This window comes from Primulina eburnea, chromosome 10, assembly GCF_022965805.1.
Source record: "Primulina eburnea isolate SZY01 chromosome 10, ASM2296580v1, whole genome shotgun sequence".
In the NCBI taxonomy this organism is placed as follows: domain Eukaryota; kingdom Viridiplantae; phylum Streptophyta; class Magnoliopsida; order Lamiales; family Gesneriaceae; genus Primulina; species Primulina eburnea.
Genome location: NC_133110.1, coordinates 34,119,168 through 34,191,256, shown reverse-complemented (window position 1 = coordinate 34,191,256; position 72,089 = coordinate 34,119,168). Strand labels below are relative to the sequence as shown.

The 72,089-nt window shown below is 36.9% G+C and overlaps 3 protein-coding genes and 1 pseudogene across 4 annotated transcripts; all 4 read right to left on the bottom strand.

Annotated features, from left to right (window-relative positions):
• Nucleotides 1–12,737: 12,737 nt before the first annotated feature.
• On the bottom strand, nt 12,738–14,596 carry LOC140803915 (transmembrane 9 superfamily member 10-like; annotated as a pseudogene).
• A 483-nt stretch (nt 14,597–15,079) lies between these two features.
• On the bottom strand, nt 15,080–17,180 carry LOC140803914 (peptidyl-prolyl cis-trans isomerase CYP26-2, chloroplastic-like). Its single transcript, XM_073159756.1, has 2 exons — nt 16,238–17,180; nt 15,080–15,307 (listed from the first exon to the last, which is right to left on the bottom strand). The coding sequence occupies exons 1-2, from the start codon at nt 17,044–17,046 to the stop codon at nt 15,196–15,198; spliced, it is 921 nt and encodes a 306-aa protein (XP_073015857.1). The 5' UTR covers nt 17,047–17,180; the 3' UTR covers nt 15,080–15,195.
• Nucleotides 17,181–44,305: 27,125 nt separating this feature from the next.
• LOC140803334 (DNA mismatch repair protein MSH2) lies at nt 44,306–63,516 on the bottom strand. 2 transcript variants are annotated; one of them, XM_073159171.1, is made up of 13 exons: nt 63,290–63,516; nt 63,139–63,188; nt 62,989–63,021; nt 50,443–51,516; nt 49,276–49,830; nt 49,077–49,187; nt 48,912–49,001; nt 48,758–48,829; nt 48,090–48,200; nt 47,220–47,346; nt 45,896–46,098; nt 45,304–45,453; nt 44,306–44,883 (listed from the first exon to the last, which is right to left on the bottom strand). In XM_073159171.1, the coding sequence occupies exons 1-13, from the start codon at nt 63,336–63,338 to the stop codon at nt 44,683–44,685; spliced, it is 2,826 nt and encodes a 941-aa protein (XP_073015272.1). In that variant the 5' UTR covers nt 63,339–63,516; the 3' UTR covers nt 44,306–44,682. The 2 variants fall into 2 exon arrangements, with proteins under 2 accessions (XP_073015272.1, XP_073015273.1); XM_073159172.1 differs by lacking the exon at nt 44,306–44,883 and adding an exon at nt 45,050–45,231.
• A 773-nt stretch (nt 63,517–64,289) lies between these two features.
• LOC140803333 (uncharacterized) lies at nt 64,290–66,578 on the bottom strand. The gene is given in 4 exon segments (XM_073159169.1): nt 64,290–64,727; nt 64,729–65,391; nt 65,393–66,409; nt 66,411–66,578. Coding segments are annotated over 4 exon segments (2,220 nt in total). The 3' UTR covers nt 64,290–64,355.
• Between the last annotated feature and the right edge of the window lie 5,511 nt (nt 66,579–72,089).

Here is a 72,089-nt window from a genome sequence, read left to right as displayed (position 1 = left end):
AGCAATCCAAATTATGATAAAGGCTACTTTCAAAGAAGGGATAGATTCACCAATTGATATCGCCATATGCGATAAAAGAATGGGGAATCTACAAGATTCAGTACTGGGAACAATCTCAGGAAACATCTGTGCAGGAAAAATTGTAGGAGTAATCTATCCTAGGATAGCCTACAACCTGGCAGATCGAGATTTCAGCCGAGCCTTGACATTACATCAAAAATTCAAGGAAAAAAGGTTGATGAAAGAAGGTAATAGACCATATTCTATTACCTACCAGATTTCATATGATCTATCTAATACACATCATTCTGAATTGTTTATTAGAAACGAGTTTATTGAAATCCCTGAGATATTTGGAAAAGTTGCGCAGGCAATTTGTCCAGAAAGAATTGAGTTTCCTTTAATACAGGAAACAGATATCCAGATCCAGGACAAACCGATTCTACAGAGGAATCAAAGTCTTAAACTGGAACCAAGAAGACTATCTTTTCAAGGAGATAGAATTACAAGTTACAGATGGGATAAAAAGCCTGTCATAGAAACCCAACAGGAGCTGAAAAGTTTTTCTACAATAGGAAAGCTCAGATGCCCAGAAGGTTGGAAGGAAGTAGAAATAGTATTTGACATTACAAAACAAAGGAATCAATTTCCTTGTAATTCAATATACTATTTGGAACAACCAATGATAGGAACTTACCAAGGACTGATTAATATCGGAGAATTGGAGGTTCATCTTCAAGGAATCCCAGGAAAAGAATCAGATCGACTGATTCTTGGACTAGAGTTTCTCGAGGAACATAAACCTTGGAAACGTCTAGAGTATGGAATGGAGTTTATGGCAGAAGATAAAATGTGGAAAATCCAATGACCACAAGTCCATTCTCCATATACATTCCAGTAGGAATGTTGTATGAACAATATAAGGCAGAATACTTTGCTGCATATATTGATTCAGGTGCTGGAATATGTACAGCAAAACGAGGAGTTTTTCCAAATAATTTGGAAGAAGAGTTACCCAAGATTGCTGGAAGAGATTTTTCCAGAAGAATCTTAATCTTATGTAAAGGGATTAAGATGACTGAAATCATGATTGGCGGTGCTGGACAAACACCTTGGTACAAGGTAAAGACACCACCAATTTATTTTCATGATACAGGAGCTGACATATTGTTAGGAAATAATTTCCTACAAATGTTCAAGTCCTATACACAAGAAAATGAGACTAGAAGATTAGTGTTCACAACACCATGTGCTCACAAAATCATAGTCCAAAGACTTCGGGAGGCATTTTACAGAAAATTGCCGATCCAGTTTCGCAGCAAGCGTGGTGATTCAGGAAAACTTCTGAACCCAAAAATGAAGGATTCTAGACGGTTTGGAGAAACAATGCTCCAGTTAAGAGCAGATAAGGAACTCCAACCAGAAGATATAGAATGCCTTAAGATAACTCTACAGACAAATGAAGTAGAGTTTGAATCTAAGGTATCACTGGAAGATGTCAAGAAGAGGATCAAAGAAAATTACAATGAAGATCCCTTGGCATGGTGGGACAGAAATCAACTCAGGGCTTGCCTTAAGATCAAGGAAGGCAAAGAGTATGAATTTGTCCGTTGTAAACCCATCCCAATGAACATCATTGATCAGAGGGATATGCAGATTATAATCAAGGAACATTTGGACCTTGGATTAATCAAAGCAGGCATGTCACCATATAGCAGTCCAGGTTTTCTGGTAAGAAATCATGGTGAGATTAAACGAGGAAAACCCAGATTGGTTATTAATTATCAAGAAATTAATAAGATTCTGGAGTTTGATGGGTAGTTTATACCTAGTAGAGAACACTTGATTAGTTGCATTCACAATGCCAAGATATTCTCTAAATTTGATTGCAAGTCTGGATTCTATCAGATTCGGATGCAGGAAGAAAGCAAGAAATTCACAGCTTTCTCCACACCTCAAGGACATTATATTTGGGAAGTATTACCAATGGGATTGGCTAACTCACCCCAGATATTTCAAAGAAAGATGGATAATCTTTTCAAAGATTATTTCAAGTTTATGTTTGTTTACATCGACGATGTTTTAATAGCATCCAAAGATATAACTGAACATGTTAAACATTTGGAGATTTTCTCTAATGTTTGCAAGAAAGAAGGACTGGTTTTATCTGAAAAGAAAGCAGTCATTGCTACAAGAAAGATTGAATTCCTCGGAATTGAAATCGATGAGTCAGGAATAATTCTGCAAGAACACATAGTAGAAAAGGTGCAGAATTTTCCAGAAAATCTCAAAGACAAGAAGCAACTTCAAAGTTTTTTAGGGGTTGTTAATTTTGCTGGGATGTTTATTAAAAACCTAGCAAAACACAGGAAGGTGTTCAGTCCATTATTGAAAAAAGATGCTAGATTTATATGGACAGACGAACACACAAAAGGACTTATCCATTTAAAGAAGGTTTGCAAAAATCTTCCAAAGATGGCTATTCCTCAAGACGAGGATGATCTGGTATTATATACCGATGCCAGTGATCATTGGTGGGCTGCAGTATTAACAAAGCTCACACCAGATGGAGAACAACCATGCAGATATTGTAGTGGGTTATTCTCAGATGCAGAAGCCATAAGATGGCATATCAACGAAAAGGAATTTTATGCAGTAAAGAGGGCTTTTGAAAAATGGCCGTTATTTTTACTTGCAAAGAAATTCACTCTGAAAGTTGATAACACTCAAGTTAAAGCCTTTTTGAGGAATAGAATTGAGTCTAAACCGGAGAAGGCTAGATTATTACGATGGCAAGCTTTATGTCAAAATTATATTTTTGATATTATGATAATAAAATCTCATGAAAATATTCTTGCAGATTTTTTAACAAGAGATGGACAGCATTGACATTGATGCTATTATCAAGATGCAGAGGCATTTGAGGGAACACCTTGAAATGCTTCAAACCGAGTTCAACAAGTTAGCTGTTAACGCAGAAGTTGCGGGAAGGCTACAACAAGCAGATAAGAGAATTGTCTCTGATCGAATTACAGGATGTTTACAGGCATATATCCAGTTATGGTCTGTAACACAAAGGCCTATCCTCCAGGGCATTGAGAGACCACTGGTTTCTCAAATGGAGAGTTTTCGAGTACAGGACTCTATACCTGTAGCGGGGGATTCAAATACCCCTTGCACAAATGTTAAGTCGGGATCATCACGAGATGAGTCGGCTGAAACAAAAATTGAGACTCCTGATCCTTATCTTGAGTCCTCAAGTCAACCCTTCACCTCGGGGATTGAAGAGGGAGAGATCAACCTTAGGCCTCGTATTGACAAAGGCAAAGCTAAGGTTGGTACTAATGAAGGTGTAATTTCTCCATTTCAGGTTTATCAGCAGAATTGGGAGAAATTAAAAACACGTATTGGCATTAACCCAGCTACAAATAGGGTTGATGTTTCAGGAAAATATCCAAGGGTATGGATGAAACCTAATTCATATCCCAAGGAGGTTAAAGCTTGGTATGAATTTGGGGCTCTTGCCTCAGTTTATACTACATCACCCAGCTTTCCGGAAATCTCAGGTTTACCAAAGTGGATCCAGGAAGCTGTTCACGAGACTTGGGCAAACAATGATTATTTGTCCAGAGGAGATGTTTTGGAGCTATACTTCTTTAGTGCAGCACCAGAACCAGCAGGGAAAGGTTCTCACGAAGCCTTTCATTTCATCAAGCTAAGGAGGCCGGATACAAATATCCAAAAATTCATCAAGGATCCTCCAACAGAAGAAACACCCCTGGTTGCTTCAATCACTGAAGATGACATTTCTACCAGAAGAGCTTGGGGTTTATGGGTCTGTCTTACTGAGATGGACAAAGTCAAGTTTCCGTTCAAATTCTACAATCATTCAGTGAACGGATCATTCATGTTGAATACCATGACAGGAAAAACAACAAGTTTCGCAGAAGATTTATTCGAAAAGAAAAGAAATCTCTTGTGGAACAGCAAGCTACCGGCAAGCAAAGAGACTCGCCGAAAGTTCTGTAATATGGCACACATAGGAAGATGGTCGGAGAACATCTGCCCTGAATGCCAAATTCAGAAAGAACCAGAGTTCGGTAAAGGTTTCAAACCGAGATCTGATCGGAAACATTTTACCGAAGCAAGGACAAGTGGAGAAGGACCACATTCACATTTTCCTCGAGGATACAAAAAATCAAAGATTCCTCGACAAAGTTAAAAGGGACATGTGACCCTCCATTACAAAAGCAGGACCACTACCATGTGAGTGGTAGAAACAAGACAACCACTAATTAGTGGTAAAGGACAAATGGACCACCAATAACAAATGGTGGATGACTCGCAAGCATTGGATACCAATCTAAAAAGAATCCAATAAATAAAAAATTAACTGGTCCCGAAAAATTCATCCATAAATAAGGACAGAATGAGAACCAGTTAACACACCAGAATCAAAACTTAAAAATGTATCGAGTATATTTGAAAGTTTTGAAAAGAAGGATAACATACAAGAGGAAAGAGGCAGAAGCTCTTAAATGGTTAGTAAATCATTTCAAAGAGTATAAAAAAGATGAAATTACTGCCGATATCCTAGAAACTCATCGTCAATGGTATCTGAAAGAGATAAAAGAGGATGAGAAGTTGATGTCAAGATTGATAATCTAGACAGGGACCCCTCAACCACCAAATGGTCCCCAATGCAAGCTGTAAAGGCTTATGAAGATTTGAAATCCGAAGTTCAAATCCGAAGGAGCCTTCTATAAATAAAGCCGGAAGAAGGAAGTGAAGATCATCAAATATTTTCTCCATTTCTTTCATACAAGGTTGTAATATTTTCTTTTCAAGTTTTATGAGTGTGAAGAGTTCAGCTACGATAAGTAGCTAAACAAGTTTCTCCTCCTCTACAGGAGGTTACTATGTAATAAATAAATGTTTGTGTTTGAATAAAAGAGATCTTTGCTCTCAGCCCCTCTCATGTATTATTTTCAAAATTTGATCTTTTGCTGTACGCTCTAAGGTAGGAAACGAATTAGAGCTGTGCTAAGTACTGCTGAAGGAATCTGCTTAGTAACCATCGGTTGCGATCGCGTGGTTGGACTGTGAGGAGCAGTTCGTAAAATACGGTGGATATAACCCGGTGGTATTTCGGTCAAAGAGGTAAAAGATTTAATTTATTTTACGGAAGCATGTTGGGCCATTATTTTATAAAGAAAAATCAATTACAAAATAAAAGGATAAGGGTATTATTGGAAGTTTTAAAAAATTGGGGAGCTAAAACAAAGAATTTGAGGGATAGGGAGTAAGGATAAAGTTTAGAGGGGATATGGGGAGTTATTGAAAATTTTCCCATATTTTTTTATCAATATTATTATTTTATTAGTTTTGATATCGTTTTGATGAGATACGAAAGTTATTTTTTATTTTATATATATATATATATATATATATATATAAATATATGTGTGTGTGATCATTATAATTTATAATTATAATGATAATTAATAAATATGGGTGAGTCTCATGTGAGACCGTCTCACGGATCTTAATCTGTGAGACGGGTCAACTCTACCATATTCACAATAAAAAATAATACTCTTAGCATAAAAAGTAATACTTTTTCTTGGATGATCCAAATTAGAGATCCTTCTCACAAATACGACTCGTGAGACCGTCTCACACAAGTTTTTGTCAATAAATATTTGTTAAAGTATTAAAGCTTTTACATATGATATTTTAATATCTTTTAAATCAAACTAACTAATTCAACAAATATAAAAAAAACATTTTTATGAAAGTTTATTTATTTGGTTATATGGTGAAAATCATACTGGTAGTTTAAAAATTATATTTAATAATTATTGTATGAGTTTATTTGAGTATATTCGATATTTACCATATAATCTTATTTAAATGTGTATTTTCATTACATATGTTGATTTATTTATAATTTTACAATTGTATTTATCAAGAACTTAATAGTCATCGATATAGTCATAAAAGATTGATTCTGATATAAATTAAATATCTATTATATTGAATTCTAAAAACAAAAGATAAAAAGTGTTGTATGATGTTAAATATTATTGAAATTAAATATTATGAGTTATATTTTAATATCAATATTATTATTTAATTAGTTTTGATGTTATTTTGATGACTTAGTCGCAAACATTTTAAATTGATAATTATTTATCCTTTTATTTATATATATATATATAATATAAAACGAAGTAAACTAAAACAAATTTAATATATATATATATATATATATATATTAACGGCTTGAATTTTAATTTGAGAAAAATTTTGAAAATAAGTTATATAAGTTCTTAATTAATTTATTCATCTAATATTATATGAGATTAAATCAAATAAATAACAAAATGATTTAAATTTTTTTTAAAAAAATCAAAATTTAAATTTTTATTATATAATTGATATTTATGTGCCTTGAGAGTGGTTCATGTGAGTAACTTAAAAAGATTCAACTAATTCATACATTGGGGAAAAAATAAACTAAGGTGCATGGATCCTTGATGATTCAAACTCTACTTCCAAATACTTTTTGTAACGCCCTAGATTCGACGACTGTCCTCACTGTATAAAAACGGGTCTTTCAAGCGTGCTTATGTCCTCACTCACACGCACCCTGGGAAACTTCCCAGGAGGTCACCCATCCCAAAATTACCCAAAGTAAGCACGCTTAACTTTAGAGTTCTTATGTGATGAGCTACCGAAAAGAAGATGCACCTTCGTGATATGAGTAGTACCAATCAAATCTTGTAAGCCCTCTTCAACTGTACAGTCCATTACATTGAACAATCTCGGAATCCCTCTCATTCCCGTGTGGGTCGGTTCATTCATGTTCCCTCCACCTAGAAGCCTGCCAGGAGCCGCTCATTGTCCGTGCAACTGATGGCACCGGTGATCACCCCCCGCCCTCTTCGGCCCCGGGCCTCACATACCCACCAGCTTCGGGACGAACCACACCGTTCTAAGAGAGTTCGGCTCTGATACCACTTGTAACGCCCTAGATTCGACGACTGTCCTCACTTTATCAAGACGGGTCTTTCCAGCGTGCTTATGTCCTCACTCACACGCACCCTGGGAAACTTCCCAGGAGGTCACCAATCCCAAAATTGCCCCAAGTCAAGCAAGCTTAACTTTAGAGTTCTTATGTGATGAGCTACCGAAAAGAAGATGCACCTTCGTGATATGAGTAGTATCAATCAAATTTTGTAAGCCATCTTCAACTGTACAGTCCATTACATTGAACAGTCTCGGAATCCCTCTCATTCCCGTGTGGGTCGGTTCATTCATGTTCCCTCCACCTAGAAGCCTTCCAGGAGCCGCTCATTGTCCGTGCAACTGATGGCCCCGACCTCACATGCCCTCACACTTCTACTTTCAGCGACCTTTCTTTGTATTTGGATGAAACTCGTACTCGCTACCTTTCTACGCATTGCGGAAACTAACGTAATAGTATGTCAACTACGCTTCAAGTAAGCTCACCCGAAAAAGTGTTAAGGGAATCGAACTCCTAACATTGGTAGAAAGCTTACCTATTTTACCAACTCGAACCTCCACATGAATTTTTCACGCAATCTTGATAGATGAGTACATAGTTTTAGTGAACCAGAAACAAGCCAAGAAACTAATGGTGCCGGTGAGAACAAAAAACGAAAAAGAAGCAATGAGCGCATACACAAAATAGAGGAAGAGGTAGAGTGCAGATGAACCAGGTCAAGAATGATATCCACCACCACAAGTGGTCTTCTCTGCAGAGCTGGTGATAGTTGTGGAATATATTGGTTGCGGCACTGGAGACGATAAGGACGAGGAATGCTAAGAAGAGGTATCCTAAGTTGCAATAGAACTGATGTGATGATGAAGAATAGTTAAGACTGGGTTCATGAACCATTCTTTGATATGATTCTTCAATCACGAAAATCAAACGCGCTCAAAAACAGAGTTACGCCCTCGATTCGATGAAACAGAAAACGTTGTGTTGTCTCGATCTTTTGAAACAAGCAACGATTTTATGATATTCACATCTAAGCTATGAACTTAGCAACAAATATTCACGATTGAAACAATTGAAAATCAGACGAACTTTCAAAGAACTTGTCTTTGACAATCCGTATGAGATCAATCGAAAACCGCCACAAAGAATAAATCATTGATAAGTTTGATTTTTAAAACAAAGTAAAAGCTTTGAAAAGTTTTGAGAGAAAACTCAACATATTTTTGTATAAACTCAAGATAATTGTTTGATAATCATGAAAATTCGTTTATATGTGGTTTACATATAAAAAAGATACTCAAAATAAGTTATCAAATAATCTAGAATTCTAAATTAGGTCAAAGTCTAAAATTCATGTAAGGTGGCGCGCTCTGGTGGTAAAATTTGACCGCTCGGGTGCGGAGGGTTCTGGAATTCATCATCCTGTACAATAAGTGGGGCGCTCTGGCGGTAGGATTCGACCGCTTGGGCACGAATTTTGACCGCTCAGGCGCGGATACTTCTGGTCTCCCTCATCATTTAACACTTGAGCAATGATCATATGGCTCTCATACTCACTTCCATGTATCACGAACCCTTCGAGAAAAGGATTTTTCCTCGAATCTTGTTCACACTAGCCATTAGCACCCTACGCTCGACCAGATTCATATCATACTCCCCTTCTTAAAAAATACACAAAAACGAAGCACGTTAATAATAAAAAGAATTAAATTATTAGCCTGCTTATCTTTAAACTCAGGTTTGTAGACATTTTGAACCTTAACGTCATGGATGCCTTCACTATCAATTTATCAACTTCAACATATACCAAATAATGAATGACACCAAATGATAAAATATTATTAATCATTACAAATATCATATTCATCCCCTTCTTAGACTTAGTTAACACAAAAATAAAATCCATACATGTGTACAATCATAGTTCACTAGGTATAAGAATTATCCCATGCACTATATATAACTTTAGCCTAGAAGCTATTTTCCCATATGCAATGCATGTTTCACAACCCTACTCAACATATCGCTTCATATGCAACTAACACGTATATTCATGCAATATGTCAATTATCAAGCCACGACAATACTATTCACTATCACGTAGCTCACGCAATGAATATAGAATGCAAAATTTATTATTTTTAGACATATATTCATCATGAATGAAGAAATTATCATATTCAATTATGCACTTTTCAAAACCATTACCAACGAAATATAAATATAAATCATGTAAATATAACACACTAAATATGCTATCCATGCAATCATTTATCACATCACAAGAATTTAAGTCTAATGCATATAAATTTTTGTAGCCACCAATTTCCACCAATTTAGCTAGTCGCTAGACATCAAATGCAACAATCTTTAAACTAAATTCATTAAACTTCTCATAACTCTCACACCCATAAAACTAGAGACAAAAGTAAAGATACGATCATCTTTCTTAAAATTATCCTTTTCAACATTTCCTCTAAAATCTTAAAAACAACACAACAATGAATTAAGGTAATGAAGCAAATCATATCTCTTAGATGTTGCACTGACAACTAACCTTACTTCTTCTCAATTGCTCTCAAATTCATATAGATCATCAAATTGCATTTTCACATCATCAACACTTGCTCGCCTCCTCATCATGAATTCATCAAAATCATGCAAAGGAGAAATAACAATGCTCGGGATTGAACCAGCTATATCATCACAATGAAAATAAACCACTTCGTACAAAGGTATATGAAAGAGCTTATGCAAGAGTAAACAACTCTCGACTTCACTCTTTTGAGACATCAAATTATTTTTCTTTTTCTTTTCTTTGGCCTCTTTTTCTCTTTCTTTTTCTTTCCTCTCATCATTTTCTTATATTTTTCTTTCTATGGTCATCTCACTATTTTGTTCACTCTTTCTTTCAACCATATATTTTTCTTTTTCTAAGGTCATATCACTATTTTGAATGCTTTTTTTCGGCCTCATCTCTTTTTTTTTTCTTAAATTGGTCCTCCAATATTTGTTCTGGGGACAAGAGAATTAATACAATCGGTTGTGTGTTTAGAACAAATGAGTACATATTCTTGAAACCATCATGTGTCACTTTCATATCATATTGTCAAGGTCTCCCAATAAGATATGACAAGCATGCATTAGCACCCCATCACACAATACCTAATCAACATACTTATCAATCGACAAGGCCACTAAAACTTGCTTGTTCACTTTCACTCCTACATAGTCATTCAACCGTTGCAGCCTATATGGTTGATGATGTTTTAATGTTGGCATATTCAACTTCTCCACCATCTCACAAGTAGCTACATTAGTACAACTCCCTCCATCTATAATCAAATTGCAAACTTTTTCGTTTACAAAGTACCTAGTATGGAACAAGTTCCCCCTCTGATTGGTCTCCTCCTCCTCGACTTGTCCATTCATGACACGCCTAGTCACTAACACTTCTCATACAACTGTTTAATACCCTTCATCAGAATCCTCCAACTCAGGAATCTTATCATTATCATCATCGTCATCTCTATGACTCTGATATTCGCACTCTCCATAAGTATTCATTATCATTACCCTCTTGTTAGAACATTGGCTAGCGATATGGCCAACTCCTTGACATCTAAAACATTTGATATCTCTAGAATGATTAATAGTAGTTTCAGATTTATCTTGCACTCCTTGTTTACACACCATTTTCTTAATTTCTGCTTTGAGCTTGGCCTCCTCCTTGCCTTCTTCACGTGTAGCAACGTTGGAATGCCAAGACGTTGATGCACTCTCCACTTGAATGGTGCGGCAAACTCCTCTCTTCTTGATTTGTTGCTCCATATTTATGGTCATTTGCACAATCTCATCTAGATCCAAGTAGTGTCTAATCTCCACTTGGTCTTGAATCTCCCTGTTCAAATCACAAAGAAAACGTGCCATTGTCGCCTCACTATCCTCCTCTATATTCGTCATAATCATGACTACTTCCAACTCCTTATAGTAGTCCTTGACACTCCCCGTACCCTATTTCAAGTTCTGCAACTTCTTAAACATCTCCCTATAGTAATGGTTGGGTACAAATCTCTTCCTCATTATCCTTTTCATCTCATTTCAAATTTCAACAGGTAATCATTATATCTCATCCTAGTAATCACAAGTTGATATTACCAAATGAGAGTGTAGTCTAGAAATTCAACCACCATCAACTTAACCTTCTTTTGCTCGGAGAAGTGATGACATTGAAACACAAACTCTACCCTCTTTTCCCACTCTAAGTATTCCTTTCGGGTCAGATTTCTCATTAAACGATGGAATTTTCGTCTTAATACTACTCTTATTACTATCCTCCTTATTCCCATCACTATATCTACCCCGTACCTCTTTTTCCTCTACCAAACCCTATATCTTGTTTGTTCCTACCAAAATTCTCATTTTGGCTCTCCTCGTCTCCACCCAAATCATTTCCTCCTCGCCTTCTCCTCTACCCAAATTTTTAGGCTTAGACTTATTTTCACTAGTACTAACCTCAAGCTTATCCAACCGCTCATGTAATGGCTCCAACTCGGTCATCATCATCCTACTGAGAACAAAGCCTCCATTTGAGCCTTAGACAACCCTTGGTTCGAACTATCTCCTACCTCCCTCTCCATTTTTTTTTCGGACGTTGCAATTGCAAGAAAACGGTAGTAGAATAACAAGATATTCATTACCTGAATCCATCCTCACGGTCACTCCAAAGAAAATGCACTTGTCTTTCCTTTTTGTGTGTGTGTGTGTATATATTTGACGGTGAGAGACAATTGAATATGAATCACAAAAAGGAATAAAAAAAAATATCAAAACCAAAGTATAGCAAATTTTCAGATTTTTTTTTCTTTTTGGATTTGCACAAGAAGGATCATGCACTCGAAAATCCAAAGAACAACCACAAAATTTCGAGAATCACAAATTCATGAAAGACGAAAACGATTAAACAAAGCAGATCTGGAAACAAGCGAATGATTAACATAGATCTGAAAAATTTAAGAACAATATACTTACATGAATTCAATGAGCCAAAGCTCTGATACCAAATGATACTATTCTTCAATCACGAAAAGCAAATGCGCTCAGAAACAGAGCCACGCCCTCGATACGATGAAACAAAGAACGTTGTGTTGTCTCGTTCTTTTGAAACAAGCAAATATTTTATGATATTCACCTCTAAGCTATAAACTTAGCAACAAATATTCACGACTGAAACAATTGAGAATTAGACGAACCTTCAAAAACTTGTTTTTGGCAATATGTATGAAATCAATCGACAAACGCCACAAAGAATAAATCCTTGATAAGTTTGATTTTTAAGAACAAAGTAAAAGCCTTGAAAAGTTTTGAGAGAAAATTCAAAATATTTTTGTATAAACTTAAGATAATTGTTTGATAATCATGAAAATTCATCTATATGTTGTTTACATATAAAAAAGACACTCAAAATAAGTTACCAAATAATATAGGATTCTAAATTTGGTCAAAGTCTAAAATTCATGAAAGGCAACGCGCTCGACCGGTAATATTTGACCACTCGGGCACATAGGGTTCTAGAATTCATCACTTGTACAGTAAGTGTGGCGCTCGGATGGTAGGATTTGACCGCTCTGGCATGGAGGGTTTTAGAATTCGTCGTCTTGGCAGTAAGTGTGGTGCTCAGGCGCGACTTTTTACCGCTCAGGCACGGATGCTTCCGGTCTCCCTCATCATTTAACACTTGAACAATGATAATATGACTCTCATACTCACTTACATGCATCACGAACCATTCGAGAAAAGGATTTGCCCTAAAATCTTATTCATCATTAGCTATTAGCATGCAACTCTCGATCAGATTCATATCATTCTTGCTCGGATATTTTCCTCAGAGTGATGGCGGGTTTCTTGAAACCTACATAGCTACCTACAAAAACAAGTGGAACGAAGACACCAAACCACTTAAGGACTAATGCAAACATGGCCCCAAATGAGATGCTCCGAATGATTACTCTCCCCCACTTAGAGCATTCAAGATGAAGAAAATGACAAACACTGTTCCAGGGAACATGAACGATTTTTAAGAATATATCTTTTCCATTCCGTTCTATTGAACACTTGGTAGAGACTAGCTGAGGTGTAGCATGCAAACAGGCCCATGAATGCCCAAAGAGAAAGCAAAGCTGTCATCAACTCCCCTCGGTTCCAAGGAGGAAGGAATCCAAGTGCAGTGAAGACAATTGTGACTAGAATCGTCCCAAAACACTGAACACCGGTGCCAGTATAAACACGGCAAATCTGAGTTTGTAAGAGGCCTGAAAAAATCCCCACGAACTAATTTCCTTCTAGTTTTTTCATCTTCTTCTTGAGCTTCCAATTCGTCGTACTCAGAGAAGTCATAAGGCATAATATCTGGCACCATTATCGAAGGAAGAATAACAGCAAACCACGAAATTAAGACTGATAACCAATGATTCTCGCTATCAAGCATATACAGATAGGTATCCAATCTACAAGCCCATTTGATCTCACTCTCCTGAAACTTCACGTCATAGGTGAAAATAGTTTCCTTCTCATCTTGAACTTCTAGACAGGAATCCAATCTACAAGCCCATTTGATCTCACTCTCCTGAAACTTCACGTCATAGGTGAAAATAGTTTCCTTCTCATCTTGAACTTCTAGACAGGAATCATTGCCAGTTACAGTGCAGTTCGTCAAACTAATTTTACCATCCTTATACTCATATTCATACTTAACACTGAATGGTTTGACTTCAAATCCTACAATTTAGCAGCATCATTTTCTTCATCCTTGTGATACTTTATCATGAATGTCAAATGGTTGTTGATAAAATACTTGTGCTCCGGCTTTCCACCATACTGCACTTTCACTCCAATCGGGAAACCATGTTGATGCACCGAGTAATCCGTATAAGATCTGTTGTATGGCATATTTAGAGGGAGATTGTACAATATAATGTTCACCCAGTATTGTCATCAATCCTCTCTTTCAATTCCTTTGCATCTTTGGCATTAAGGATAGTGCGACAAACAACATTGCACATTTGTGGTTCTCCAATCTTGAACTTGTAGGGAGAGATGGGAACGAGAGCACTACTAAGAAATTCCCCTAGATTCACCCTATGGTCTACAATTTTCTTTGGTATGTAGTGAGGGAGAGAATAATAGGAATATGGAAGTTGAGTTTTCACTGAGGCCAATCTCTGCACTTCCACCGTCAGAGGATCCCCCTGGACAAAATCTTTAGGACCGGCGCTGAGAAGATAAAAGCCGTGAAGGACGAGCATCAGGTAGCCACCTGCCAAGCGACAGAGGTACATCTGAATCGTGCCAGGCAGTCTCTCGAAGAAATTCATTTTTCATTCAGTTAAATGTCAAAAATCTGATAAAAGATTGAATTTCTCTCTGTGTGTACATCATAGAAGGATTGGGGAAGAGGAAGAAAAGGAAACTAGAAGATAAGCAAGAATCCTAACAGAGAGAGAAACTGGAAGATACGTATCTTTGTTCAACACATTCTAATCTGACACTTTCCTTGAGTTATTTGCGGATTTTTCCGGCCAATTCTATCCTACACCAGGTGAAGTACTCCCCTTTACTTTCTTTTTTTTACGCGTGTCTTTTTTTTTATTATTATTATTACATTTCACACTATTTTAACCAAAATCAACCAAATTAATCATTAAACTAATTCCGTTTAATGTATATAACATGTGTTATATCATTATATTATTATTATTACTCTCAAAATTTAAAACTTAATATTTTATATTTAAAAATTACGTGAAATTTTTTTTTATAGTAAAACTTTGAGGTTTGAGATTTTCATTTCTATTATTCTTATTTTTGTGGTAGAATAATATGAAATGTAAAAAATCAATATTTTAAAATTTAATTATTATAAAAAATTCTATGTTCTACCCATTTATAAACGCTAATAAAATTATTGTAGCTATTTTTAAATGCTATACATGTATTAATGTATATATTATTTAGTGACAGGGAGTAAATCTCCCGGAGTAGGATAGAATTGTCCGATTTTTCCTATGCAAAATATATTAAAAACAAGCTAAAGATTAAACAACAAAGTGTGGAAAAAATTTGATTAAAAAAGTCCAAAATTGTAAATACATTAGGGAAAAAAGATAAGATTAGGTAGTGTCCATGATGAGTCCACAATTTGTGATCACCACTTTGGAGTGAGGTGTGTTGAAGCCTCTTTCTGCTACCACAGCTCTTTCGTCTCCTGTCAGCTTGGCCACCCTTTCCACATTAAGCAAAGATTAGATAAGAACAGATAAATATTTCAAGTATACTCAAATTTAAAACAAGATAACACACATTCTTGAATTTTTGCTCAGCATGGATTTTCTGTTTAAAATTTTGAACTTTCAGCTATCAGCAGTGCACATCTATGGCACATCAAAGAAACGACTACCTGAAAATATATCGTCATTGGACCCGTATCCATAACATGATGACATATATTTGCATTATAGATTGGATTAAGTTACATAAATCAAATACTAATAGGTGAACAAAAATTGGGATATTTTGTTTTTTAACTTCGGTCAACTATTTAATTAAAAAAATGACGGATCGAGGTTATTTTACAAATTTTCCCATAAAAATTATAGAGTAGGTCTCTTGTGAGACGGTCTCACGAATCTTTATTATTGAAAGGGGTCAACCCTACCGATATTTACAATAAAAATTAATACTCTTAGCATTAAAAGTGATATTTTTTCATTGATTACTCAAATAAGATATCTGTCTTACAAAATACGACACGCGAGACCGTCTCATACAAGCTTTTACCAAAATTGTAACAGCCGTCACAATCATCAGTTTGTCAAGGAGCCTGCTATGTCGCGCGATCTTAATCAGCTCGACCAAAGATCATAAGATTGAAAGGATATATCATTTAGAAAGCTAGTTTTTTGGATTTGAGTTTACTCTAGTGTATGACCTAAAGGCTAGCTCGTACAAAATTCAGAGGCATGAATTCTAGCCAAGCTCGTGTAACTACTCAATTTATTGTCAACATAGTTGGAACTTGAGTTCAAATCTTAACATATTGCATATATATATACATACTTACATTACATATATGTGTGTGTGTGTCTACCATATGATTGTCTTTAAAGAAAAATGCCAAAAATGCATGGAGAATTTGGAGGCTAGAAAGAGTACCTAAAGTAAGGAGAAGATGTATTGTCTTTAACAGTATCAACTCTGCCAATCCTCTCAACAACATCCATTCCTTCAATCACTCTCCCCACCACCAAAGCAGAGGCATCCAATTCCGGCGAGTCCTTCGTCGCAATCACGAACTCCGTCCCGTTCGGATCCGTTCCGACTTCGTCTTGACCGATTTTCAGCTTCCCTTCTGTCGCAACCAGCGACAGCTTCGGAGGCGGTTTCAATGGATCCCTCACAATAATGCTCACACTTTTGGCCACGTTCTTGGTCCCTACACAAGAACCATTCTGTTTCTCCAATTCCTCCACTAAACCGTCGAGTACCGGCAATTTACTTCCGGTTTTCCTGGCTATCTCCGCATCCCCACCGTAATATCGAAGCCCACCATGTTGCACGTAGTTAGGCGTGATTTTTACGAACTCTTTACTGCGGTAACTCACGCCCCCTGCCCCGGAGACAAGATCACTAAACCTGGAGGACCCAGATGGGACAACGTCGCTGTACAGCCCAATCACGATTCTGCCAACAGGCTCTCCATTTATGGACACATCAAGAAATGCTTGCTTTCCCGTTTCTGGGTTTTTGTCCACGCATGGAACAATGGCCTTATCCGGTGTAATCACCAATGTTTCTGCTCGCAGTGGTTGCGGGTTGAGAGGGCCCATCATGATTAGCAGCAAGGATGAAAAGGTTAAGTCCCGGCGGAGGATTTGATTGGGGGGAGTTTGCGTCACAGGAAATTGAAGTGGCTTCAGGGGAAGCTGGTGGATTTGACACAGAAACCGTGATGAAGAATGCATTTGCGGATCTGATCGATTTCTTGGCGATTAGCAGAAGAGAAAAGGTGGAAACTTGTTGCCGTGTTTTGGATTGGATGAGGAAGAAAGCAGCTGCAGTTTGTATTCGTTTCGTGGCATAAAATTTTCTCTGGAACCTTGTAGTGCAGACAGCAAAACGTTCCATATTTATTTATTAAAAGATTGGCAAAAATTTGTATGAGATGGTCTCACGGGTCGTATTTTGTGAGACGGATCTTTATTTGGATAATCCATGAAAAAGTATTACTTTTTATGCTAAGAATGTTACTTTTTATTATAAATATGGATAGTGTTGATCTGTCTCACAGATTGATATCCGTGAGACGGTCTCACATGATACCTTCTCAGATATTATAAATTACTTGAAAAAACATTTGTCTGTGCTGATTTTTGGTTATTGGCACATATATTATTTATTTATTAAACATATTTTGATATTTTACAAAATTATATTTAATATTAGATTGAGTGATATGTTTTTATAAGTATGAAAATAAAAATAAATAACTATTCATAAATAAATATATATTATAAAGCAAAAAATTTAAAAATATTGCTGGGTCCAATAATTGTTCTTGTTTGGTAGAGTGATCGAACCATGGTGTTTGAACTGCTGTGCGGTTTAAAAGATTTGAGTTGCACCATTACCATCAACTATATCTTGTGGTAAAGCGGTAAACACTCGATCTTACAATTATACGATAAAAACTAAGGAAAATTATTGAAAAAAGATCCATGACTTTTTGAAAGGGTGGTCAAGAATAAAATTGTATGCATTAAATAAAGCTGAGTTGTGTGAAATATAATTTTGAATTTTTTTTAAAAAAAAGATTAAATCAAAATATAGTTAATATTAAAGGCTCTTGTTTTATTAATAGTATAGATATATGTAGGGGTGATCATTCGGTTAATTCGGTTACCGACCAAACCGAATTATCCATAACCGAACCGAACCGAACCGAACCGAAATATTTAGCCATAACCGAACCGACCGAATTAATTTTCATAACCGATGAAAACCGAACCGATTAGTTTTAAAAAAATTGTGATTTAACTTTAATTATATATGTAATTTTTTTAACACTACTCTTTACACAAATGCATAAAAACATAAAAGCACTTACATCACAAATGTATAAGTTTTATTTGAACACAATTAATACATATTATATCGATTTTAAAATAAAAAATTAAAATATTTATAAAAATTGATAAAAAAAAATTTATTAAATAATAATATTTATTATATCGGTTAATTCGGTTAACCGATTTCAAAATTTTAAAAACCGTAACCGAACCGAATTAACCGATATAATCGAATTTTTTTTAATTTGAAAACTGAATTTCCGAAATAACCGAATTTTCGAATTGGCTCGTTCGGTCGGTTAATTCGGTTTAACCGAAATCTTGCTCACCCTAGATATATGGCATATGATCAAACAAAATAAAATCATTTTTTCACATCTATATTTGGTTCACAAGATTTTTGAGTCCTGAATGGAAACTTTGTTGGAGAAAATATAAGTAGGCTTGGGAATAAACGAGTTAGATGAGATGAACAAAAATGAGTATGATAATCGACTTTTTAGTCTTTTTTTCTTTAAAACGATATTGTTACGTCCCGGTACTTACAATTATTGGCGAAATATTTTCAACATATAACGACTTCGATTTTAAAATAGTAACACTACAAATTTTAAAGTCACAAGAACTTTGAATTATTTAGAACGCTATTAATTCGAAATTTAAAAATCTAAATTCAATAAATTTTTATTGCAAACTTAAATTTAAGCGCAATTGTTTATCAACTTTCAAATTTAATTCTAAAGTTCGGATTTTAAATGCACATCTTAAAAATTCAAATTCGAGAGTTGATATCTTGCAATTTCATATTTTAAGAGAGAAAACTTAAAAATATTTGCATGCAAAATTAAAGTAAAGAGAAAAAGAGGGAAGAGAGAAAATCTGTGTGCAAAATACAATGGCAAAGCTAGCTCAGGCGAGGGTGTTTTTTAAATCAATTTATGGTATTTTTCTAAAAGGTTTATCAAACTACTGTGATTTTAACAAAATAAATAAATAAATAAATGCTCCCATCAATAGGGATGACAATTTCCTCCGAACCCGATGGAGGATCCGATACCTGACCCGAATAGAAGAGGGTATGGAGGGATTTTTAGACCCGATTAAATAATTGGGTAATCGGGTATGAGGATTTTCGGGTTTGGGTATGGAGACGGGTTTGATATAATCTGACCCACACCCGACCCGAATACCCGTTTAAATTAAATATATATATATATATATATATATGTGTATGTATATATATAGTAATTATATTTATTTATATTAAATATTCATTTTCTCAAACTCAAGTAAATCGATATTTTTTTTTTCTCTTCCCTTTCGCTTTCACTTTTACGTTTCAAGGTTTTACCGCTCTTTTATTTTTCATTCAATTTTTCATCTTCTCCATTGGTAAGTTTATTTCATGTTTGATTTCAAAAATTGAAAAATATTTTATTTTTGTTGAATTGCGTACTTTTATTCAACTAATATAAACTATTTTTAATATTTTGTTATTTTTTCTATAAAATTTATTTTGTAAATTTTTATCATTAATAATTTTTCATATTGTTCATTAAATAATTTTTAAATATTCATAACTTCATTGAAACAATTTAAATTTGAAAAAATTCAATTGTATATGATAATAGGGTATTTGGGTAGGGTATGAGTTTCCGATAATCCGATGGGTATGAGGATGAGGATGAAATTCAATACCCGATGGGTATGGGGATGAATTTAATAAATGGGTATGGGGATGGATGTACGAAATCCAACACATACCCTACCCATTGCCATCCCTACCCATCAATGTGGGGCGGGGAAAAAATAATTAAATTTAGAAGTTCGCCCGTCCTAAAGGCTGGGCATAAAAAAATTTGCCCCGTCTTTGGTAGAGGCGGGCCGCGAAATTAATAAAAATACATATATTATATATATCCTTCAAAAAATCATATTTTATTATTTATATATATCATAATTTATATATACATACAAATATGATGTAAAAAAAAATTTATATCTCGAGTCCCGTCTGGTGAGTCATGATTCTTTGTTTGTCGGTTCGAGTTGAGCATCACTTCAATGTAGTTCTTCACATACGAACAAAAGTTAGAGGAGGCCGAAGATGTTCCTGGCGTAGCCATCCCCCGACTCCAATTCACCCCCTAAATGCACGTCTCATAAACATAATGATAGTGTCTGAACCATAGGGGTTATTGCAGCCCCCACGCCCGATGAAGGAGAAATCTAAGCGACAAACACTCTTCAGAGGCGTCGAATGATTGTTTGGCGTAGACATTCCAACACTCCGATGCTCAGTTCAACGAAAAGCGTAATGATAATCCTATAAAATGAGAGAGCTCAATGAGAAAAGACATGAAAATGTATATTAGACATAGGGGAGACATCTATTTATAGATGTTTAGGAGTGATTGACGGGTTTGAACCATTGTATCTTTGGCTTATTTTATTAATTAATATATTGGACCTTCATTCCATCAATTATAATGTATATAAATAATATATAATATAATAATGTGTTATATATATTTCATAAGTTCTATATACATATAAATATGATGTAACCAAAAATTTATATTCGAGTTCAATCTAGTAAGTCAAATGAGTCTTTGTTGGTCAACTTGAATCGAACATAACTTCGGTGGGTCTCTTAACTCCTGAACGTTATTTACACACAATTTAGTTAGAGTTAATTAATCACAGCGGAAACAATTTAAAATTTTCATTTAACATTACCCCAAAATGTGACAAATGTGATTATAATACTAAAAATAGTATATAATAAATTCTCGTCACACATCACATTATAAAACATGTTCACACAATTAAATAAATATACACAAGCATCTCAAATTTCCAGGAAATGTTACCATATATTTATAAATATACTGAGATATCCACTACCAAACAATCTCAAGTCTGACTTCCTCCAAAAGTACCATCTCCAATCTTTTGTATCTGTCGGTGTCCATACACAAAAACAATAACACTCCCTTTGGGGTGAGCAAAAATCCCTTGTGAAATAACTATAATAAATGCAATATGTATCCATAAAATAATATATGTCATACAATACATGCATGTCATGGATGTATCAGAATAATTGTTCATCCCCTGAGCATGTATCAAAATCAAATCGAATTACTATTAAATCATCAAAGCTCGAGCAAGCACACCGGAATCAGTAAAGGATAAGGTAATATTCATATAACAGTGTTGGAAAAACTCAATCAAATCCCAAATCTCAACAATCAATCGTACGAGCTACTGTTGAGGATCGAAGTTGAATTTAGAGGGGGGGTGAATAAACTCTAATCGTTTTTCTTTTTCTTCTGATGAGGTACTAAAATCCTGTTAGAGATAGTAGTTTATCTTGTACGTATACCTTCACCTAGATTACAATAAAACGTGCGAAAACAATCTGATGAGGTAAATGAAAGACAATAAAAACAATAGGCAGCAATTGTTTGTGGAAGTTCGAAGATAAAGTCTTCTACGTCTCCCCTTCTTCTGTTTCCAGAATGTATAACTAAAAGACTTTAGAAATTACTGTACAACTCTTGTACACACCCACTTCAGAAGGACTTACACATCAGCCTACTGAAACTCTTAGTTACTCAACTCACAAATGATGTGATACACAAAGTTCTGAAAAGATTCTTTTCAGATTACAAACTCTTCCTGATAAAGTATAAGTGATGTAAAGATTGTGAAGAGTGTAAGAATCAGTAGCACAAGATGATCTTCAAAAGATCAGATAATAGCTTGAAGCGTGTGCTACTTTTCTTTGTGTTGAACTCTAAGTACTCAAGGAATTTCGTGATTGTCTTATGAGTGAAAATAGCTTTGATCCTTGAAGAATAATGTTAAGCGAAGAGTCATCCCATAAAAGGAATTGATCCAAGTATATATAATCGACTGAGTTCAACGTTCACAAACAGAGGATGTCTCCAGATAACTGATACAATCAGCTTTATTACCAAAAGAGGTTCCTGCAGAAAAGCTATAAAACAATCAGTCTTGTTTTATACTTAATTGGGTAAAGTGCATTAAATGACTCCGTATAGTATTTAATGCTGCAATTAATACTAGTACTAGGAACTTTAACGGTAACAATTAAAGTAGTAACGTTAGGCAACGTCTTCTACTGGTTCTGTATTTCTATCCTTTCTACTGCTTTAGTTTTACTAGACCAGCGGCTTTTGTTAAGTGAGTCTACTGTTCTGGTCTGCTGGATTTAGTTAACATCGCCACAATAAAATTCATGTCTAACAATTTCTCTCTTTGTGGTGATGCCAAAACCTAAACATTAGAAAAGCGATAAATAAAGCAGATAATCATTAAGCAAATGGATAATGTAAACAAAGTATCAAAGTAAATAATCAATCAGTTTCAATATCCCTGTAGATGACTTCTTCATTCTGAGGATCTTGAAGTCTTCTGTTTGAAGGTTCAGCTTCCGCTTCTGATTGCCTAGCTTCTGCTGGATCTCTTCTATCTTCCCCCTTTTTGGCATCAGCGGCAACTACATGGGCGAAGAGATCATTCATTCTTCCAGATATGTTCTGAATGCCATTGGTTAGCATCTCCAGATACAGAGTTTGAGAAGAGATGCGATCATTCAGTGTAGTGAGAGATTGATTTTGTGAATCAATCTTGGCATCCATAAGTTCCAAAGAAGTGGAAAATGATCGAAAGAGATCATCATGCTCGGTGATTCGGTTGAGTATATCAGTTTGAGCAAGCATGATGTTACTGTGATTTCTTGATATAGCCTGTCTGAAAACGATGGTTTCAGCATACATCTTGTCCATGGTTTCCGCCGTGTTATAGATGTGTTTGTCCATTCGTTCTCGGAAAGATTGAGCACCACTGAACTCTGAAATGCTTTCACAGGACATTCGTTTGACTAAATCCGACACGTTGTTGAGTGCTCGTTGCAGAGCGTCAATTTGAAATTCCAGGTTAAATGCATCGGATTCCGGGGAGGGAGTTCGCACAAGCATGCGTTGCTTAATCTCAGCAAGACGAGAGTTCGTCTCAGTCAGAACAGGATGAGAGATAGTAAACGCAGTAGAAACAAGATTAGTGTCCATCAAGGCAGTAGAAGGACCAGGGTCTGCTGAGCTTTCTTCTGGAAGAGAAGAGACAGTGGGTTCAGCAGCAATCAGGGGAGGGGCAATTTCTTCAGCAGGAACGGCCAAGTCAGATGCCAAATTCTCTTCCGTTGGTGCAATGACAGCAGGTGAATCTGATGGTTCTGCAGTTGAAAGTGCAGAAGGCTGATTCAGAAGAATATGCATGTCTGCTTGATGAGCGGCAGAAAATTTCTCTAAATTTGGAAATAGAGATGTAACATCTGAGTCTGCCATATGTTGCATTGGGGTCGGAGAAGGAGAGGGTGGCAATGAAGTAGCCGGTGCTGCTTCCCGATTGGTAGAAACCGTTGGAACAATTGATTCAACAACTTCTTCAACCAAAGCCAGTTCATGTACTGATAACAGAGATGATGACGGAATGGGCCTTGTTGGAGAAGCAGGAGTACTGAGAGCAGAAGCCTTTGGTGAGGCTGCATTCTTTTCCTCAACTGACTGAACCTGATGAAAGTCTGGAACAAGGCCGACGTGATATACAATGGGCTCGCCAAAACCCTGTTCTTGAGCAAGAAGTTGCTCACGCATCTGTTTTAACTTGTCAGAAAGAATCAAAATAACGTTTTGATCCTGAACAGCAGTAGGAGCAGCAGGATCAAAATTCGATTCAAGAACTTTCAGAACCGATTCTAGCTTCTGACATTTCAGCTGACCGAGGACAAAACTCCTTCTGCGCAGGGCCTCGATGACATTTTCAGTTTTTGCAAGTTGAAAAATTCTCTTCTCTGCGTTCACCATTTTTGCATAGGTTCCTTTTGTCTTGAAGTAGGCAAGAGAATGGAAGAGTCGGACTGTGTGCCATTCGTCGAAAAAATTCATGTCATCATCTGCAGAGCTTTCGATTTCTGCCAGATGAAGATCAACACCGGTAATTACCGCTGTTTTGAGTCCAAAAACTGGTGGTTCTTCAATCATTTTACATTTGCCTTTATCTGATGATGAAATAGGCAAAATGGGTCGGAAAGCAGAAGACCTGCTTGTTGATTCTCGAATAACTATTCCAGACGATGGCTTGAAAGCCGCAGCAGTAGATGGTGCTAGAATAGATGCAGTATCTTGTACAGACGAAGGAACAGTGGATCGAACAGAAGGAACTACTTCTGGAAATACCTGTCTTATAGGTACTTTCTCAATCTCAGACAGTGTTGTTGTCTTCTTGATCTTTAGAACGGTGCGAGCTTTCTTCTTGGTTGGAGTTGGTACGGGTGGTTGAGCAGCAGCAGCAGACTCTTCTGATGCTGTTTTGTCCGAGTCAACCGAAATAATCACTCTTTTCCTCTTAATTGTCCTTTGAAGTTTTGGAACCTCAGAATCAGTTTCTCCGATCTCCTTTTTCAAGGCAACAAATTCAGCCACTGTTGGCTTAGGCCTTAACGCGAATACGTTCTCAACATCAATCATGGATACTGAAGCAGCATCTTGATCACTGGTAGAGGCGAAACCAGCATCCTTGAGCATTGCGCTGATTTGAACAGCGAATCCAGAACTTTTCTTGACAATCATGTCCTTCATGATTTTGAAGAGGAAACGACTCCAGTCCACTTTGATTCCCTTAGTGATGGCAGTCATCACTTGAACTTTCTCCTTAGTCAACTTGTCGAAAGTGCCGGCTTTGATTAAAATGGCTTTCGCCACAATATCGGCCAGAATTTGATATTCTATTTTGAGTAATTTCTTGTGACAACAAGGAGACAATTCTTCTCCAGAGGCTGAGAAAGAGTTGAGCGCAATAGACATATCTATCTTGGAGATATCGGATAGTTCAGAAATACCTGAGAGTGGAAGGAGAAAAGTGGCTCCTAAAAGTGTGGCATCAATGGAGATGTATGCATCTCCTTGAGAGTGAACAATTTTTCCTTCATGCACTGTCGCTTTAGCGTAAAATTCCAGGAGAGCATTTTTGTAGATGACAGCTGGTGCTTCCAGGAATTTTCTAAGTCCTGATTTCTCAATATCTTGAAACATTTTGACGAGATTCTCATCCATGACGTTGAGAACAGAAGCAAAATTTACTTGATATGCGTTGAGAATATATGCTCCGGCCATTTCTGTATGAGGATAGAATCAGATACACTTTGCAGTAGTTAGAGATGATGGAGAGAAAGCAGTAGCTGAATAACAACAGTGAGGAAACAGTAAAGATGAAAAAGGTGAATTTGAAAGAAAATATATAGCCGTCAAATAAACATAAAGACACGTGTCAGTATGTTTTTGGTTGAGTGTTTGAAAAAGATTTGCAGAAACTGTCAGATATACGAATGATTTCAAAAATTTGAAAAGAGTGGGCTGTCCAGACGGTTACTTAAAGAAATCAGAAGAGGAATTGTCGTTTTATGATAACGTCTGCTGGAAGTTTCAGGGTGCTGAAATATTTGAGCACTTTGACAAAACCAGCAGACTCGTAGTTTTATCGAAAAGACAAATATTCTATCTGTTTTCTGAAAAGGTGTCAAAATCTTAGTCTGACTAAGAAACTGTTCCCCCTCGGTAAATGCAACTAATAAGTGGTCATAATTGCGACAAGTGACTCTTGGCAATCTTTCAATCTGAACCGTCGAAATGAACAGTCGCAAGGGTCTTTGTTTCTTCTATAAATACCTGCACAACTTGAACGAAATAAAACATACACAATCAAAAATGAAAACTCAAGTTAAAAAAAATTAGAGTTTGATCCAGGAGCCGAAGAAATGTTCAGAAGGAAGTTTGGGAAAATCATTCTTTACATAATGATCCTTGAAACACACTCCTGGAGTTGTAGTGTCCACAGTCAAGCAAATCTGTTGCTTCGATTGATATTGAAATGTAGCATCGATTCCTTCCAGAAGCATGCTAATGCAATAAGAGAGTGCTGGTGGATTGATGATGCTGAAATCATCTATGATGCCCTGTAAGGCATCTAAAAATACATTAGTGCGGACAAGACCCAAGCTTGCTAGATTCTTTCTAGGCCTTGAGCTTGCTGGAGTCTCTTGTTCCTGTTGAAGTACTTTGCAAGAAAATTGCAGAGAGCTCATATTACTGAAGACCAAAGCTAAATGTAACGCTTCTGGTTAAATAGCATTTGTAGATCTACTGTTTTTACTTCTTACATCGTGTAATGTACTGGAATGGTTTCTAATAAAATTACAGTTTACGTACTTGATCTTCCCTTCTGCTTTTCTGCAAATGACTTACTGTAGTAGCCCGATGCCTAATTTGAGTTAACTATTGGATTAATTATAATTCGGTGTGATCGGAAGGACCGAACAGGGTTCGGAACGTCCGATCAGGGTTCGGAGCGTCCGAACAGGATTCGGATCGTCCGAGCCAGGTGGCTGGACCCGTGGAAGACATGCAGAATTCGGAACGTCCGATCAGAGTTCGGATCGTCCGATCAGGGTTCGGACCGTCCGATCAGAGTTCGGATCGTCCGAGACAGGTGGCTGGACTCGTGGAAGGCATGCAAGGTTCGGATCGTCCGAAGTGGGTTCGGATCGTCCGAAGTGTACTGGATCGGATCTTCCGAAGTGGTTCGGATCGTCCGAACATTGGCTATAAATAGAGGCGCGAGGCTTCATTTGACTCGCCATTTCAGAGTGTTCCAGAGCATTTCAGTCGTTTCTGACAGGTTTCTAGGTTTTTTCCGAGGTTCGGGCACTAGCGGGGAGCTACTGGTGTTGTAGCGGAGCTGTGCTCTAGTTGGGAGCCAGCGGCATCAGTGGGCTGACTGCGGACGCAGGCGTGAGTCTAGGACTGATTGTTAGGATCTGCTGGTGTGAGGTACTAAAGTACTATCCGAGATATCCTGGTCGAGTATACATTCTTATATGTGTTGCATGATTATTTGCTGCATTGTTATATGTTATATAATGCATGCTATTATGTCACGCTTTATGATGCATGTTGCATTTCATGTTGAGCCGTATCTCCTTCGAGATAGCCTTTATTGTTGAGCTGTATCTCTTTCGAGATAAGCTATATCTTGTGGGGCCGCTCAGCCCTGTCTTGTGGATGCATGGACACCGAGAGTACACAGTGGCCGACGGGTCCGGAGGGCTTCGGTGATCCGGGACATTTTAGGTCCACGTCTGATCTTGTAGTGGATGCAGTGACCCAGAGGAGTACCGCGCGGCACTATCCACTTGGCGCCTCTAGACTGAGCATATTTGAGATCTTTTCTGACTCCTGTTTCTTGACTACCCTGGTATTATATCATAGCATGTGCATTTCATATAGGCTTGTATACTCATGCTTTTGTACTGGGCGTTCTTATCGCTCACGTCCTCGGTTTTGTTTATCTTGGACACCCCATTCCCACGGGGCAGGCCTCAGGTTGGATGGCTCAGGAGGAGGAGGAGGAGGACGTTGAGTAGCCGGTTAAGTGTTTCTTCAGTACCATTTGATTCGATATGGTTGTACCGTATATTTCATTTTAGTTTGAGTTATTCTGGTTTTTCGATTGGGTTGTATAACTATAGTTGGTTGACCTTTTTCCGCTATTATCTCTGATTGTTTTTTATTAAGTTAATTGCATGCTTAGTTCTTGATTAGTAGGTGATTCTGGAACGGGTCACTACACTTACTGTAAGTAAAATACGACAAATAACCGAGAAATCATAATAGCTAAACCAAGATAACAGATAATAATCAAGTTAAATCTATCAAACCAAGAGAATTACGAAAGTAAGAAAACTTGTTTTCTGGTAAAGGTTTTGTGAAGATATTTGCTGTTTGTTGATCAGTAGAAACGTATTCCAGACGAATGTTCTTCTTTTACACATGATCTCTGATGAAATGATGTCTATGTGCTTCGTTCTGGAATGAAGTACTGGATTTTGTGTGATTGCAATTGCACTGGTATTGTAACAGAATATAGGTGATTCGGAGGCTTGAATCCCATAGTCTCTTAACTGTTGTTGAATCCACAGTATCTGAGAGCAGCAGCTTCCAGCAGCCAGGTATTCTGCTTCTGCAGTAGATGTGGCTATAGAAGTCTGCTTCTTGCTAAACCAGGATATCAGCCTATCACCAAGAAATTGACAAAAATCACTTGTGCTTTTTCGGTCTAGTTTGCAACCTGCATAATCAGCATCTGAATATCCAATAAGATTTAACGATGAATCATTGGGATACCATAAGCCGACATTTTGAGTTCCTTTTAAGTACTTCAAAATACGTTTAGCAGCAATATAATGATATTGTTTGGGGTTAGATTGAAATCTAGCACAAATACAAACAACAAACATGATATCTGGCCTACTGGCAGTTAGATATAATAAAGAACCAATAAGACCACGATACTGAGTTACCTCTACTGGAATTCCACTTTCATCTTTATCAAGTTTAATAGATGAGCTCATTGGAGTAGAAGCAGCAGAGCATGCTTCCATACCAAACTTTTTTAGAAGCTCCTTGGTGTACTTGGCTTGATTTATAAAAATTCCAGTATCTAGTTGCTTAATCTGTAATCCTAAGAAGAATGTTAATTCTCCCATCATACTCATTTCGAATTTATCCTGCATCAATTTTCCAAACTTTGCACATAATTTGGGGTTAGTTGACCCAAAAATAATATCATCAACACAGATCTGTACTAAAAGAGTATGCTTATTCTTGACTAAAGTAAACAGAGTTTTGTCTACTGCTCCAATGGTAAAGTCATGATCGATAAGAAACTGTGATAAGGTGTCATACCAAGCTCTAGGTGCTTGTTTTAGACCATATAAAGCTTTGTGTAATTTAAACACGTGATGAGGTGAGAAATGATCGATAAAACCTGGAGGTTGTTCGACGTAGACTTCTTCTTGTAAGAGACCATTCAGAAACGCACTCTTCACATCCATTTGATATACTTTGAAATTCTGGAAAGCAGCAAAGGCTAAGAATATTCTGATTGCTTCGAGCCTTGCTACTGGTGCATAGGTCTCATCAAAGTTTATTCATTCTTCTTGTCTGAAGCCTTGAGCAACCAATCTTGCTTTATTTCTCACCACTGTGCCTTCTTCATTGAGTTTGTTTCTAAATACCCACCGAGTTCCAATGACGGCTTGGTGAGATGGTCTAGGCACTAAAAACCAAACTTCATTTCGTTTGAATTGATTCAGCTCTTCTTGCATGGCTTCAATCCAACTCGGATCCAGAAGAGCTTCTTCAATTTTCTTTGGTTCATCCTGAGATATAAAAGCAGCATGCATGTATTCATTAAGCATTTGCCTTCTGGTTCTCAAAGGCGCTGCTGGATTACCAATAACCAATGATGGAGGATGAGATTTTCTCCAGATAAAATGATTTAAAAGTATATCTTCCTGATTTGATATGTGGAGATTGTTCTCGACAGAATCAGTAGTAGGTTCTTGAGTGTCTTCTGCTGGTATTGGTAGATCCAAAGTCTGTACTTCTGGTTCCACCACTGGAATATCTGGTTCTGGATTTTGAAGATCCTTGATGTTTGCTTCTACATCATCTTCACTGTCAAGTTCTAAGTGAATCATGTCAATCCTGTTACTTAAATCAGATATGTTAGATATTTTAAGAGCACTGCTGTCTTCATCAAAGACAACATGAATCGATTCTTCAACATTAAGAGTTCTATTGTTGAAAATTATAAAGGCTTTGCTTACAGCAGGGTAACCAAGAAATACTCCCGCATCTGATTTTGAGTCAAATGCAGTTAAATGATTTTTTCCATTATTTAGTACAAAACATTTGCAGCCAAACACATGAAAATAAAATACGTTAGGCTTTTTCCCTTTCCATATTTCATAAGGGGTTTGATTGTGCCTTTTGTTGACCATAGATCTGTTTTGCGTGTAGCAAGCAGTATTGATAGCTTCAGCCCAGAAGCGCTGAGAGATGTCTGCATCTGCTAGCATTGTTCTAGCTGCTTCTTTTAGAGTTCTATTTCTCCTCTCAGCTACTCCATTTTGTTGAGGTGTTCTGGCAGCTGAATATTCATGATGAATCCCCTGTTCATTCAAATATAACTCAAGATACTTGTTACTGAACTCAGTACCCCGATCACTTCTGATTTTAATGATGGAAGTAGATTTTTCATTTTGAATCCTTTTCAGAAGCTTGATCAGGAGGCTACTGGTTTGATCTTTTCCTGCGAGAAATATTACCCAAGTGAATCTAGAAAAATCATCAATAACAACAAGAGTATATTTCATTCCCCCTAAGCTCATGATAGGGATTGGACCAAATAGATCCATATGCAGTAGTTCCAGACATCTTGAAGTTGATTTGCTATCTTTGTTCTTGAAACTGGATCTTATCTGTTTCCCAAGCTGACAAGCAGAACAAACATGATTTTTAACAAAATTAATATCAGGCAATCCATCAACTATATTCTGCTTCTTGAGATAATTGATTGACTTGAAATTCAGATGATTCAATTTCTTGTGTCATAGCCAGTGTTTAATGCTAAGAGAAGCAACTAAGCATGTAGGAGTATTGACATGATTTGAGTTCCAAGATACTCTGTAAGTGTTGCCTTCTCTCTTTCCAGTTAACACAGTAGTTTCAGTAGAATCTCTAACTATACATGAATGCTTCTGAAAAGCTACAGAATAACCATTATCACATAGTTGACTAATACTGATTAGATTGTAACAAAGATTGTCAACTAATAACACATCATTAATAGTTATGTTGTGGGGACCCGGACGCTAATCAAGTTCTTAATCGTCATTGGGACTAATTAATCAATTATAAAACAGGGTCTAATTTTTTTTTTTTTAAATACAAAGCGGAACGTAGTGACATAAAACATATATACATCTCAGTATAAAAGTACATGTCTTGTACCGCATACATTTAATCAACTAAGGTTTAACAACTAATATCAAGTGTCTAACCCTATTTCTAATCCAAGTCCGGAGCCTCCACGCTATCTAATCTTCTCTCATCCTCTTCTTGACCCTGATCCAGCCCCACTTGTTGTCATGCACACATACAAAACAAGACAACAGCCGGATAACTCCGGTGAGATATAAATATCCCAGTATAAACAATGTAAACATGCAATCATATAAAAGCATATACGAAAGCATGTAAGAATTATTCATAACATGTCTCAAATCAGGAACATAAATCCATGTCAAGCATTCAATAAACATGAATGATATAAACAATGTAAATCAACATGTCGTATCAGACTCAACTCAACCGACGCGTCGTCTCAGACTCGACTCCACTGACGCGTCGTCTCAGACTCGACTCAACTCTAACCTAGGGATCCCGATGTCTGAATAATAATGATTATACCGAATCTCAGTCGATAGGAATGAATCAATCCCTAAACGACATCGATATAATTCATATATCCAGTGTCTGGGCAAATCAGCCGCATAATTGACGAATCAGTCAAGAATTAGGCGAATCAGCCAATAACCAGACGAATCAGCATGTAATTAAGCGAATCAGCTTAAGTTTAGACGAATCAGTCAATAACCAGACGAATCAGCCTGTAATTAAGCGAATCAGCTTAAGTTTAGACGAATCAGTCAGTGACTAGGCGAATCAGCCCATGACTCAATGACTCAGTAATCAATGCATGCATTCAGTATCTACGCAAATCAGTCGATGACTAGCGAATCAGCAGTCATTACATGCAGTGGCTATAAATCAATAGACTACATATATAAATCTTATCATACATTAGCGATAAATCAATAGCCTACTATCATAAGTCACATCAATTGCAAATATCAATGCAATAAATGAAAGTATGTGATTTAGGGAGACTCGAGTCAAACCTCACTCGAGTTGTGCAATCCCAACTCACATTAATTTATACCTTTCTTTATGATATTCTGACTCGGGCGCAGTCTCGAACTCAAAGCCTGTCAATACTCAATCTGACAATAACGATATCGAGGGTAGGGTATCAATACACCATTCAAATCAAATCTGTTCTGCTCAATACTTAACCTAATTCAATATCGATGGCATAACGGTATAATATCAATATACCCAACAATACCATATCAATCAGATATTAATTCTAATATCTCATACTCGATAACAAGTAAATTCTGATATCAAATCAACTCCATAACTACTCCAAAAACCATAACAATTTCATATGGTATCTGTTCCTCAGTCCGGTTTCGATTATACGATGTCTAACATGCCAAGAACATCATATATGAATCATATCAGATTCTGACGATACCATAATTTCAGAACATATCGAAACATAGCAAAACTTACGTCCAGTTGTAGCCTACGTCGATAGGAACACAATACCGAAGTCGGATTCAAAATCGGACGGGCGGATTTCTCACAAAAGGCGTAAGGATATTTCACTCTTCTCTCGGAAGCTTTTCTCGTTTCTTGCAAGTACCTTCTGATACATTGCAAAGTTACATCCGTATATATATATATCCTAATTGCATGTGTATGATACGTGTCTCATATTTCACAACTTTCAAGCGGCGCTCAGGCGGTAGATCTTTACCGCTCGAGCGCGGAACCCTCTGTCCGTGACTTTGTTATCCACTGGCGCTCGGGCGGTAATATTATACCGCTCGGGCGCCATACTTTCTGTCCGAGCATCTCCTTATCACACATTGGCGCTCGGGCGGTAATATTCTACCGCTCGGGCGCCACAAGTTCTGCCCGAAAATCACATAACTCATGTGTTTTAATCAATTTGGTCTCGGAGCGGTCCAACTATACCCATATCCATTCGTTATCAATAAATCATCTCATATTACGGTAATCATATTCTTGGGCATTACATATGTTACCATGGATAATCTTACCTTTACCCATGGTTTTACCTTTTGAGTTGTCTCCAAAAGTTATCTTTGGTCCAGTGCAATCCACTATTTCGGAAAGTAGGTTTTTTTTGTCCAGTCATGTGTCTGGAACATCCACTGTCCAGATACCATGTAGAGTTACTGACTTCTGCTTTCTTCTGTTGTTCCTGCAAGCACAAATTTTAGTATCTGGTACCCAAATCTATTTGGGTCCAAGCCTTATCACTCCTTTGGGGACCCACATTTGTACAATTTTTGGTGATCTTGTACTTCGGGTATCCAAAGATGTATGTGCAACAGAAGGTCTGTTATTTCTAACAGTATGCATATAAAAGTGTTGTTCCTCCCTTCTGTTTCTGTTTTCCAGTCTGTATCTCTTCTGAACAGGTTTTGAGTTGTAGTACTGGTAATTTTTGACCTTCATAGGATATTGTCTTCCAGAGTTGAATTCTTTTCTGAATCTAGAACTCTGGTCAACTTTTTCCTTAGGTTTAACATAACCCAGACCATAGTGCATTCTTCTGTTCATCTGATTTACATTCCTTTCAACTGAAGCAATAGGTATTTCTGGTTTCTGTACCACGCTGGATTTCACAAAGTGAATATATTTCACTTTGCACATATCCAGTGTTGGCTTAGTATTCGTTTCAGAAGTGCCTTCATTATTACAAAAACCGAGACCACTCCTGTCTCCTGACTGTTTTGTAATTCTTGCATCTTTTCCAGTGAAACAGAAGACTTGTTCCAAGCATTTACCAGTAGCGAAAACTTCTGGTTTTTCAGAAAGCACCTTCTGGTAATCTGCTTTGGCTCTTTCATTCTCAGTTATTAATTTACTCATCTTAACTTGTAAATCATTGCAGCTGTCTACTTGCAAGCAAGTTAACTTACTGTTCTGATTCTTTAAGTTCTGATTTTCGATCTTAACTTCTTCAAATGATTGAGAAAGTCTAGAATACTCTTCTACCATGTCATGTAGTGCATCAATCAAATCAGTTCGTGTAAATTCGTTAGAGTCAAAATCAAATACCTCTCCAAATGTCGAGGTTGAATCATTGTCTGCCATGAGAAATTTGACTTCTTCAGCATCACTGTCACTGGAATGACTTTCTGAATCAGATGACTCAGAACTAGAGTCCGTCCATTTGGATTTGCTTTCTTCAGCAATCATTGCTTTTCGATCTCTTATGGACTTTTTGTCATTCCTCTTGTGATCATTTCTCTTCTGGTCATCCTTCTTTGGTTTAGGACAATCAGCAATGAAGTGACCTATCTTTCCACGGTTAAAGCATTCCATATCACCAGATGGTGAATCTTTCTTGAAGTTGCGATTGGGACCCTGATAAGTTCGATGGTTCTTCTTCATGAACCTGGAGAATTTCTTTACAAATAAGGACATAGCATCACTACTGATTTGTTCAGCAGTCTTCTCCAATGTATTGTCAATGATCACAGTGGGTAGTGCTTGAGGTACAACTACAGCAGCAGTAGAAGAGGTAGTGGCAGTGGCAGTAAAAGCAGTAGCAGTAGCAGCAAGAGCCTTGGTAGGTAGGCTTGAAGGCTCTTCTCCACTTCTTACTTCCAATTCGAACTCGTAAGCTTTCAGATCTGCAAATAAGTCGTGCAGTTCCAATTTGTTCAAATCTTTGGACACTCTCATAGCCATTGTTTTAACATCCCATTCTCTGGGTAAGGCTCTCATCACCTTGAGGGCTATCTCTCTGTTGCTATGCTCTTTACCCAGAGCTGTTAGCTCATTTACCAGGCTACTGAATCTTTCATCGAACTCGTTTAGAGTTTCACCAGCTCTCATTTTTAGATTTTCGAACTTGTGCATTGCTACAGACAGTTTGTTTTCTTTCGTCTGCTCATTTCGTTTACATATCTGTGCATAGTGCATTCTTCTGTTCATCTGATTTACATTCCTTTCAACTGAAGCAATAGGTATTTCTGGTTTCTGTACCACGCTGGATTTCACAAAGTGAATATATTTCACTTTGCACATATCTAGTGTTGGCTTAGTATTCGTTTCAGAAGTGCCTTCATTATTACAAAAACCGAGACCACTCCTGTCTCCTGACTGTTTTGTAATTCTTGCATCTTTTCCAGTGAAACATAAGACTTGTTCCAAGCATTTACCAGTAGCGAAAACTTCTGGTTTTTCAGAAAGCACCTTCTGGTAATCTGCTTTGGCTCTTTCATTCTCAGTTATTAATTTACTCATCTTAACTTGTAAATCATTGCAGCTGTCTACTTGCAAGCAAGTTAACTTACTGTTCTGATTCTTTAAGTTCTGATTTTCGATCTTAACTTCTTCAAATGATTGAGAAAGTCTAGAATACTCTTCTACCATGTCATGTAGTGCATCAATCAAATCAGTTCGTGTAAATTCGTTAGAGTCAAAATCAAATACCTCTCCAAATGTCGAGGTTGAATCATTGTCTGCCATGAGAAATTTGACTTCTTCAGCATCACTGTCACTGGAATGACTTTCTGAATCAGATGACTCAGAACTAGAGTCCGTCCATTTGGATTTGCTTTCTTCAGCAATCATTGCTTTTCGATCTCTTATGGACTTTTTGTCATTCCTCTTGTGATCATTTCTCTTCTGGTCATCCTTCTTTGGTTTAGGACAATCAGCAATGAAGTGACCTATCTTTCCACGGTTAAAGCATTCCATATCACCAGATGGTGAATCTTTCTTGAAGTTGCGATTGGGACCCTGATAAGTTCGATGGTTCTTCTTCATGAACCTGGAGAATTTCTTTACAAATAAGGACATAGCATCACTACTGATTTGTTCAGCAGTCTTCTCCAATGTATTGTCAATGATCACAGTGGGTAGTGCTTGAGGTACAACTACAGCAGCAGTAGAAGAGGTAGTGGCAGTGGCAGTAAAAGCAGTAGCAGTAGCAGCAAGAGCCTTGGTAGGTAGGCTTGAAGGCTCTTCTCCACTTCTTACTTCCAATTCGAACTCGTAAGCTTTCAGATCTGCAAATAAGTCGTGCAGTTCCAATTTGTTCAAATCTTTGGACACTCTCATAGCCATTGTTTTAACATCCCATTCTCTGGGTAAGGCTCTCATCACCTTGAGGGCTATCTCTCTGTTGCTATGCTCTTTACCCAGAGCTGTTAGCTCATTTACCAGGCTACTGAATCTTTCATCGAACTCGTTTAGAGTTTCACCAGCTCTCATTTTTAGATTTTCGAACTTGTGCATTGCTACAGACAGTTTGTTTTCTTTCGTCTGCTCATTTCGTTTACATATCTGTGCATAGTGCATTCTTCTGTTCATCTGATTTACATTCCTTTCAACTGAAGCAATAGGTATTTCTGGTTTCTGTACCACGCTGGATTTCACAAAGTGAATATATTTCACTTTGCACATATCCAGTGTTGGCTTAGTATTCGTTTCAGAAGTGCCTTCATTATTACAAAAACCGAGACCACTCCTGTCTCCTGACTGTTTTGTAATTCTTGCATCTTTTCCAGTGAAACAGAAGACTTGTTCCAAGCATTTACCAGTAGCGAAAACTTCTGGTTTTTCAGAAAGCACCTTCTGGTAATCTGCTTTGGCTCTTTCATTCTCAGTTATTAATTTACTCATCTTAACTTGTAAATCATTGCAGCTGTCTACTTGCAAGCAAGTTAACTTACTGTTCTGATTCTTTAAGTTCTGATTTTCGATCTTAACTTCTTCAAATGATTGAGAAAGTCTAGAATACTCTTCTACCATGTCATGTAGTGCATCAATCAAATCAGTTCGTGTAAATTCGTTAGAGTCAAAATCAAATACCTCTCCAAATGTCGAGGTTGAATCATTGTCTGCCATGAGAAATTTGACTTCTTCAGCATCACTGTCACTGGAATGACTTTCTGAATCAGATGACTCAGAACTAGAGTCCGTCCATTTGGATTTGCTTTCTTCAGCAATCATTGCTTTTCGATCTCTTATGGACTTTTTGTCATTCCTCTTGTGATCATTTCTCTTCTGGTCATCCTTCTTTGGTTTAGGACAATCAGCAATGAAGTGACCTATCTTTCCACGGTTAAAGCATTCCATATCACCAGATGGTGAATCTTTCTTGAAGTTGCGATTGGGACCCTGATAAGTTCGATGGTTCTTCTTCATGAACCTGGAGAATTTCTTTACAAATAAGGACATAGCATCACTACTGATTTGTTCAGCAGTCTTCTCCAATGTATTGTCAATGATCACAGTGGGTAGTGCTTGAGGTACAACTACAGCAGCAGTAGAAGAGGTAGTGGCAGTGGCAGTAAAAGCAGTAGCAGTAGCAGCAAGAGCCTTGGTAGGTAGGCTTGAAGGCTCTTCTCCACTTCTTACTTCCAATTCGAACTCGTAAGCTTTCAGATCTGCAAATAAGTCGTGCAGTTCCAATTTGTTCAAATCTTTGGACACTCTCATAGCCATTGTTTTAACATCCCATTCTCTGGGTAAGGCTCTCATCACCTTGAGGGCTATCTCTCTGTTGCTATGCTCTTTACCCAGAGCTGTTAGCTCATTTACCAGGCTACTGAATCTTTCATCGAACTCGTTTAGAGTTTCACCAGCTCTCATTTTTAGATTTTCGAACTTGTGCATTGCTACAGACAGTTTGTTTTCTTTCGTCTGCTCATTTCGTTTACATATCTGTGCATAGTGCATTCTTCTGTTCATCTGATTTACATTCCTTTCAACTGAAGCAATAGGTATTTCTGGTTTCTGTACCACGCTGGATTTCACAAAGTGAATATATTTCACTTTGCACATATCCAGTGTTGGCTTAGTATTCGTTTCAGAAGTGCCTTCATTATTACAAAAACCGAGACCACTCCTGTCTCCTGACTGTTTTGTAATTCTTGCATCTTTTCCAGTGAAACAGAAGACTTGTTCCAAGCATTTACCAGTAGCGAAAACTTCTGGTTTTTCAGAAAGCACCTTCTGGTAATCTGCTTTGGCTCTTTCATTCTCAGTTATTAATTTACTCATCTTAACTTGTAAATCATTGCAGCTGTCTACTTGCAAGCAAGTTAACTTACTGTTCTGATTCTTTAAGTTCTGATTTTCGATCTTAACTTCTTCAAATGATTGAGAAAGTCTAGAATACTCTTCTACCATGTCATGTAGTGCATCAATCAAATCTGTTAGGATCGGTTATTGACTAAGGAGTGTTTAGAAGGGGGGGTTGAATAAACACTTCTAGGAATTTAAATGTTCTTCGAAAAAGGTAGTTCAGTTTTGTTACAAACGGAACTAAGTATCCCGTCGGTCAATATCAATCAGTTAAACTGAATAAGCAGTTGCGGAAAATAAACTGATTGAAAGATAGAATATCTAACTGAAAATGAAAAGCTGAAGTAAAGACAACACAATATGTTTCTGGATGTTCGGAGAATTGAATAACTCCTACGTCACCCCTTCTATCTCAAGGATAGGATATTCACTAAAAGACTTTGATCGAGTACAACACTTGTACAGACCCACTTCAGTTAGGACTTATCTATTGCCTGAACTGAAACTCTTAGTATAATACAATGATCTCCGTGAGTAACTGAACTTAGCACTTATTGAATTATCAATATTACAGAGTGCTAGTTTGCTCAACGTGTAGCCTTGATTGCTACGAATAGATCTAATAAGTATGAGCTGAGATTTTGACAGAGTAATAGCAAGTTTGAGATTAATCGATCGTCACCTTCTTCAACTGCTCTTTAGTCATATTTATAGACTTGTCTTTCAACGGTAACTTTTGAATTTATGTATCCGTTAATTGCTTCTTCAATATTTCTTGGACAGTGTTCTTGATTGCCACTTCATTATTGATTTGATACGGCGTCTTAAATGCAATAGCCGAAACACATTGTTCTATGCTGTAGTGATCGAGGTGCGACTTTCCATATTCAGTTGCTGTCTGATATGTCTTTTTGTCTGTTGAATGATCTTTCCCGAGGTATCTTCAGTTGAGAAGCTTTAATGTTTTCGGTTGAATGTTTTAACTGATCAGTTCTCAACTAATCAGTTTGTGTCAGCTGATTTCAGTTGAATGTCCAGCTGCCGAATTTGCTTTCACGTATTAGTTGATTTAATCGATTGATTTATGTTTTTGTCAAACTCCAGAATTTAGTTTCCAACAAAATCTTCTACGTCTCCCCTTCTTCTGTTTCCAGAAGGTATAACTAAAAGACTTTGGAAATTACAGTACAACTCTTGTACACACCCACTTCAGAAGGACTTACACCTCAGCCTACTGAAACTCTTAGTTACTCAACTCACAAATGATGTGATACACAAAGTTCTGAAAAGACTCTTTTCAGATTACAAACTCCTCCTGATAAAGTATAAGTGATGTAAAGATTGTGAAGAGTGTAAGAATCAGTAGCACAAGATGATCTTCAAAAGATCAGATAATAGCTTGAAGCGTGTGCTACTTTTCTTTGTGTTGAACTCTAAGTACTCAAGGAATTTCGAGATTGTCTTATGAGTGAAAATAGCTTTGATCCTTGAAGAATAATGTTAAGCGAAGAGTCATCCCATAAAAGGAATTGATCCAAGTATATGTAATCGACTGAGTTCAACGTTCACAAACAGAGGATGTCTCCAGATAACTGATACAATCAGCTTTATTACCAAAAGAGGTTCCTGCAGAAAAGCTATAAAACAATCAGTCTTGTTTTATACTTAATTGGGTAAAGTGCATTAAATGACTCCGTATAGTATTTAATGATGCAATTAATACTAGTACTAGGAACTTTAACGGTAACAATTAAAGTAGTAAAGTTAGGCAACGTCTTCTACTGGTTCTGTATTTCTATCCTTTCTACTGCTTTAGTTTTACTAGACCAGCGGCTTCTGATAAGTGAGTCTACTGTTCTGGTCTGCTGGATTTAGTTAACATCGCCACAATAAAATTCATGCCTAACAGCTACGAATAACAATGTTTTTACGGGCCACGTTCACTCATTGCTATCAGTTAGCACTATTTAGATAGCACATTTGTGAGATCTCGTGATCTGATTAACTTTAATTACGTAGATTATGAGTAATAAATCAATTCATAATAGAATTGTAATTCGAAATGGATTTGAAATAGTCTATGTAAATGGAAATAAACTATACAAGTTGAAAATACTCCATAGTTCTTTGAAAAATAATTACATTTAATTTTAATGGAAAACTTGTAAATAAATTGAATTTTGCATTAAAATTTGATAGCAAAATTGTAAATAACTTGAAAAATAGTCAATTAAATTTTGGTGGCAAAATAGTAATTATGAACATAAATCCAAGTGGATGCATTTGAATTGTCATTTGGTTCTTCATGTATATGTGTCCACAATTTACAAATTGGAATGGAATTCAAGTGCTTCACGTGGAGTGGTTATTAGCATATACGAAAACATAATAACGATAATTTTAATACTGGACAAGAGACATAACGAGAGATAGAAAGAAGGGAAATAAGGGAAGTCAAGTTATATCCCTCAAAACTATAATGAAATGTTGTCCAAATTAAAACAAATTATATATTCAATTCATCGTGTTGAGACGTCCTTTTGATGTAAATTTCTTTTAGATTCAGCATCTTTATTTATTGAATTGATAGGTGCATATTTGAATTCGATTTCAATATATACGATAGATTAGCCGACGAGAAATTAACTTTCAAATATAGAGTTGAATTATATCAAGATCTCAATTTTATATGAATTTTTTAGGTTTCAAAACAAAAACTTTAAATCTTGATTTGATATTAATAGATATACATTATTGATGGAATAATATTGAATTATTAGGATTTATTATACAATATTATTCTCCTAATAATTTAAATGTTAAACTGAATAGCGTAGAACAAATTATACATTCAAATATACTAATAGAATTGCAATTGAATTAATTCATTGATTGAAATGAATATTTTGACCGTCGTAGTAGTAAATAGACGAAAAAATAGAAATTCAGGAATATAGGGACCGGTTTCTACAGGAACATCGGTACTCCAGTGCATTTCTCCTTCTAAGTCAAAATAAATATGTTTTCGTCACAAAGCTCATTTAGATTTGCATGTTCCTGAAAATATTTTATCGTTTAGATGTCGTAGAAAATTGAGAATTCTGATTTTTGTTGATTGAGTTTTGGTATTAAAATCTTAATTGTGGATCATGCTACATTGACTGGAGACGAAGAATTTAGGTATGTTGCGACCGAGTAACATACGACATGTATCTGTGTCATATGATATATGCTTGATTGATTTGACTGAAAATATTTGTCTATATGCCTTATTTGTTGAGTTGATGTGACATACACAACATTCATGATTGGTAGATCGATGTATAAAATAAATATTTTGTTAATACACATCATTTTATACATACATCGATACATAACATGCACGTTGAGCTATGATCCTTGGATACCTTTATATCATTGGATTTTGATTCTGGGGTTTGGAGCATGATGCTAGGTTTGGCATTATGTGGTCTGTAAAGACATAGTCATTTGTGGTCTCTATGATTGATTGGTTAAGATTTGAGATTTGATAGAGCTTTGTCGACGCTATAAAGATATTCCATTATACTTGACTGAGGCCGGTGTGCCAGCTTGAGCATTGATTTGATAGCGATTCGATTGGTTCTACTACTTGCTCAGTGGATGGGTATTTGACCTGAAATCTCCATGACATGTATGTATTGTATATCATATATCATTGTGTAGATACATGTTATATATATTATGGTTGTTCCATACGGGGCATTTGCTCACCCCCAATGTGAGGATGTTGTTGTCTTGTATGTGGACAATGACATGTACTCCAGGTTATCAGGAGACCGGAGAGGGTACTTCTGGAGGGAGTCACATCTGAGTTAAGGTTGAATTGTCTATCCCAGTTTATATATGTATTTATATCTCGGGATATGTCCTAAGGATATGAGTTGTTTGTATGTAGATGATTTCGGTCATGTGTGGGCTTATTTTACGATATGATGTTAGATGGGAATTTATTATATACTATTTTTAATATTATAATAATAGTTGACACATTTTGGGCTCATTGTAAAGAAAATTTTTACTCGTTTTCCGTTGTAATTAATTAACACTAATCAAATTGCATTGTAATAACGATTATGAGTTAAGGATCCCACAATATTTAAGTTTTTTCTCCGTACTGACTTAAGTATTGGAATGACTACACCATTAGCATCTATGGTCCCCTCTAAATTTTGTTCATCTATGCAATACATGCATGTCATGGATGTATCGGATTAATTGTTCATCCCCTTGGCATGTATCAAAATCAAATAGAATACTTTGAAGGTGTTTCAAATACAATATTCTCCATAAGCTGTAATAGCTTGTGTTCTAAGAATAAATACACCGATGAATTAAATCGAGTTTTGTTTTCAAACCAAGCGGAAGATACTCAAAATAATCATTCGTTAAGAAAACTGAATAGTTTAAAGCTTTTAGCTTGTGTTTAAACTGTATAACTGAAATAAGTGAGATCAGTTCATGCTTGTATCAGTTTAGTTATGGGAAGAACTGAACTGATATCAGCTGAACTGATCAAATCAGTTTTAAACAATAGTTAAATAGTCAAGGACACAAGATATGTTTATGGATGTTCGGAGACTTCAACTGCTCTTACGCCACTCCTTCTACCACCTCGGGTAAGATCTACTAGAAAACTTTGATTTATACAACACCTTGTACAAACCCACTCCAGAAGGACAGCACCCAACTAGAACTCTTAGTACTCAAGATTGCAGGCAACACCGTACAATCTGCATAATGTTTAACGTCCTTATGCCAAGACTACAAATACAATCTTTAATGTCTTTGTGTGAAGACTCACTCAGTTAAACAATAACCTCAACTCTTTGTATATGTGAGTGATTGTGTATGAATATGTGAGAACTGATCTAAGCGGTACAACAAGAAAGTGTTCTCACACAACTGGACTAATTGCTTCTAGTAAACTGATATGAAGGGAACATACCTCTGTTTTTTTCACACACCGGTATTTAGTTGTAGTTCCACTTCTTTTTTCTTCAATGGTCTTTGATCTGGTATTTATAGGCACTCGGATGACTGTACATGAAGACATTAATAATAATGTTTGTTGCATTTGCATGTGCTTCTTGTGAACATGTCTTGTCATATTCGTTACAACTGATGCTTCTGAATTGGTCTGGTGAAACAAGTTTGGATTGATTCACTGTATCAGTTCTTTTGTTCAGTTGGGTTCTTCATCAGTTGAGCTCTTCATCAGCTGGCCAGGCTTCTGAAGGTCTACTGCTCAACCACCTATCAGCTGGAGAATCAGTGTAATTGTTCTTTGATATATCAGTTGAACTGGTTCAGTTTTGGCAATCAGTTGGCGCTTTCAGTTGTTGTCTTGACAGCTTCAGTTTTGGCTTCGGGAACTGATCAGTTTGGGATTTGATCAGTTTTAGCTTTCTGCTTCTAACAAAATAATAAGTTATGTTAACATCAAAATCAAGATTGTGAGCATGAAATTTTCCAACAATATACACACAGACACAATATATGTATTTTTATTAATTTGTATCCGAGCAACAATTTTAAATTTTTTTATGCCCCATCTTTAGGATAGAAAGGCATCTAAATTCAACAAATTTTAGGTTTTTCATTGAATGTTCTTTGAGCATTCAATTGTTTTTAAATTGTGTCTTTTTTGACAATGAATTCATGAATATTTTCGACTATAGAGTACTATTTTATATCGAATTTTGTTTTGATTGTAGAGTATGTAAGTTTTGTTTTTTGTTATTTTTTCCGTGTTTCCTATCAATTACATGTGTTTCTACCATGTGTAAATTGTGTTCTAACATTAAGATTATTATGGTTGTCTATTAACAAATACTTTTTTTATTATTATTAATTATAGCATATTATTATCTACACTGAACCAAAATCATGAATCCGTCCTGCATGGAACACATGTACACAAAGGCTAGTATATATATCATCATATGCTAGTGCTCCTTGATCAATCAAATTTTCAGGTTTAGGCAAATTCATTGTGCTATGAAACGGCCTACCTGGGCTAAATAAGAAATCCAAACAAGTTAAACCGGTCCACCAGTTTTTTCAAAACTACTCGAACATCGTCCAAGATAGATAATTTCTAAATAGATTTTCGAGTCCAAATTATTGTATTACAGAAGTTTTATTATTTTGTTTAATATTTTAGAAACACACAAAAAACTACATATCTAAAAACTCATGTATGAATCTGAAAATTTTCTTAGCAGAGCTTAATCCAATACAACAAATCGAGTTTGATTTAAACTTTAATTATAGCAGAGCTTGAACTCAAAATATGTCATCTTTTAAGCTTCAAACAGAAAACTCTCGAGCTCATAGTTATGACATAATTAGCTCGGTTTAGTTAGCTTGCACCTCTATCATAAATGTAATAGCAAGTTTAGACGAATGCATCAGAAGACATAACCATACATTACTTACATATATACTAATAAGCAACAGAAGGAACACAAGCAAGCGCAGTATCAGCATGGCTTCAGGTTCGAGTGGTAGTATCCAAGCTGACCAACTTCAACAAAACCAAAGGGAAATAAAAGAGATGTTTGGGGATGGTTATTTTCTAGAATAACTGTTGGAGCCAGCAATTGTTAACTGAATCCTTCTCCAATCCATCTCTCAAGTTGTTAACTTGTTCCAACACTTGCTTCAAGTCCATTTTGTCCAGCGGCAGCTCAGAGAAGTCCTTTAAGAACTGGCGAGCTCGTTCAGCACCCCTACTCACATCATCAGCATCCCATTTTCGCTTCCGTTTTGGTAAAATCTGAAAATCAGGACAAAATTAGATGAACCGACAACTATACTACTGCATCATCAATTTTCTCAGCTGACATTTGCAATTAGGAGAAATAGTTATGTTGGTAATATGTCGAAATATGCATGAACCCACAGAACGAGAAATAACCGACGGTTTTGACCGTCACAACCCTTTTTTTTGTAGTGGAAAAAGTGTGGTCATTCAAAGTACCGGTAAAGGTTATATATGGAGGGACAAAGAGTTGCTCTTGTACTGTATCATCTCTTCTATCCCAAACTTTTTCATTCTTCACTAATAATGGTTCATCATCTTCCATCATCCGGTATAATTTTTATGAACCAGGACAGTAGTCGTCTAGTGGAACCAGAAACTTATAAATCAAATTCTTGCTGTTGTTATTTGCATTCATGATAGCTAAAGATTTACCTCTTTTGCATCATGGTGCAAAACTTCGATGGGCGAAAAATCTTCCAACTCGGAAGCCTTTGCACGGGCAAGAGCAACAACACATTCTGGAAAGTTGGCAAATTCTGCTACATGTATTCCAAAGCTTTGATCACAGGCGCCTGGTTCAACCTTGGAACAGTAGAGCACAACGAACATTGTTAAAAACATTTACACAGTTTTATGAACTGATAGCAAGTGAGCCCAATTTAAACTCGGAAGATTCATAAACAACAAATTACTCCATCTACATCAAATGAGCCCATATATAATTGTTTCATGTTTGTAGCAGACACAAGTATTGTGATGCCCTACAGGCATGGTTGCCTTGTATAAATTTTGATGTAGTCCGATATTCTTGTTTCTGCTAATTATGAATGCATCATAAAAGCAACTAGACTGCACATGAACACATCAAGTGGCATGCACATCACACTCATCATTCAGCATCAAACCTATCATTGCTTTCCACACTTAGATTGTCAACAAACGCAGCTTGATCACTTAGATGGTCAACAAACACAGCTTCAACATCAATACAAAATGGCAGAGGTGTAGAGTGTGAGAGAGACACCTTGTAAAGCATGGTAAGCTTGCGACTTGATTGGTCAATGTGTGCACTCACATGGTAATTAGCTACTCCTATATGCTTTCTTGAAGATAGCTTATCATTTGAATTATCATGAGCTAATGAAGTCAACTCATGAAAGTGAGTTGCAAACAGGGTAGGTGCTTTTATAACTTCAATTATGTGCTCACAAATAGCCCAAGCCAAACCTGAAATCGCCACATCACAATATTTCAAAGCTAGGTTTATTAGCAATACAAAGTTGAATAGGAAAAAGCTAGCTAGCAATATCCTCCAAGAATGAGCCATAAAAAGGGGCCAAGATCAAACAAAAGATATAATTCATTGCAATGAGGGAAAAAAGAGAACATCAATGGACACAAACATGATTCATATCAAACACTGATCAGTTTATGTTGCAAATAACGTGTTTCTAGAAACTACAAAAATAAAAGTTACATACAATGTATTTTCAGTGAAATTCTCTGTGAATTCAAATCCTTATATGAGCACCAGAGTACGGAAAACAAGTTCCGTCACCAAACTACAAAGCATTCATAGTAACTTAACTCAAAATCATATCCTTCATTTCTCACATCATGGTCATTCTCAAATTCCAATAGAATGGCAAGTCAATCCACAATCAGCGTCAATCATGCAAGCTATCCAAGTCCCAGCAAGTGAAATTGTATTAAGATATAATTGACTAGAATTACACAGATTTTTCAAATGGAAAAAACAGAAGATTGCTAATCTCTTTCTTTTACCGTATGTTGCATCTGATAATTCAATGTCAAATGCATCCAAAGTGATCCATTAACTAAAAGCATTTACCTTTCTTGTTGATAAAGCTCACATGCATTAATAAATATAAAAAATATCGACCTTCATGTGTGTAGATGTGGCACAATTGCAACATTGTGCGGAAAAGTGGGTGGTATGCCATTGGACATGTGTGATAAAAGATATAAGCAAATGAATAAAAATTCCGAGATTATTAGAGTTAATTTGCTCCCGCTAACTTTTTATTTTCCATCTATTATTTTGTTGTGTTCACACCTATTTATGCGCATTCACCCAAAAAAACATATTTTCCGCAATAATCTTATTTCATGGTCATGCACAATGGTAATTACTTATTATAATTATTGTAATATTCTCACTTCTGCCCAGCGCATAAAATAATCCCAACAGGATATTTATTGGGAAAAGGGTCATAAAACTTAAACACGTCGATCATATTACCAAATACTAGTACAATATACAGAAATTTAAAAAAAAGATGTGTAAAAAATTAACAAACAAAGATGCCGATGAGTGAAAGACTAACCAAATCCATCATATGTTGATGTGCCACGACCTAACTCATCAATTATTATTAAAGACTTGTCTGTAGCTCCTTTCAAGATTGATGCAGTCTCTAGCATTTCTTGCATGAAAGTCGAAACTCCACGCATCTATACAAGGGAGACAAAGAGGCAGAATGAAGATATGTCAAACAAATGAAATATAAATATATACATCCTTCTGTCACACAAAAACATGCATTTGCACATACTGGGGGATTTCATAGTTTAAGCTAAGCAAGTCAAAGTCATTTGGATTCCTTCTTGTAAAGATGCAATTGCCTTGTATTTATCAAAATATTTTCTCTTCTGTGTGTGCACGTGTGCATGGGGATCAGTTGACACACAACCAGATCAATAAGTTGATAGGGATGTCAACACAATTTAATCATGAGACGAAAATATAGAAGGTATGATGTTGCCTAGAGTGTTACAATGATTGAAGAATGATAAATAAATATCTAAAACCCAAAAAGTTATTCAAACTATTAAAGTGGTATGTAAGTCAAATCAAATCAAGTCATCCTAACAAAACACTTCTTCCCACTTATCACCAAAGCCAAAATAACATTTGTAAAAATCATAATCTCAACTTTCATCTTTTCCATTTAAACTAAATCTCTGAAGAAAATAATTTGACACTAAAAGAAAGTGATTGCAGTGTCCTGAAAAAACTGCGGCGCCACTAAATCTCATGATCCCCAACTCCTGACAACCATGCCGACAACTGTAAGTCAATTCACAGTCATGGATGAATAGGTGATAATAAGATGCCTCACACCAGTCACACCAAGCAAAATCTTCAAGAATTTAACCAACTTCAACAATTTCATTTCTTATCAGATTAATATTACCTGGCAGTCACCAGCACCCACTCGAGCAAAAATACAATCACGAATAGAAATGCTAGCGCTTTCACATGGGACAAAGGAACCAACTTGTGCCATCATAACATTCACGCCAACCTGTGTATAAATAAACCTTAGTACAGCCTAATTTCAGTAAGCAAGCAGCCTTTAATCACAAGCGATGCATCAGGCACTCTTGAAATAATTGTTAAAGATAATTTATGGGTACAGTTCAAATTTAGGAGAATGAATTTTTTGGTTTTGCTAAAACACATTGAGCTGCTGTGATTATAAAGGAGATAGAGAAGCCCCATTTTTTCATCATACTTAAACAAGGGAAATCAAGATCATGAATTTTTTTTAGACATCTTTAGTCATTTGCACCTATGTGCACTTGCATGTAAACAGTATAAATAGCATCCTACAGTTGATAGTTTATCACCACCTTCTCCAAGGAACTTTTCACCTGCATCACCAGACCTGTGGACAAACTCCATGCTTTGTCTTATCAAGGTCAATAAGAGTTAACTCTAAACAATAGAAGGAAGTTGGGACTAACCCCAATGCCGATCTTAAAAGTTCAGTTTAATCCCTTAGTTCTCATGAATAATGCTTATAAATGCTCCAGTAAGTACTTTTTTGATATGCAGATTAAACAAGAATTTTATACCAACCTGTCGTATGAAAGTTGATTTTCCACCCATATTAGGCCCTGTGATAATCTGGAACCAGCTATTTTCCCTGATCTGGAAACAAAACAAAGTACTACATGAAAAATCTGAGCATAGGCTGTTAAAGATAGGTTGTCAGCAGAGCACAAGAACTTACTAGCTTGCAATCATTTGGGATAAAGTTCACCCAGTCTTGTGCTTCAACACAAGGATGCCGACTTCCTTCTAAAATAATGTCTCCCATATCCTGACAAGAAAGAAATTGGAAAAATCATGTTACAATTTCTTCACAAGAGAGTTAGGATGATTAACTAACTCTTACTGGTGGATTGATACTAGGTCGTGTGTAGGGAGTCGGACAATTAGCAGCCAAATCAGCAAAACCAAGTAAAACATCTAATTCAGAGATAGGCCCAGCTATTCCTTCAAAAACCTGTAAAAAGAAATCAACACAAATGGCAATAATGGCGAAATTTTTGTAAAATGGCTGGGGGAGATTACAAGCATTCAGCAACATATACCTCAGAAAAGGTAGCGACAGTTTGAACTACGTTTGCAACCAATTCTTTCTGGCAGTTCTTATACTCCTCAACCACCTTTTGGTATTGGTCACTGAGTTTTTTAAGCTTGGTATTGGTAAACTTTACCCCATCTTTTCGAGTTTCAAGAATAATAAAATGGGTATTTAGCTTCTTCCTTACTTTCGGTTCTTCCTTTTTCGTAATTCTAAAGACATGTCCATATTGTGTGCTTTTTTCTAGTTTCAGAGCTTTATCGAGGGCCAGATCAAGATCGTTAGCTGCATTTCTGTGCAATTCATGTATCTGCTGTCCCAGAGACTCTTGCTCACTTTTCAGAACAGATAATTGTGAATCATAGTCAGCTGAAATCATGTATTCTCCATTCTCTAGTTGATCAAGGTCAATTGCAACTTCCACAAGACTTATGAACCTATTCAAATGAGCATCTCCTGTCCATTTTTCTAGAGTATCCAAATACCTTTCTCTGATCAGTGAACAAAACTGGCCACTGTACTGCTCTAATGCACTTTTGATGAATGGCAGTCTGATGCTCGACTGTATTCCATGAAAAGTGACAAACAAATAAATTCATGTACGGTGAAAAGGTTATAATAGTTGAGATAAAGAATGATAAGCATTACAACCCAATAGTTTCTATGCTAACGATCAAATTAACTTATGGGTAAAAAAATCTCAGTATTTATCTTGCTAGTGCAACTGAGCATTTTGGACAGACTGACATAAGGAATCCCTTTCGTACAACAGTATATGGTAGAAGAAAGTGCTTAGTGCTTGCTTCCATAAAATCCAGAAAGAAATAAGACGTCTTAAAGCTAGCGAAAGAAGGATTTTTTTTTGAAGAAGTAGCTCATTTTACTAATAGCCTATGCAAAGAGATGAGATAAGATGAGATCAGACAGCACCTTTATGATAGGTAAAGAGTGTGGATAGTTCGTCAAGATATAACTGCACTGATAGCTTTTGCAATTAGACTTCGAAGGATCTACCTTATTCACAGTTGTATTACCTCAATTATACCTTCCAAAAGCCAATTTCACTTTTCTTTCAGTTGTTTACCATTAAGTCAAAAAATTTTGAAATCCATAGGATGCAGTATTCGGCTGCACCACCATTGTTCAAGTATAAATCAAGAGAAATAGAAAATACCTGGTAAAGCTTAACCACATGCACCAAACTTGCTCTTTTCTTCTCAAGACAGCAGATAAGCCTCTCTATATCTGAAATTCTTTTCAAATGCTGCCTTAAATCTTGGCGAATGGCACCATCCTCAACAAAAGCTTGCACCAAATCCAGCCTAGAGTTTATCTCATTTACATCTAACAAAGGTTGTTTCAGCCACAAGTGAAGTAAACGCTTGCCCATTCCAGCAGTACAGGTTCTATTCAGAAGGCCGAATAAGCTAAAGTTTTTGTTAGCATCTGTTTTGCTCTCAAAGACGTTTAGTGCCCTCATAGCAGCAGAATCTAATCTCATGTAACAATCTAGATCGTATCTTTGGACCGTATAGTTACCATAATTGCTCTCGTCTGCAAGTAAATCCACATAAGACACAATACATGCAAGGGCACCCAGTGAGATTTCGAATTCAGAAAGCAGATCTCTTACTGAATCATTAGACCCTTTCGCAAGCCTGCAAAGATCCTGTACCAAATCTCTTACTTTAAATTCAGTTTTCTTTCTTTCAGTTATCATTGCACCGCACCTGGAAAATGCATCCATCAACGGTTTATATTCACTAGATTTATTAATCTCTTCAGACAAAAGGCATTCTTTGCATCCTAGAGCAACAATAGCTGACTCCAGGTTTGTGAAGTGACTATCATCAGGAAATTCAGCCAGACCGAGTATCCTTCTAGTTAGATCAATATAGCTCAAACCAACATTACGTATATTTTCCCGAATATTCAGTGCAATAGCCACAATTACAGGGGAATCTTGCATGTCATAATTAGCAAACAGAATGTCTTCAAAACTCCCCAAATTTCCAGGGGTTCCACTTTTCACTAGTCGCCAATTTGCTCCTGTGCCCTCGTACAATTCAAGAGTGTGATCCGTCCTCTCCAAAAGAAGGTCTCGGGTCATTGTTTCAAACATGTTCTTACTCACACTAACACTAGAAATGGCATCAGATCCACTTCCTAGCTGGCGCAAAGCAGTTGTAGTGTGGTAATAGGTCTTTGCTATGAAAATAGCATTCTCACCATGGGTTGTATAATAATCCTGGAAAAATAGTTAGTGCAAGTTACTTTAGTCCTCAAGCATTGTAATCCACAACAACTTAGGCCAGTTTATTGTAAGATACGACAGTCAAGCTAAAGAAAACTGCTTGAAATATTTTACTAATAACTGAGAATGTAAAATTCAGTGAGATAAGTAATTACTAAATCAGTGCTTTTAAAAGTAAGCCTAACTAATTAAAACAATTATTATCTCAGCACCAGCAATTCATCTAATAGCTGCAATAATCTTTAATAGCAAGCAATCTTCATTCCCTAAAAAATGACCATGGTTGAAACCCGTTTATCTGATGAAGAAGCCAAAGGAGATTCTTTACAACCAACTTCATATTTCAATCATATTGGAGAAATTGGTGTGATCATTGATACGATTATCTTTCCCTAAACTGAAGATATGGGTGAAGATATTTGTTTGTTAATCCTTGAATCTAATCTACATTATTAGTCTGATAGATTGCATTTTATCTTTCCATTTGTGTATAGGATCTTTCCCATTTATTTTACTTTGTTTTTGTATATATTGTATTGTATTGCTCGATAAAACTCTGAGAAGAAATATAGAAGCAAAATCCTTTTTCATTTCTCATCATGATACCAGAGAGGTAACGTTCTTGAGACCAAATAAGCCTTCTTTGCTCCATTTTTCCTTCTCTTTCTAGGAGTTTGTCATTATGTATGATAAAACACAATCTGAAAAGAAAGGTATGGACAAGAACATTGCTTTTACTTTGCATCCCTCGGACTATCCTGGAATAATATTGATGCCATCCCTCTTGAATGGAGACAACTACATCACATGGAGCAGAGCAATGATCAAAGCTCTTAGTGCAAGAAACAAGTCCAGGTTTGTCAATGGAAAAATCATCAAACCTTCCGCTGACGAAGAAAGTTATGTTCTCTGGAAACAATGCGATGACATGGTTTCTTCTTGGATCATGAATGTTGTCATTCCACAACTAGCTGTGGATGCAATTTATGCAGAAACAATAAGAGACTTATGGACAGACCTTGAAGAAAATTTTCAAAGGTCAATGGTCCTTATATCTTTGAGCTACAAAAAAAGATGTTTCGATATAGCAAGGTCAGGATTCTATGACTATTTATTATTCCAAGTTAAAGGCTTGTGGGATGACTTGAATCTTTATTCCACTATACCAATATGCACCTGTGAATCAAACAAGACACTAGAAGTCTATAAAGATAAAGATCATACCATGCAGTTTCTAATGGGTCTAATTGAAACATGTACGGTTGTATGCGGCCAAATATTATTGATGGAACCAATTCCAACAATCGGAAAAGTTTTTTCCTTGCTGCTTCAAGAAAACAGGCAACGACGTATCTCCATGGCACCACCATCATTACAAGACAATGTTGCATTTGTTGTGAAAATAGATTACCACTTAGGAAAATCTGAAAAGAAAAATAACTCGAACAACTCAAAGCCAAGCTGTGAATTTTGAGGATGGGCAGGGCATATCAAAGAAAAATGTTACAAGCAACACGGGTACCCCCAGGTCATAAGCACTACAAGGACCAAATCAACCGTACAAGGGACCAATCAACAGCACTGCCTTTCAAATCAAGTGTCCATCAGCCAAGCTTCTGCTGCTCCAACCACTTCTCAGGTTTCCCGTTTACACCAGAACAATAGCAACAAATTTTGGCTCCAATTGAGTTCCAGGGAAGTTCTCCTATGACAAAGCAATCTGTCAGGTATTGCTTTAAAAAATATCTCACCCCCCAACACCATAACTTGGATTATTGTTTCCAGTGCTACTGATCACATTGTGTCTTCTCCTCCATTATTTTTTCGTCGCTTCAAATTACTGTAGAAGTGTTCAGTTACCAAATAGTTCAAAGGCATCAATAACTCACATTGGCATTGTCCATTTAACTCCAAATATTATATTAAAAAACGTGTTATGTGTGCCAAGTTTTAATGTCAACTTAACTCCCCCGACCACCACCAACCCTAGCCCACCGTCGCCGACTGTTGATTTATTTGCATCTAGAAAGATGAAAAGTCTCTTTTTTTTTTTCCTTTTTCTGTTATCGCTCATCACTTCCCGATTCTAGTCGGCCAGATTCTTTAACCTCCGACAACTGCCGATTCTTCCCGACCATAGTCGACCATCGCCGGCCATAATCCAACTTACCCGATCGTCGATATTTATTCATCATGCTTTGCCAACCAAGACTAGAATAACGCTGTCACAACCCATCAATTTCCGACTTCAGCCAGCAAACGTTGTCATAACCCATCATTTCCCAACAGCAGCCAGTAATGTTATCACAACCCATCATCTCATCACCTTCAGACAACAGTTTCTTGAGGTTCCAGTGTCAAATCTGTGATTATCGAGATTCTTACTCATGAGGCAGATGGGTAAAGTGATTAATCAACCATGGCTTGATTTCAGAGATCCGTTATATATTCAGATGGAAGATGAATTCACGATAGAAAAATGTTTTTCAGATTAGAGTGGGTTGTAGGGGGGCTTCAATTAGGTTCAAAGAAAGAACCAGGAATGTGAGCTACTTTTTGGAGATTGATCTTAAGGGTGCATTGTGGGTTTGTTCGAAGTTATGGGATTGCATTAGCAATTGTAATTCAGGTTCGGTTTTTGGACGATATAGGGGCAGCAACTTTGTGCTAACTTTCCAAAAGTTTAGAAATAACAATGGAAATTTTTTGGAGTTAATAAATATTCAGCAACATGGAACAAGGCAGCGTATCATCATTCCAAGTGGCAAAGATCTATGGGGCTGGAAACGATTCGCAGCTCACCTCTCTAAATTATTGGAAGGGAATAATGAAGCTTTGGAACCGTCACAGATGAATCAGATTCAAAAGTTTCAGTCTCGTTCTTTTCAACTTAATATTTTGAAGAAGGAGAAGATTGTTAGACAACATGCAGATGAAGGGGGCATTCTTAACAGAACGGTAATCTGGGATTGTTGTGATATGAATCCTTGTACGAACGAAAAACAAACACGATTAATTTAGAATCGCGCCCTCGATTCAATAACGAACAAGGATCGATGCTGTATCCCGATCTTTTGATTCAAGTATGACGTGATTTTCACCCCTAAACTACGTGGTTTAGTAACAAAGAATCATAATGAAACAATTGAAAAATCCAACGAACCTTCAAAGAACTTGTCCTTGACAATCCGTATTAGATCAACCGACAAATGCCACAAAGTAAAAACTTTGATAAGTTTGATTTTGATTACAAAGCAAGAGCGTTGAAAAAGTTGAGAGAAAACTCAAAACTATTGTATATCTCAATAAAAAATCTGAATTGTTGTTCACAAAATTCGTCCATATATTTTAACAAAATCAGAAAGATTTGAAATCTATGTTACCAAAACAATGTGGACCCTAAATCTGGAATTTGCGCTGCGCGCCCAAGACTCGCGCATATGCGCGAAAGTCACTGTCTGTGTTGGGCAATTTTTTTTCTTGCGCGCACTAGTTCCGAGCATATGCGTGGAGTCCTCTGTTCCATGCCTCTGAAAATCCTTCGTGAGCGCATATGCGTGCCTCGTCCAGCGCATGTTCGCGATATCTTCGGTTTTTTTATCTTCGGTGGACACTCCTCGCGCATATGCGCAGCATACATCGCACATGTGCGCGAAGCTCTCTGTCTCACTTTGTGTTTCGCAGTGCTCGGGCGTCCGGAAATTTTCATCATTTATTGCTTGAATAATGTTCATATGACTCCCAAACTTACTCCCCTGCATCACGAACCCTTCGGCACTTCGCACCTTGCTCGAAAGCCCTTCTTGATTGCTCATGACTCCCTGTAGTGCCTCTTTGAATTTCTTTAGTCATCCCCCCGTGATTGGTCCTTCCGGCAACTTTAATGGATCTCATGCTTTCCTCGGAGCTTGACCTTCTATGATCACATCATGTTGGCTCGAAGAAGACGATTGGAGTGAGTAGACTACATAATGACATGTTCTTCTTGAAGTCCTTTTTGGATACACTTGGTTGTTCCCAAGTCACTGGCATCAGCGTTTAAGGCACCCCAGCTTTAGTCGTGTCAAATTAATTTTCAAATACATCCTTGGTCCGAGTCCTTCTGTTGAAACTTGACCATGCGAAGTTTGCCCTCTTGCTAAACAAACTCGTCTTTTATTTTCTTCGAGTAATGATTTGATTCACTGTGACATTTGGGGCAAATACAATGCATCATCCTCTAGTGGGGCTCATATTACTTTTTTACGATTGTGGATGATTATACGAGGAGTACCTGGACTTTTCTCATAAAAAATAAAACTGAAAATCGCCTCATTTTACTATCTTTTCATTCTTACGTTGAAACTCAACTTAGCAAGAAGATTAAGATAACTCTTTCAGATAATGGTTACGAATTTGACATGAAAGAATTTTATCTACACAAGGAATCATTCACGAAATGAGCACAAGCCTCAACAAAATGGGGTTGTGGAGATAAAACACGGTCATTTGCTTAATATTGCTGGAGCCTTTCGTTTTCAAGCTAACCTTCCAATTCATTTTTGCGGTGAGTGTGTTTTGGCTGCGACATACCTAACAAAAGAATTCCTACCACTATTCTTTCAGGGAAAAACACCATATGAGTTACTTTTTGGATCCATACCCTCTTATTCTCATTTAAAATTGTTTGGTTGCTTGTGCTTTGCAACTAATACTAGTGCTGCAAAAACCAAGTTTCATTCAAGGGTCTTCCGATGTGTTTTCCTTAGACCATCTCCAACTTAAAACTCTATTTAAAGCATCTCTATTTTAAAATAGTGCAGTTTCTGCACCAACTACAATATCCATCTCCAACTCATCTACTTCAAATCTTACTCTAAAAAAGAATATTCTCAGAATATTTTTTTATTTGATTTATATAATTTTTTTCTTATTATTTATTAAATATTTATATTTTAACTTAGTGATATAATTAGAATTATATTTATATTTGATATAATTAATATTATATTATTAATAATTACGATAATATTATTAATATGATTAATTTAATTATTTAAAATATATTATTGAAATCTATATTATACGAATTGAAATAGAAATAATTAAAATCGGTGAAATAAAATTAATACCTGATATTAAATTAAATAATATATTAAAAATACAACTTCAAATATTTGATCGGCCATATTCATCCCATAAATTATCAATTAAAGCATTTCGTAATGCATAGTGAACGTCTTTGTCTTGTGAAGAGCTCTTCTTCTTTCTTTCTTTTTTTTAAGGTGAGTGGGTCGAGCTCCTGTGAAGAGCTCGACACATCTTTTTTTTTTATTTTTTTATTTTAAGGTGAATGGGTCGAGACTTCGTTTTTTTTTTAATTTTAAGGTGAGTGGGTCGAGCTCTTGTGAGGAGCTCGACACATTCTTCTTTTTTTTTTAATTTTAAGGTGAGTGGGTCGAGCTCCTCTTCTTTTTTTTTTTCCTTTTTTAAAATATATCTAATTATATAAATAATATTTATTTATAATTTTTAATATAAATATTTATAATTTTTTTTAAAAAAAGAAAACTCTGAATTTGGCGCAGGGGGATATGGAGATGCGCTATTTTGCAAAATAGTGTAGCTCCGTTGGAGGAAACCCTATGCAAAGAAAGGTTACAAGCTATATGATTTGAACACCAAAAGATTTTTTGTTTCAAGAGATGTTCAATTTCTTGAAGATGTTTTTCCCTCTAGCAAGAATGCTAATGGATTACCAAATACTCCGATTGTGCCATTACCAGTGGAGGAATCAGAATCAACTTATGAAAAGACTTCAAGTGTCAAACCCACATATTCAGATACACAAAAACCTGATCTTGAACCTGCTTGCCCTCAACCAACAATTAGGCGATCGAAACGTGAGACATGCCTCCCATCCTATTTGAAGGACTACCGCTGTGAGTTGACCGTTTGTAATCTGCCATCTCCGGGGTCTTCTTATTGTCAAGTAAGCATCTCTCATCTGTTAAATAAATTTTTATCATACGACTCATTCTCTATTTCACATCGATCTTTTTAGCCATTTTGTATACAGCAGAACACAAAAGCTTTAAACAGGCTATGCTTGATCAGAACTGGAGCAAGGCAATGACAAAGGAGGCCAACCAAACATAGACACTTGCACCCTTGCCACCGAACAAAATGGCCATATAATGTAAGTGGGTTTACAAAATAGAAAAATTGGTGACAGAAATGCTTGCTGCCGGGATTATTCAGCCGAGCCATAGCCCTTATTAAAGCCCTGCCATTTTGGCAAAAACAAATGGCAGTTGGCGATTTTGTGTGCATTACCGAGCCTTAAACAACATTACAAATCACAATCCCTGATAAATACTCGATAGCAGTGATTGAAGAGTTGATGAATGAGTTGCATCGGGCGGTTTACTTTTCTAAGTTGGATTTAAGATCAGGGTGCCACCAAATACAGGTGTGACCCAAGGATGTGGCCAAGACTGCCTTTCAAACACATTAATGCCGTTGGCTCAAAAATGCGCCCTCAACCAACAATTAGGCGATCGAAACGTGAGACATGCCTCCCATCCTATTTGAAGGACTACCGCTGTGAGTTGACCGTTTGTAATCTGCCATCTCCGGGGTCTTCTTATTGTCAAGTAAGCATCTCTCATCTGTTAAATAAATTTTTATCATACGACTCATTCTCTATTTCACATCGATCTTTTTAGCCATTTTGTATACAGCAGAACACAAAAGCTTTAAACAGGCTATGCTTGATGAGAACTGGAGCAAGGCAATGACAAAGGAGGCCAACCAAACATAGACACTTGCACCCTTGCCACCGAACAAAATGGCCATATAATGTAAGTGGGTTTACAAAATAGAAAAATTGGTGACAGAAATGCTTGCTGCCGGGATTATTCAGCCGAGCAATAGCCCTTATTAAAGCCCAGCCATTTTGGCAAAAATAAATGGCAGTTGGCGATTTTGTGTGCATTACCGAGCCTTAAACAACATTACAAATCACAATCCCTGATAAATACTCAATAGCAGTGATTGAAGAGTTGATGAATGAGTTGCATCTGGCGGTTTACTTTTCTAAGTTGGATTTAAGATCAGGGTGCCACCAAATACAGGTGTGACCCAAGGATGTGGCCAAGACTGCCTTTCAAACACATTAATGCCGTTTGGCTAAAAAATGCGCCCTCAACATTTCAAGCTACTATAAATGGACGTGTTGAGGCCTCATTTGCGGAAGTTTGTGTTGTTTTTTTACATTTTAATCTGTAGTAGCAAATGGGATGAACATTTGTACCACCTACTGATTGTGTTGGAGATTTTGATGGGGGAAACACTGCTGTTGAACAAGAAAAGTGCTGTTTTGGGATTACAGAAATAGAGTATTTGGGGCATATCATATCGGAAAATGGAGTGGCAGTGGACCAGAATTAGGTGGGCAGTGCCCGATCATGGCCACAACCTAGCAACATCAAGGGTTTCATGGGATTTTTAGGTCTAACAGCGTATTATCGCTAATTCATTCGCGACTATGGCGAAATTGCTAAGCCCTGACCGAGCTCCTTAAGAAGAAGAACTTCAGCTGGAATGAAGGAGCGGCCAAAGCAATCGAAGAATTAAAAATGGCGCTGAGTTCAGCCCCTGTTCTGAGGATGCCAGACTTCAAGAAAGACTTTGTAATTGAGTGTGATGCATCAGGAAGGGATATTGGAGCAGTATTATCACATGAGAGTAGGCCAATCGCTTATTTCAGCAAAGCCTTGGCTGAAAGGGCATTGGCTAAGTCCACCTATGTAAAGGAAATGATGGCCCTGGTGTTAGCGATGCAACATTGGAGGCCATATCTATTGGGGAGGAAGTTTGTAGTGATGACGGACCATAAATCACTGAGAAACTTAATCCAGCAGCGAGTAACACCACCCAACCAGCAACATTGGTTAGCAGAGTTAATGGGGTATGAGTTCGAGGTTAAATACAAACCAGGGGTGAACAATGGAGTAGCTGATGCATTATCTAGAAGAGAGGAGAAGGTTGAACTGAATAGTATTTCAATGCCAGTGTGGTTGTAAGTGGAAGAGGTCAAATTGGCTGTATCTGGTGATCCTACGTTACAAACAGTGACAAATAAATTGGAAAATGGAGGGGAAATGGATGGTCCTTGCACTCTACGAAATGGTAGCTTGTTGCACAAAAACAGGCTTGTGCTACCTAAGGGATCAAAATGGGTAGAGAAGGTGTTGGAAGAGTGTCGCTGCACCCCAAGAGAGGGGGGGGGGGGGGGGTGGTCATTCAGGGGCATTCCAAACATTGAGACTAGTAGCGGATAATTTTTATTGGGTAGGGATGAAAAGAGACGTGTGTCAGTGGGTGGCTGAATGTGATGTGTCTCAAAAACAAAAATACCAAGCAACTAATCCCAGCGGATTATCGCAGCCGCTTCTCATTCCAATGGCCATTTGGGAAGAGATATCAATGAACGTCATCGTGGGGTTGCCAAAGTCCAGAGGCTATGAGGTTATATTTGTAGTTCTGGACTGTCTATCTAAATATGGCCACTTCATGCGGCTTAAACATTCATTTACGGCAAAAGGGGTAGCTGATATTTTTGCGAAGGAGGTGATACGTTTACATGGCATCCCTAAAACCATCGTCAGTGACAGTGATGTCTTCTTCATGAGTGGATTCTGGTCGGAGTTGTTTAAAGCCATGGGGACAAAGTTGGCCATGAGTTTGGCTGGCCTCTCATTCGGAAACGGATGGCCAAACTGAGGTTGTGAAGAGGTGTTTAGAGACTTATTTGTGGTGTTTTTCATCAGAGAAGTCAAGGGATTGGGCAAGCTGGATTAATTGGGCTGAGTTCTGGTACAATACTTGTTACCAAAACTCAGCAGGCATGACACCATTTGAATTGGTTTACGGAAGAAAAGCCTCAGGGCCATCGTTTTTACCAGGGGAGATTAAGGTGGCAGCAGTGGGCGGGAATTGAGTGACATAGATGAGTTATCGAGGCAACTTAAATATAACCTTAAGTGTGCTCAACAAAGGATAGTTAAACACGCAAATGCTCATGGGAGAGATGTGTCCTTTCAAGTTGGGGACATGGTATATCTGAAACTGAGACCACATAGACAGCAATCAGTCTGCCGTCGTATATTTAAAAAACTGCCTCCAAGATATTATGGTCCCTTCCAGATGAAGAAGGTGGGTCAGGTTACAACTTCCGGAAGGATCACGGATACATCTGGTTTTTTACGCATCCTTGTTGAAGAAGGCAGTAGGGAGAACAAACAGGCTCAAAATTTATCCCAGGTGCAGGAGACAGACTTAACAATGGAGTTTGAACCTAGTAAGGTGTTGTCCAGGCGATACACGGGCAAGGGAGGAGAGCAGAGGCTGCAAGTTCTCATTCAATGGAAGGGCAAAGCAGTGGACGAGGCAACTTGGGAAAATGCCATTGTATTCTCAACCCGGTTTCCAGAGTTTAGCCTTGCGGACAAGGCTAAGATTGAGGGGGGATATTGTTACGGGCCTAGATGATAAATCAAAGCCCAAAATCGAATTTGTATACACTAGGAGGCCTAAGGCCCGATTAGGAAAACACGTGGGGCACAGGGAATAAAAGGGAGTGGGGGAGAAGAGAGATAATTATTCAGCATATTTGTTTTATTCCACACTGGCTGTTGCCAGGGGAAATTACAGAGTTCTCTCTGGGGATTATTTGCTTTCTACCGTTATATGTCCATTATATTATGTTCTTTCACTTGATAATCATCATCAAGGCACTTTTCTGTCACGATTTACACTTCTTTGAACCAGCATAACCGTACAACCAACAAGAAGGGATAGAGTATCAAGACATTGTTGTGCCCGTTGCAAAGCTCACAACCATGCGCTGTCTTCAAGCTATAGCTGCAAGATACAGTTGGCACCTTCACCAACTTGACATTAGCAATGCATTTCTTAATGGAGATCTTCATGATGAGGTGTATATACAACTTCCACTGGGATTCAAGCAGCCGAGAAGAAATAATTTAGTTTGCAAACTACACAAGTCTCTTTACAACCTCAAGCAAGCATCGTGTCAGTGGTTTGCCAAGCTCTCAACCACTTTGACTGAAGCAGGATACACACAATCAAAGGCAGATTATTCTTTATTCACTAAAGCCTGAATAATTATTTCAGGGCCATCCTTGTCTATCTTGATGATATTCTTATCGCGGGCAGTGATCTCACATGTATCATGATAGCAAAGGAAACTTCACATAATCATTTCAAAATGCGAGATCTCGGAAAGTTGAAATATTTTCTCGGCATCGAGGTGCACGCTCCGAGAAAGGGATTTATCTAAGTAAAACAAAATATGCTCTGGACCTCCTTGAGGAATTTGGCAACCTTGGGTCCCGACCTTCAAAAACTTCCATGGAACAAAATCTGAACCTTAGCAACACAGATAGAGATACTTTGATTGATGCTACTCGCTATCGACGTTTAGTTGTTCGTTTATTATACTTAACTGTCACTAGACCAAACATCACCTACAGTATCCTTGGTCAACTTCTTGACAAGCCTGGTCAATCTCATTAGTCAGCTGCCACTCGAGTTTTTTGTTATTTGAAGAGCAATCCGGGTCAAGGAAAAATCCATTCCGCTTCTAGTGACATGCAATTACATGCTTATTGTGACTCTGATTGGAGAGGGCGTTGTGATACAAGACGATCTATTACAGGGTACAGTGTTTTGCTTGGACAATCACCCATCTCTTGGAAATCTAAGAAGCAATCGATGGTGTCCCGATCATCTGCCGAAGCTGAATATCGAGCAATGGCAACTACTTGCTGTGACTTTACGTGGTTGTGCTGCCTTCTTGCAGATTAAGGGGATACACAACCAGCTCAACTTTATTGCGACAACAAAGCCATCCTTCACATAGTTGCCAATCCAACTTTTCATGAACGCACAAAAAAGAATATCGAGATCGACTGCCATATAGTTCGTGAAAAAATCCAACAAGGTCGCATTAACGCCAAGCATGCTTTATCGCAAGAACCAGCTGATATCTTCACTAAAGCTCTTGTTGCCGATACTTTTTCGTGCCTTATTTTTTCAAGATGGGTGTTCGCAATCTTCACATGCCAACTTGAGGAAGGGGTATTGGAGAAATTGGAGATATCATTGATATGATTATCTTTCCCTAAACTGAAGATACGGGTGAAGATATTTGTTTGTTAATCCTTGAATCTAATCTACATCATTAGTATGATTGATTGCATTTTATCGTTTCCATTTGTGTATAGGATCTTTCCCTTTTAGTTTACTTTGTTTTTGTATATAATGCATTGTATTGCTCTGTAAAACTATGAGAAGAACTATACAAGCAAAAGCCTTTTTCATTTCTTATCAAATCAACAAACTCAAAACCATATATGCTGAGTGCCCATGAAAAAGAACGGGGGCAAGATGGCAACTAACCCGACGATCGAAGAACCGAATAGCTCTAGGGTCCTGCAAAATGGAGAAGATAAAAGCTGCTTCAACCATTTTTTTTCCAATATTACAGTATTTATCACAATGAAAATTCACAATACACTTACTTAAAAAAAGAAAGCAAGAATCACTTACCCTAGGTAGTCTTTTGAAAAATGAAAGAAACCCTTGAGTTTGTTTGGCATCTAGCAAGCATTAAACCCAAATTCGCACCGGTGTTAAAGGAGAAACAAGAATGTCGACAAACTAAGCCAAAAAAAATAATATTAAAAAAGTGCAATTGTACCAAGTTTGAGCTCGGGAAGCTTATTCTGCTCTTCCAAATCCTGGTCCATTTTATTCTTGCAGCAACAGCAGTCTTCCGGAGCTGAGCGAAAAATTGCGGAGAAAGAATCGTATGTTTGAGTTTCGGGTTTAGCGATTGGCGGGAAGGAGAGGAGGAGTTGGCGGGGGTCTCTTTCACGCAGGCTGCAATAGTCGTGTTGTTCTTTTGTGACTTTGTCTTCCGCAAATAAACATTTATCATTGCTAATATAACATAATTTTTTTATGGCTAAACTCTTTATTTAAAATAAGTAATATCTGAGACCGAGTTTTGGCCCAAGTGGCCTCATCCTCTTTTCCCCTCGAGTTCGAGACCTCACCACCCCATAGTTTAGGAAAAAAAAATGTAATATCTTGGTTGGATTTCTTGTATTTTTTTTTCCACTTGATGAATGAATGATAGAAAATATCAATAAAGATATTCAACCTCAAAAGATTTTAATAAAGTTCTTGATCAATCTTTCGATCAGAACTCGAACTTTAATTTAAACCGAATTCTAGTAAATTTTTAAAATTTTCGAACTTCGAATCAAGCTCGAACTCGAATAGAAATAATTCGAACCGAATTCAACTCTTCAAATTTTCATTATACTCAACTCAATTTGATTCGTTTACACCACTAATTCCACCATCATATTAAGCTGTGGGTGCATATATTTCGAATGATAATAGAAATTAGATTAAAGTATATCGATATTGGAGTAATTAAGTTTTTATTGTTACCTTGGTTTTTTTTCCTACAAGTGAAGATTATGAGAACACACTCACGCAAGCACGTACATACACATACATAAAATTTAGAAACATAAAACAATGGAATATCTGAAGAATTTGGAGCGTATGATGCAATGAAAAATAACGATGTTGTCTTCAAAAAGGGTTGGTTCAGGTATGATACTATTACAGTATGATTGGACTTAGATAACAATCTTGCTTCTATTTCTCATCAAATAATCTTGATATAAGTTAACCCCAAAAAATTCCACTCAGATGTGTCATCAAAACCAGCATGAAATAAAATCAAGAGTCTAAACTGCACTCTTCTTGTTCCTGAAGTTTTCTTTCAAAGACGCAAACTTTTTCTTGCAGAGATCGACATTTTTCCCAGGAACTGCAGCAGCAACACGTTCCCATCGTTGGTTGGTGTCCTTTGGAAAGGTTTTTAGAGCTTGGATCAATGCATTCTGCTGGACCTCAGACCATGCATCCTCATCAGAACCCAGAGAAATGCCATTAAAATTACTATCATCTGAAACTTCACTATTTCCGACGTGGTTGGAAGGATTAGGTGAATCATCTGAATGTGTAGCCTGTTTATTTGCCACAGTGTTGTTCCTGAAGCTTTCCTTCATCAAGGTAAACTTTTTCTTACATTGGCTCACGTTTTTCCCAGGAACTGCAGGTTGAAACTCGTTCCCATCTCTGGGTAGTTTCCTTGGGGAAGGTTTTCAAAGCTTGGACTAGAGCTTTTTCCTGGGCAGCAGACCACGAATCTTGATCTAAACTTCGAGTAACCCCATTCGCAGCTGTACTTCCTGCTTGAATTGATGATTCTAGCAAATTGTCTACGCTAGAAGCATTCCCCTCAGACACGTTTCCATTTGATAATACTGGCAAATCTTCTCTAGTTGTAAGAGGTGATGCAATTGTTTGGACCGACTTTCTTTTCTCCAGGAAGGAGTCAAAAGCATTAGCAGAGTCAGGTTTCTGAAGAAGAACTGTTTTTGTAGCCTTGAGAATCTCTTCTACGGACCTTTTAGTACCAATATATTCTGAAATCACTTCCCACCTTCGAGAAGTACCTTTAGGATATTTCTGCACTCCTTTTCTTAAAAGCTCGATCTCTTCCTTGCTCCAAGGTTTTTCCCTTTTCTCGTTACTGCTTTGTGCAACTTGTCCATTTATCCCCACAGAACCATTCTGCTGCAATTTTTTATCGTCTTGTTTCTCATCCTCATCTTTATGATCAACCTTAAGTGCCTTTAGCAGAAGTTTAGCACTCTCTAGCCCTTCCTTTCCTTCCATCATGTCACATAAATTCCTTAGCTGTTCTTTATCAAGTGTATGCACAGAGATCCTCCACATTGCTACCAGTAAGATCGAGTAAATGCTGGGACAAAATAGGTGCTGCAAGCGATCGAAGGCGGGTACGTTCTTTCCGGAGTAGCTTTTTTTCTCTCTCCTTCATTTTTTTATGATTTGATGCAGCTTCAGCAGCCTTTCTCTCCTCCTCCTCTTTCCTCCTCCTCTCCTCCTCAACAATCATTGCTTCTTCTTCTTCCTGCAATCTCTTGGCCAAAAGCTTTGCCTCCTTCTTCCTCAGCTTCTCAGCTTTTTGTTCCTCTTTCCGTCTCAAAAGTCTAGGGTCCCTTTTATACGCATTATCAACAAGAGTACGTATACGGACATATTCTTCTTTCCTAGCTCCCTCCGATAGTTTTGCATTTTGCCTTTCCATCCACCTCCTGTGTTCACGGGACTCAGCCTGATCGAGCTCAAATTCATCAGCATGAGGAAATTCCCTCCAGCTCTTGAAGCTATACCAGAAATCATAAAAGCTATCCACTTCTTTGAATGGAGTTTTATCATCCCCCAAAGTTGGGACAGGCTGGTTTACTGACCACCGACCATTCCTCAAGAAAGCAGGTCCAAAAACCTTAAAGAATTCATGGGATGCACAATCACAAGGGATTTCATCATCAAACTCATCTGTGGAATCATAGATTCTTCTCCTAACAGGGTCAATCAACACCTCGTACGCTTCTTGAATGGCCTTGAAATGGCTTTCTATCTCATCTTTTTTTGCTTGCTTAGCAGCCTCTGTTTCCTCCGCAAGCAAAAGGGCAGCCTGCTTGTCAGGATGATGTCTCAGAGCAGCCTCACGATAACTCTTTCTTATCTGTTCCTCCGTGGCAAGATACCTCATATGGCTCAAACCCAACAGAGCATAATGATCCTGCTGCTTAGATTCACTTCCAGACTTCTTCCTACCTTTACTACTGTAACCATCTGATGATTGCACATAAACATTCTCTTTGCCTTCTGAAACTTCCTTGTCATCCTTCTCTGTTTGCACTTCCTCAACTGTGGCCTATCAACCTAAGGGCAGCAGCATGAAACGCATGCCCCGCAGGTTCTAGACTCAAAGCCTTGGCAGGAAGACTATTAGAACACACATAGATTGGTTCCCCATCTAAAATTTCACAGGAGTATGTAATCAACAGCATGCTTTCCCTGGAAGTCCCCACCATCGAGCATCAATGTCCAACAATTTTCTTCGAACTGTGAAATTCTGATAAAAATCTACAGTAACCAATATCACCAACAAGGAAAAAAAACATCATTAAAAGCGAGAATCAACTAAATTCCAACAAAAATTCACGAAAAAAGTCCGGTTTCATACTTTCAATCAAGCTTAAATTTCAATAACGAACACGGAAAAAAGTCATCACATAAATATATCAATCGGGACATAAAAAATCAACCGGGGATTGAATCAACATACTAGAAGTAATCGAATATGTTCACAATGAAGAAAAAATTCGCCGCCGCAGTCGAGGCAGTTGAACGATGGTCGGGGGATTGATAACTAGGGCACCTATTTTTGCCACTTTGAGAGCAGGCGGGGGCAAAGGTTTGATTATGTAATATATATTATATAATTCATTCTGGGGCTGTGAATTGGACTATTTCAAGACATCTATTAAATGGGCCTTGTTGTACAGATCCAGCAGTCGGGTTTAGCTAAGGCTTGGCCCAAATCTTGGAATAATCAAACAGATATATACTAGTATAAGATACACACGCGTTGCATATATTATTATTATTTTTAATTTGATTAAATAATATTAAGAAAGTAACAAGAAATTATTTTCAATTTAAAAGAGTTGTTCGATTTAAAAGAGAAGTTTTGTTTAAATTTTTTTATGTAAAATATGGATTGACTTAAAGAGGTTTTTAGTAGGGTAAAAAGAGTAATTATAGAATTAAATATTTTAGTGTCTTTTAAGATAGTTACTCTCACACTTAACAATATATATATATATATATATATATATATATATATATATATATATATATATATATATATATATATACACACACTAGTGCACCGACGCACGCGTTGCGTGCTTATATAATATTTTTTATAATTTCTTTGATTTATATTTAAATGAGGATCAAAATATAATTATAAGAAATATTGAGGGACTATACCGTAATTTTGATATATAAATTAAAAATAAATTGAAAAATAAAAAATTAAAAAATGACCGTAAGAATTGAACCTATAACTTAAACTCCAAGAAACAATGACTCTATCCGCTAAACTACATATAACTTGCATTAAAATTTTAACATTTTATTAATATATAATATTAAAACAGACCATGACACCAAAGTTAGTTAATCAATTTTAAGGTATAATATTTCAAAATTACAAAATAAATACAGTAGTTATTAGTTGAATATATATTATTTCCTAGAAAAACCGAAAATAAGAATTGCAAATTTCAGCCTAAAACCCACGAAGAGAAAAAACAAAATGGGGAAATCATCTTACCATTCGTTAATGAATTTCAGTTTTGTGAGATGAAGATGTTTGTCAACAGTTATTTATTTTGATTTTTTTGTGATTTCAACTAATTCACATGGTTACAAACCAAAGTAGTTAGCAAAGGTATTTAACACTTTAAAAAAAATTATGTGAGACGATTTCACGGGTCAATTTTGTGAGAAATAAATTTTTTTTTTGAATTATTAATGAAAATATATTACTTTTTATGTCAAAAGTATTACTTCTTATTGTAAATATGAATAGGGTTAACTCGTCTCACGGATACAGATATGTTATGTAAGGTCCAAAATGCGACAACGTAACATATTTTTGAATTATTCATGAAAAGATATTACTTTTATGTCAAAAGTATTACTTATTATTGTAAATATGAATAGTGTTAACCCGTCTCACAGATAAAGATATGTTATGTAAGGTCCAAAATGGGACAACGTAACCTAACTGCATGCGAAGCTAGAGAAAATGGAAAATGACTAATTAAATGATTTTAACTGTATGAATTAAATATGGTGTGCATGCTTACATGTTTTGTAATGCCCGAGATTTTATATCGTGTTAAATTACGATTATTAATTTTAGTCGAGACGATTATGAAAGGGCTAACCGAAACACGAAATGAGACTGCGTGTGAAAATTGATGTGCGAGGACAGTAGCATCGACGTACATGCGCGACTGTATGCGCGCACATGCGCGAGAAGTCCAGAAAGGTTCGCGCACCTGCGCGAGACAACCCGAGAGTTGTGAAGAATTCCTCGCGCATATGCACGGAAGAGGTGCGCGCATATGCGCGAGTCTCCGTGAAGCTACGCGCCGAGACATATGGTCTCGCGCATATGCGCCGAGATAGGTCGCGCATATGCGCGAGACGTGTTTTACAAAGAATGTGCCACTTGCCCTTACATGCATGTTGTATATATAAATATATACGTATAACATTCGTAATTTAAGGAAAAAGAAGAAGGAAACGAAAACTTGCGGAGAGAATTGCCTTCGATTTTAGATTTTGATTTACGATCAATCCGTCCGTCCAAACTTGAATCCGAGTACGGCACCGTGTTCCTAGCAACGACAGCTATAACAGGACGTAAGTTTTGTTACGTTTTGTTAAGATTTGAAATTATGATATGTCCAGAATCAGATACGATTCATATATAGCATTCATGACGTAGTAGACATCATAGAATCGAAGTCAGATTAAGAAACAGATTGAATATGGAATTGTTATGAATTTCAGAATGAGATTGATTAGAAATGATATCAGATTTGTACGGTGATTGATTGTAAATTATTGGAATTGGTTTAGACTGATATCGTATTATCAGTATCGCAAGATTGTATTGTTGTACCGTTAGAATTTGATTAAACTGAAATGTCGTGATTTGATTAGAATATTGATACAAAATATGGATATTGTCATTGCCAGATTGAACAGTGACAGACTTTGAATCAAGATTTCAATTGTATCAGAACGACAGCAAGAAAGGTATAAATAAATGTTAATTCGGGATTGCACAACTCGAGTTAGGTTTGACTTGAGTTTCCCTAAATCACATACTTTATTTTATTGCATTGATATTTGCAGATTATCAGATTGATATGTTTTAGTCTATTGAATGATAGCAGAGCCATAATTTGAGTTTAGGGCAGAACAGCCTAGCTAGGGCAGAACCGCCGAGTCTTTCTCAGAACCCATATGACTCTAGACTTACGGTGTATCGATGAGCTTTAGATGTAGATCAACGTCTATTGTAGACACTCGATACAGCATACCAAAGTCTAAATTTAGATCGGGATCCCTAGATTAGAAATAACTCCTAGATTTAGGTACAGAATTGTATCGATTCATGTAGTCAGATTGGATGCATGTTTTACTGATTGTTTATGCTTTTGTATATGTTTTATATGATTGCATTAATACATTGTTTATACTGGGATATTTGTATCTCATCGGAGTTATCCAGCTGTTGTCTTGTCTGTATGTGTGCATGACAACAGGTGGGGCAGGTTCAGGGTCACAGAGATGAAGAAAGATCGGGTAGAGTGGAGACTACGGACTTGGACTAGAGATAGGGTTTAAACACTTGACAGTTAGTTGTTGAACCTGAGATGTGTATGATTGTATATTGTATCAGATTTATACTTTTATACTGATATGTATAGGAGTTTGATTCCATTACCTTCCGCATTTTTTTAAAAAAAAATTTAGACTCTGTTTATATGTAATTGATTAAATTAGTCTCAATGACGATTAAGAAGATGATTAGCGTTCGGGTCCCCACATGTTTAAAATGCACATTTCTACATGAATGCATAAAACTGTGTTTTAAAGCTTATTCGAGACATGATCGAGGAACGGAGACATGTGTCATATGAGGGGAATATATTTTTATTAAATAATTATTTTTAATTGTTTAATATATGGTATATGTTATGTGGTATTTTCGAAAATGAGGTGATTTTATACTCCTAGTCGTATATTTAAACGGTATTTGATTTTCGACGAAAATATAAACTTTTCGAGAACTCGGCTAATATTTTCACAAATTTTCCTAAATAAAATATTTTAAAAATTAATTAATGAACTTATTGGTCCTATTATGCTAGGTAAATGTACATAAGCTTACACTATGAGTTTTAATTAAAATAAAAGACCCTAAACCCTATCCCAAACCCTCATAACTCACGTCCCCAAGCCCCTATCATACTAGGACTCTCCCCTCCCCAAAACACACACACACACACACACAAATCTTGGAAGGAAGAAGTCACGTTTTCTTGAAGAAAATTCAGCAAGTCCCCCTATACGTCAACGTTTTTCGCATCTCAACTCGTTTTCGTGCGTAATAAACGAAAAGGCACACCTTAATCTCTTTTTTCTCGTCTATCACTCCATATCATGGGTTTGATGTATATTTGCATGAAAAATATGTTGCCTTGCAATTATTTTCGTTTTTACGTCATGCTATGCCATAAATTCATGTTTTATGATTCAAAAACTCATGCTAAGGATACCTAAAGGGGCTTCCATGGTAGCATAACTTGGAGGGTCATTTTTCTAACATGTTTAGGGTCCATGGAAGGCTAGGAGAGAGCTGCAACCGCGTGGGGCGAAGGCATGCGTGGGAAACGAACATAGAGTCCTAGTGGCTAAGGGCATCGGCTAGGAGTCCTTGGTTGTCACGGTTTATAGCTACTATTAGAGCATGACTAAGAGACCCAAGAGGGTTGCACGATAGTCCTAAGATGGCTGCACGAGGGTGGCTCAAAGGGCAAAGGCGATCGCTTGGCGTGAGGGAGCCGTGCCCATGCCATGCGATCAGGTTGAGGGGCTAGGGCTTCTTGTTCCTTTAGGTTCGGTCCAGTGGCTGGCTAGGGTCACAGTTATGCTCCTAGAAGAGTGATCTAGGGGCTAGTCTTGGTGGATAAGGGTTAGGGCCGAAACTTGCATGGTTAGGAGGGCGCTAGGGTTTTCGAAAATAGGGCAAAGTTTCAGTATTTGTTCCAGGATTGTTCATGGGTCTTGATTTGGGTTGAATATGACTTAGTTAGGTGTTATTAATTTTTTGGTTCAAGTTCGGTTGAGTTACGAGTTAAAACGGGGACGTACGTCTAAGTTTAAAAACGAATCGATAAAATTATGGAAAAGCTAAATTTTAAGCCTGGGAATATTTAAGGGAGTGTTTTAAGGTAATAGGTTAAGTTTGAAATGATTTGGGACGTTGATATGAAGTCTAGGGATAATTATGGAAAATTATGCGTCTAGGGGTAAAACGGTCATTTTACACCTAAAAATGGTTAGACGTCCTGGCAATGCCCTGGTGGCTATATTAAATGTTAAAACGTTTATTTTATATGTTTATGGAGTTTTATGATGGAACTTTAATACTAAAAAACATATCGCATGTTTGATTTAAAAGAAAAATGATTTATATGTGCATGAATTTTTATAAGTGATGAAATATGAAAAGTTGAAGGAGGTGGATTGATTGTGACTAATACGATGATACGATGATATGTAAGGCCAATGCTCAGTTGACGGGTGAGAGTGTCGCTGATATCCCCGCCGTCCAGTACTGTGGTTACACGTAGAAGAATCTATCGACTTTCAGCTGATACGAAAGTCACAATTAACGATCCAAATTCGATAAAAGGAAAGTGTACACGTATATGATAAAAACTAGAAAT

Coding starts and splice junctions, on each gene's coding strand:
- LOC140803914 (XM_073159756.1), bottom strand. CDS start 17,046: ATGCATTCTTCATCACGGTTTCTGTGTCAAATCCACCAGCTTCCCCTG. Junction 15,308..16,237: donor ACATCTTCTCCTTACTTTAG/GTACTCTTTCTA, acceptor TAATGTGGAAAG/GGTGGCCAAGCTGACAGGAG.
- LOC140803334 (XM_073159171.1), bottom strand. CDS start 63,338: ATGGACCAGGATTTGGAAGAGCAGAATAAGCTTCCCGAGCTCAAACTT. Junction 63,022..63,138: donor TTTTCAAAAGACTACCTAGG/GTAAGTGATTCT, acceptor TCCATTTTGCAG/GACCCTAGAGCTATTCGGTT. Junction 49,831..50,442: donor ATGTGGTTAAGCTTTACCAG/GTATTTTCTATT, acceptor CATGGAATACAG/TCGAGCATCAGACTGCCATT.